This window comes from Ixodes scapularis, unplaced genomic scaffold, assembly GCF_016920785.2.
Source record: "Ixodes scapularis isolate PalLabHiFi unplaced genomic scaffold, ASM1692078v2 PGA_scaffold0__279_contigs__length_252992795, whole genome shotgun sequence".
NCBI classification, from domain to species: domain Eukaryota; kingdom Metazoa; phylum Arthropoda; class Arachnida; order Ixodida; family Ixodidae; genus Ixodes; species Ixodes scapularis.
The window spans coordinates 122,760,337-122,832,425 of record NW_024609835.1 but is presented as its reverse complement, the minus strand read 5'-3'; the positions used below and the strand labels follow the sequence as shown (position 1 = coordinate 122,832,425).

The 72,089-nt window shown below is 44.5% G+C and overlaps 1 non-coding gene and 1 pseudogene across 1 annotated transcript; one reads left to right on the top strand and one right to left on the bottom strand.

Moving 5' to 3' along the window:
- The first annotated feature begins 350 nt into the window (after nt 1–350).
- Trnak-cuu lies at nt 351–423 on the top strand. The gene has a single exon. It is a non-coding gene; the product is annotated as a tRNA-Lys (tRNA).
- A 27,319-nt stretch (nt 424–27,742) lies between these two features.
- Nucleotides 27,743–52,695, bottom strand: LOC115309917 (annotated as a pseudogene).
- Between the last annotated feature and the right edge of the window lie 19,394 nt (nt 52,696–72,089).

The following is a 72,089-nucleotide window of genomic DNA, read 5'->3' as shown; positions in this document are numbered from 1 at the left end:
GATACATGTTGAATTTCTGCAGGGCGAATATGATGGCTAGGCACTCAAGCTCGCAAACGTTGTAATTCCGCTGAGCTGCTGTCAACGTATGGCTAGCAAACGCTACGGGTCGTAAGACACCATCAAAGTCTTGAAGCAGCACAGCACCTAAACCGTAGCCGCTCGCATCGGTTTGCAGCACAAACGGACGGTTGAGGTCTGGGAGCTTCAAAGATGCTGTCTCAGCAATAGCTCTGGACAGTTGAAGGAAAGCATTTTGCTGTGCCTCCGTCCAACGCCATTTGACGCCTTTGCGCAGCAGAACGATGGACTTTGATGGACATCATCGGGCAAAAGAACCTGTGCTCCGCGCCCGGCTAGCTCAGTCGGTAGAGCATGAGACTCTTAATCTCAGGGTCGTGGGTTCGTGCCCCACGTTGGGCGCCAAATAATGTAGGGTTCGGTGCTACTGCTCACCCGCAAGAAGGACCAACGAGGCAGGTCTCATAGAACACACCTTTACTGTCTGGCGGCAGCCAACCGACTGCCGAGCCCCGAGACTCGACCGTGGCTCGCGCGCACGTTGCTGGCCGGGCGCGGAGCACAGGTTCTTTTGCCCGATGATGGGCCGCAAATCCCACAATATATATATATATATATATATATATATTCTTTTTTTTTAAGTCACAGTTCTTAGGCTTGTTTCAGGGTTGAGCGTCATCGCCGTCGGCGTCGGCATAACCACGCTCGTTGGGTTATGGTTCACGCCGCAGTTTCCCCGCTAAATTGAGCGGGGAAACTGAATTGGTGCTGAGGTCACGTGATGTCAATTTCCCCGCTAAATGTAGCAAGGAAACTTAGCCTACTAAACTTAGCGGAGAAATTTTCGCTAAATTTACTCTTAAATTTAGCGGGAAAGTTTTGCTAAGATCCCCGCTAAAATTGCCGGAAAATTTTTCGCTGAATTTAGCGGGAAATTTAGCGGAAATTTCCTGCTAAATGAGAGGAAAAAAGAAGAGGGGCAGGAGGGGAATACCCTCCCTTCCGTACCCTCCCCTCGTCCTCTTCAAGAGCTGCACTCTAATTTCGCATCACAAAAAATTGTGAACGCCTTTCTTTTTTTTTATTAGTTGCACAGCTTCTTGGAAGCATAAAGAATAAACGACGGTTTTCACAACAGTTAAATCGTGCTTTATGAAATTAATGTAAAACACTACAGTTTTACGCATGTTTAAAACTATTATTAAGCGTAGACCGCATGGCGCGTTTTTGCTCGCGATTCAGGCGCGTCGGCGTCAAACTGACGTCATTTCCTGCGCGCGGGCGCGCGTTTTCGCGGGAGCGTTGGTTTCTAGCCGACACAGAACAAGACGCGCGCGCCGAGGCGTCAAAGTGGCCCTCGCCCAATGAGGGTCGGTCGAACTATCACGTGATCCTGCACAGTACGCTGTTTCGTATTCAGCACGTTTCAAAGTGTTCAGAAGCATTTTTATTTTCCATATAAAAATTGAAACGGTGTTTCTTTTGACAGACAAAGCCGTTTTATTTACTTATTTGTTCATTTAATTCTCAATTTGTAGTATTTGGGTCAACATTTACATCGCGTGTTGAGAATTCTGTTATCTGGCAACGCTTATAACGCGCGGCCGCCGGTGCTTGGCTTTGTCTGCATGCGGGTGCCCCCGCGTCAGCTTCCGCGCGAGCGTTCCTAGCGCGTCGCGTTTTCGCTTGCAGAAAAACACGCCATGCGGTCTGCGCTTTACAGCGACTTTGCGGCATTCAAAAGTCGCGTCAAATGTGTTCAGAAACAAAAAAAAAAGAAAAAAAATTACCGTCACTATTTTTCAGAGAAAACGCGATAACTTTTGCGAGTTTCAAAGTTTTACCATAACGCACGTCAAATGTGCTATAAAACAAAATGTCAACAACAATCACCTCGTTATTCATAACCAAAACACGATCGCTTTTTTTTCAGATTTTTTATTTCTACTGTGACGTCAAATATGCTCGAAGGGGAAAAAACACACTTTATTATTCAGAAAAACGCCAAGAAAATATTTTGCAGGTTTTCAATGTCTACTATCACGTTAAATATGTTCGCAAAGAAATGTAAATAAACGTCGCTTCATTACTTAGAGGAAAGCCAAGAACCCTTTCCATGTTTCAAAAGTCTGCTGGGTAGATATTTAAATTGATCAAACTTGTCGGGGAGAGCAGTAATCTTAAAAACTCCGCGTTCTGTCGTCGAAATATTGAGGCACATATTTAGCTTCACTGCCTTGTCAGTGCCGATACGAGGCCCTACTAAATCTATACATTAAGACTTTTTAATTAAACATGTAGAATGTCTCGGCTTTTTCGGGACTTGCATGTGAGAACACTTGAGTATACCGCAACCAGCTGGAAGAATTGTACACCTCCCTCTATTTCGTATTGCTATAGCAGTAAAATATATTACCCGCCCATTACTCAGCTCTCAACAAAGCCCTACGCTAGACCTATTTCTCTGGCCATCATCATATTTATACGTCACATTTACTAGGTACGCATTTATGCTTTTACTGTTCAAGGTTTTTTTTAAATTTTGTTTTGGTTGTATTAAATTATTATAGTAATAACAACAACAGAAGTTCAAACCCAAAGTAGACCACGTCAAGGACTTCCATGTTCCGTGCCACTAATTATATTCAAATTAAGATAAACGCATACGTTTATCCTAATCCCCCCGCATAAAGTAGGGAAGCTGAACATATATGCAAATGGGTTTGAGCTGTGCCGGGTGTTTATATGTGAACTTTCTTGGAGTTTGGGAGTCAAGCCAAATCCTGTGAAATTTAGCGTACTCGAGTACTCCTATATTTGCGCGAAATGTTTACCCGCTAAAATTAGAGGGGAACTGGCTTCTCTCGTTGTGTCTTTTACTTTTGGTTATTTCATGTTTTGTTACACCCAGTCTCAGGTGTTTTAACAAAATGGTAAAATTTGCGCGTTTCAGTGTTGTGTTAAACCTTTTTTAAGACATTTCTGTTTTAAGAAACCCCAGCCGTAAACACAGTGTGTATAAAAAAAGAGAGAAAGATGACGTTCGATCACAGCTTGAATGAACAATGAAAGAAGAACAGATCGAAACCGCCAAGGGACAAAATCTGGACATAGCTTGTCTATGCTTGGTTTCACCATTAAATTCAGACGCAGCCAACGCTACGAGCTGATGGGACCAATCAGACAGCATCCAAACCGCTGAACGAATTATAAACGGAAAAACCTTAGTGGCTTGCGCTTTTGACGCCGCTTGAATACATCATAGCGTCAGCTGCGTCTGGACCACGCTGGAAGAAGGGAGAGGTGTCTAAACAAGGGGCCCTGGTCTGGACACTTGGCGAGAAAGTGGGCGAAAAATTTGGCGGCTATCGTTGGCCGGCGCCAAGGTCAAGTACGGCGTTGGCCAAGCACGCCCGCCAGATTTCTCGCTGTTTTTTTTTTCAGCCAAGTGTCCAGATATTTGGCCCTTTCATTCGACGCCCCCCCCCCCCCCCCCCCATTTCCAGTTACAACGCCTACAGACATACACAGTGTGCACATTAGGGCGCCAAGGTCAGCCTCGGTGGCGAGTTTTCACTGGGGGTTCCCAGATCTCACGGGAACCCCGAGGGGTGGCTTTTGAATCGAAGCGCGCTCTCGCTCGCTCGCCCCCTTTAGAAGCTAAGGCCCGTTCACCTCCTCTCTCTCCCACGGCGCTGACGTCACGTACCCGATCTAGCCTCGCCGCTAGGGAGCTGCTACGCCGTCCGCATCTCTTCCCGCGTGATCGTCCTTCGGTTTATCTGCACCTACGTCATCAACCAGTTCTACAAAAAGGACTATCGCACCATAGTTCACTGGGATTTGCGGCCTGGTAGGCTGAGCGGCTAAACCTTTCCTGTCTGACCTTGCAGTATTCTTCGAAGACCGAGCTAGCAGAGCGCGGCTGCCGGCGCGGTGTTGGTCACAACCCACAAGACTACTCGTTCGTCGTCGTTTCGAACGGCTTCGCAAGAAGAGAGAACGCCGGCACCGATCTGCTTCTGCTTCACTGCATCGTCCTTCGGTTTATCTGCACCTACGTCATCAACCAGTTCTACAAAAAGGACTATCGCACCATAGTTCACTGGGATTTGCGGCCTGGTAGGCTGAGCGGCTAAACCTTTCCTGTCTGACCTTGCAGGTGACAACTCTGTCCTACTATTCTAGTTAGTCTAACTGTAATGTAAGGCTGCAGATCCCCTGTGTTTCCTGTCTTCGCGGCATGGGTGTTGACCTGTCCGTTTATCGCGCTCGCATAGGATGTTTTTCCTACTCCCTCTCGCACGGCTCAAGTCGACGCTATCTCTTTGTTCCGCGGGCATTAGCGTTTGTCCCTAGAGCTCACGTATTGTTATTGGCTTTGTGTCTGTGCAATGTCTTGATCCTTGCCGGTGATGTGGAGTCGAACCCCGGCCCCGGGGACTTGGATAAACTTCAGAGCACGCTTGAAAAACTTGTTCACTCTACTGAGCAATACCAACGGGAAAACGCAACAAAACTCTCTAGCATTGCAGATGGGGTGAAAGATCTGAATGAAAGAGTGGCTCATTTAGAAAAAAGGCTAGAGGATTTGGTACGGGTTCAGAACGACGTTGTCGATGTCCAAGCAAAAATAGCTACTCTGCCAAATGAAGTAAAAGCGATATCCGCTACCTGTAACCACCTAAGTAGTATACCAACTAGTTTGGACGCGCTGGATAACCGACAACGCCGGAATAACCTGATATTTAAGGGTCTTCCAGAAGAAGACAAAGAATCGTGGAACAGGTCCGAGCAAATTGTGAAGAACTTTATTCAAACACACCTTGGAATTGAGGCAGCAGAAATTGAGCGCGCTCACCGTCTGGGAGGAAGGCGGGGGGACTACCCTCGTCCGATCATTGTTAACTTCCGTAGCTTTAAAAAGAAACAGGAAATCCTTGAAAATGCGTCAAAGCTGAAACAACTTGAAAACTTACGTGTTTGGATAGACGAAGACTTTTCACCTAACATTCGTCATGCTCGAAAAATGCTATGGGAATACGGTAGGCCCCTCCGTTCGTCCCAGACGCGTGTGCGCCTCGTTTTTGACAAGCTTTTCGTTGGCGACCGTATGTTCTTTTACAATGCCGAATCAGGTGATGTGATCGAACAAGAAAGAAGAAACTTTATGTCCACACCAACTGAATCATGACGTCGCGCAAAGAAGCGCCTTTCCGGAACTGTGTCTTTTCTTGTTGCTAATTTTAGGAGTCTTGTTTCGAAGCAAGATGACCTTTTGTGTTCGATCGACATCTGTAATCCGCATGTCATACTGGGAACGGAAACCTGGCTTTCCAGTGAAATTGATAACTGTGAACTTGTTATTGATAAAGATTATCTGGTTTATCGGAAAGACCGGTTGCACTCAAAGGGTGGAGGGGTGCTTATCGCTGTTAAAAAAATGTTTCCACTCTGTCCCTGTCGAATTAAAAACCGAACTCGAAATGCTCTTGGTTCGCGTTAAGTTTTCGTTTTTTTATGTCTTGGTTGGTGTATGCTACAAGCCGCCTCATGTTACCGCTGATTTTGTCCGGGATCTTTGTATTAGCCTCGATGACGTTATTTCTCGTTACCCCGGATGTCCCGTTTTTTTTGGAGGAGATTTTAATTACCCAGGAATTGACTGGATTTCTTGTGAACCAATACCTGACTGCAGACATGTTTCCGAGTGTTTAGAGTTTTTGAATGTTTTCAAATCACTTTTCCTCTCTCAAGTTGTTCTTGAACCTACCCGAGGTACCTCTATTCTAGATCTATTTTTCACGACTGCCCCTGACTTAATTAAGCGCGTAAATGTTCTTGAAGAAATTGGTGATCATAAAATGGTTTTAGTCGAAGTCGAAATGACAACTCAGCACCCCCGTAACCAGTTTAAAGAAATCCACGACTACTCAAAGGCAAAAACTGATGAAATAAGCACAACTATGAGGATCTTTTTTGATGACTTTGAGCGGTCGTTCCGCCTACGGTCTGTTGAAGAAAACTGGATCAGCATTTAAAAATCAGCTGAATTATATCCTCAGAAACTTCGTTCCAACAATCAAAATTCCGAACAACCCTTTACGTCCGTGGTTTTCTAAAAATCTTTAAGTCTCTTTAGAACAAAAAGAAACGCTTGTACAACAGGGCTGTGGAAAGGAACACGAATTTGTCTTGGGACTTGTATAATTCCCATTCATCTATATGTGCTTCCGAAATTAAAAAAGCGAAAACAACATTCTACAGAGATGACCTAAATGGCCTTCTGAAGTCAAATCCAAAAAAATTCTGGAGTTGCATAAATCCACCGAAAACAAGTTGTGATCTTAACTTTACGGATGCGGAGGGAAATAGATGCACTGACCTTGAAACTGCCAACAATTTTAATGAATGTTTTAGTGAAGTTTTTACCAACGAATCGTTTCCGTTACCTTCTTGTGAATTGACCTATGACCACGCTTTCTTGGAAAAGATCACTGTTTGTTCACGTGGTGTAAGTAAACTCATCGAAGACCTTCCTTATCGTTCCTCGCCAGGCATAGATGGCATTAACACTAAACTATTGAAACTTACGCAGCCGTTCTCTAGCGACATACTAGCTTTATTCTACCAGCAATCCCTCGAAGATGGGCATTTGCCGAGTGATTGGAAGCATGCAAAAATAATTCCGGTTCACAAGTCTGGTGACACGTCATGCTTAAATAACTACAGGCCTATATCGTTAACGAGCATCCCTTGTAAAATATTAGAGCATATCCTATATAGTCATATTATTAATTTTGCCATGGAGAACAACATTCTTTTTGAGGGACAACACGGCTTCAGAAAAGGCAAATCGTGTGAGACTCAACTTTTCGAGCTTGTAACCGATCTTTATGATAACGTTCATTCGCTCCAACAGACCGACTTGATATTTCTTGACTTTTCCCGGGCTTTTGATTGTGTACCGCATCAGCGGTTATTTCAAAAACTTGAAACGTTGAATATAGACCCCTCACTGATATTTTAGATTAGACAATTCCTTACGAACAGAACTCAATCCGTTGTAATTTCTGATCAGTTGTCATCGTCCACTGATGTTAAGTCTGGCGTGCCCCAGGGCTCTGTCCTGGGACCCCTTCTCTTCCTTATATATATAAACGATCTCCCTGTTAGCATTTCTTCATCGATTCGACTCTTCGCAGACGATTGTGTATTGTATAAAAAGATAGTACATATAGACGACACCTCGACACTTCAAACCGATCTGAGCTCTATTGCTTCGTGGTGCGACAAGTGGCAAATGCGAATTAACATAGATAAAACCAAATATATGACCGTGACAACAAGGAAAACATCAATTAACTTCAGCTACTCTATCAACGGTGTCCCTCTGGAAAAGGTAAATAAATATAAGTATCTGGGTGTTTTTATTTCCGATAGTCTTAATTGGCATGACCATATTAACTACTTAGTTGGGAAAGCAAATCGTTCTTTAGGATTCATCAGGCGGAAGTTGTATTTAGCTCCCCCTGAAACTCGTTTGCTAGCTTTTAAGTCCTTTGTCAGATCGCAGCTTGAATACGCCAGCATCATATGGTCTCCCCACCAGGACTACCTGATTGACCAAATTGAAAGAATTCAAAACAAAGCCGCGCGCTTCGTATTTAGTGACTATTCACCTTACACGAGCGTTTCGGCACTGAAACAAAGGGCTAATTTACCTTTATTAAAAGTCAGGCGCAAAGTCTCCCGTCTTACCTTCATTCACAATATTTATTACTATAATGTTAGCCTTAAGGAACTCTTATTACCTCCCCCTCATCGCATCTTTCCCAGACATGATCACCCTCACAAAATTCGTTTATCAAATTGTCGCACTAACCAGTTTCGCAACTCGCCATTACAGCTTGCCATTGCAGAATGGAACTCTTTGCCCCACCACGTTGTAGATATCATAGATAAAAATGAATTCAAATCATCATGTAAACGTTTGTTTCACTTTTCCATGGAATGAATCGCGGGATGGTGTCTTTCTTGTTTTTTATGTGCAAAGATGGTCTTTTCTCTCTCTTTTTGTAGCCTGGTTGGCACGTTGTTTCCTGTTTGTGTAAGAGTGTATTCCTTTCGAGTGGGTGTATTGCATTGTTTCTTGTTTATTAAGCAAATATGTACGATATGTATCGCTTCTATATTTTTGTCGAAAACCTTGTACTCCCCCCCTCATACAATGCCCGAAAGGGCGCTTTGAGGAAAATTAAATAAATAAAAATAAATAAACTCAGTTTGGCGTGCCGCGTTTCGTTTCCGTCTCGGAACCACGATGGGTTGCTGTTGTGTCCCAAATTGTCGAGGAAATTATAAGAACGGGCCCAAGGTTCGTACATTTTCCTTTCCAAAAGATCCAGCTCGGAGAGCCCAGTGGATGAGAGCCGCCCGTCGAGATGACGTAGATTTGGACACGCTACGGGATCCGCAAGTACGCGATTTCCTTATTCATTCGATACATCTATAATTAATTTTGAATCAGACACTGACGTAGGCTGCAAGGAAACAGCTTTGCTCAATTAGTGTTGCTGACTTAGGGTAGAAATACGTAAGGGAGTTCTCGAGCGCGGTCTGGTCGTAATTAAAATGAACCGTTTAAATCAACCAATAAAGTGACCGCAATGAAACTCTTCATATATCTATCATACTCAAATTTTGTGAGCGTCTGTTTCCAGAAACAAGACGAAAAGAAAAAACTTACATCTCGAAGAACTGTTCTGTCTGTCTTCGTCCCTACATGTTTTATTCTTTTGTGCTTCTCAAATCATCTCTATGCACGAGAAAAACAAACGATAACAAGGTTTGCTTAATGCTGCGACTCACAGATGGATCCACGAAATTTGAAAAGGTTATCCACTACCGTTTCAGATGTACCCCTGATCACACGACAACCCTAGTTCGATGCGTATAACCTCGTCAGGCGGCGTGGAGCCATTTGTGAATGGTAGTAGTAAGCGTTTTATTGGAAAGGAAAACCTGAACAGTTGGCCACTCCTACAAAGGGGGGCGAGTCAGTTCAGGGTTGAGGAATGGGTTAGAGGAGAGACAGATTAAAAGAAAAGAAAGAGAGAGAGAGATAAAAACAAAGGGAAGGGGTGGATGACTGTCACTTGTTGGCACTCTGCACTTAAGGTCGGGTACTTGTGGTTTATAGGCGATCGAATAATTCTGTGTCTTAGCATCAAGCAGACTGTTTGCTCACGTATGTTCTCCCCGTGCATATAGAGATTGCGTTTTTTCTTCCTTGTTTTCGTTGCTGCGAACCCACACTTACGAAATTTGAGTATGATAAATGCACCACTTAGAGACAGCTTTTTGAAAAGTTTCGTCGCGCTCACTTTATGGACTGATTCAACGGTTCACTTGACAACCGAACCGCGCTTGGGACCTGATTTGAAATTAGCAAAGGAGTGGAAAAGAGACAGCCTACTGTCATTCGGCCGTTTTTTTTTTTTTTATTTATGTTGTATTGCATGCTGAGTATAGAGCTACCTTAATGTTACTAGAAATAAGAAGATGGGAATTCCGCAGGCAAGCCAGCTGCACTTCAAAGCCGAGTACCTCCCGACAACGACAACATGTACTGACGCAAGTGGGAAGACCATTGAGTTTCCAATGGGCCTCACGAGGCTCACTTCAGAGGCAGTGCCGACGATCATGCCGAACTGCGCCACATACCTCTCCGTCGTAACAGAACTGCGAGAGAGCCCGGAAACGAAGCGAAGAAGGCAAGAAAGTGCTTCTGTAGAAGAAGCCATCAGGCGTTCTGTGGAGACCCATGCAGAAGAAGAAAGCGCCAACCAGGTGATTACGCTGCAGCAAATTGCAGTCCAACTGCATCGTATGAAGCTGGAGCCATTCTGGACGGTTGTGCGCACGGAAACCAGTCTCATGTGAATATACACATACAAGATTGCAAGGTTCCGCAAATTGAGCGCTCCGTTGTTATGTCCCAAGACCTCTCTTGATGTGCTTATACTGGAAAGGTTCACAGTTGCATCCTCAAGCCAACCTAGTCACAATTCCGGAAAGCATCGAAGACATGCGTACCATCCACACACTGATCAAGAGCACGAGATCTATCAAGACTACTCCACAGGATGAACAAGAGCACATAATTACGGCAACCATGACGCTGATGCTGTCTCTTCTAGAGGACCTTATCAGTGATGATCTACTCTCTGGGGAAAAACTTGAAGTGCTTAGGTTCATTAAAGAGCAACTTCAGCTACACATGCAAGAAACGAGGGCATTTCGGTATTCAGCAGAGCTTGTAGTTGTTGCAAGTCTTGAGTATACGATTTCCCAACAGGCATATGCGTTCATCAGGCTTTCTGAAAAAGCAATAGGCCATACGCAGAATTTAGAGCGCCATCTCGTAGCGCGCCGAGAACTACGTCCGCCATCTTGTTAGTGGCGAGAAAACGAAACCAGTGACCCGACCGGCAGAGACCCCATGTAAACAAGCGACCGCGCTTCGTGCGAGAGATGCGATGCCAACCCGTTTTTGCGTTCCGCGCTGTAGATCCAGCGCGCGATAAACCTTCGATTCGTGCGTGACGTGAACGCGAACGTAAACAGGGTTCACAGTTTTTCTTATTTTTATCTGTTACCCGAGACGCAGCTTTTGACAAAAACAATCGGTGACAACGCTAAGAAACATGCGGACGTTATCGCGCGGCGTGAAGCCATTTGCAACTATTGAACCGGGCCCTAATCTTTTCACGAAGTTGTACCAAATTTGTTTATGACCTTTTTTTTTGCGTTGTAGTGTTGGCCTGCTTTTTTCTTGATGCGCAAGCAGCTAAATGCATGCGGACGAGACCAAGGCTGTTACGCGAGGCAAAACGATGGCAGTGTTAATAATCTACGCCACCAACCATAATTGAAGATGCGTATGGTTAGGTTCATCGCAGTGGCGAAAACTTCGATGTCGGCGGCGGCAGAAATATTTACGTTGCGGACGTCGAATGAAGCAACACGGGCGGTGCAAACTTTATTTTACAACCTCCTTTTCTTTTTTTCTTTTTTTTTCTTTTTGTCGCAGCCAAGGTAGAAATTTTGTTTAGCGCAAAGAAGCTCGGGGATAGTTTTGAGAAAGTCACTGCAGTCATTCTGTTGGGGTTGAACAAATGTTCATTAATAGCGCAACATCTGTCAACTGTGCTTGAGGTCTATCCTATCTAAAACCAATTTTAGCCCTTTGCAACGCTTGAAAAATATTGCTCAGGGCACAGTTTCTTTTCGAAGAACCAAGAGTGTTCCACCAAAAAACCCTCCGTCAATAAAAAAAAAATAATTTTGAGTCATTATATTTGCGTGGAGCAGTATACAATTTCAAGCGTATTCGCACCGAAAAAAGAATTAAAAGTGTTCTCAAAGATGAAAGGCATAACGGCCTAGACCTTTCTGAGGCCTGTGCAGACGCTGGCGACAACAAGCTTCCACAGCGAAGGCGTAGGACTTGGTCCGCTGCTTCGACGAGGTTGTCGCCAGCGTGCACAGGCCTTCGAGGGTTTTGTCTGACAGTTGCGGTAGGTTGTTTAAACTGTTCGTCCACATAATATGGTCAGAAGGCGGCAAGCAGTTGTTGCTCCATCGCACATTGCCCGTACGGCTGTCTCCGATGCCTCCACCGTGCTTCGGTACCGACAACGCTTGCCACCATTAAAATGGCGACGCTTTCAGTGTTGTCAGACCACAAAGCGATTTCGCATAAGGTCTATTTGTCCGCATCCGTCCACGATAATGCGTGTGTGCCTTCGCTCGACGTCAGCCCAGCAATTGAACTAAACGAAGATGGATTTCTGAGCTACATAAAAAGACGGGTGGGGTTAATGAAACCGCATGAGCGTAGGGTGACCCTCATGATTGACGAAGTACACATCCAACCAACTTTTGAATACATAGGAGGGGACTTAACTGGCACCGCCTTAAATTCCACAAAAGCAGCAAAAACTGCCCATGTATTCATGACGCGGTCACTCCTGTCGCCTCACAAGGACGTCGCTCACATACTTCCAGTCGCAAGAATTGATGCTGAACAGCTCCACAACATTTTTAAAGAAGTCATCATGATGCTTGAGGCAGCTGCACTCACTGTTGTGGCAGTCATAAGTGACAGTAATGCTATTAACAGGAAAGTAATGAGTCTTTTTTCGTCAAAGGGAAAGCTTGACATCTGATAAGCATATCCAGTTGACTCCAGGCGACCCTTGCTTTTTTCTTTGTAGATCTGGTTCACTTGTTGAAGTGTGTGCGCAATAGCAGCGAAACCACGAGGAACTGTGTGCGCAACACAGTTCCTCGTGGTTTCGCTGCTGTAGTTCCTCGCGTGTCCCGCAAATCGGAGACGGCCGTCTTACCCAGTGCATATAGCGCTGCTGGCACTGCTCCAGAACTTCGCTGTTTCTAGCGGCTTCGTTAGCTCGTTTGATAAAATTAGTGGTAAAAACGTCAGTGCAACCGAATTGTTCTGCACGTTTAGACTAGAAGACGGAATTACAGGTGGCCTTCACTGCCACTGAAGCTCAATCAACTCAACATTAATTTATTAAACAACGTGCGCGATGTGCTCGAAAAACGAAACCGAAAGAAGATGAGTCGGGAGGGCGAAAGCTTTCTCCGGTCTGCCTGGAGGAGGAAAACGTCTCGGTGAATAAGGACTTTAATTTTCCTTTCATCGGTCTGGGTTTGTTTATGTGTGTTTTGATAAATAAAAAAAAAAAAAAAAACTTCACAAAAAAAAAAAAACACTCTTTTGGGGTTCGAACCTTTCACCACTTCGTCAGTAGCGCGGTGTTTTACCCCTGCGCCAAGTGAACAAGGAGCAACTCGACCTCTTCCTTTCATCTGAACTGCCGTTCCTCCCTTCTCTGGTCAACTTGTCCGCAACAAGGAGGAACGGTCGCTGTTGCTACCTTTCTCCTCCTTTTCTTCTTAGAGTGTATTCCCGGCCCTGCATTTCCGCAAAATGCCAACATCGCACTGTGGCACAGTTTTCCAAGGTCAGAAGTGATGTTGGCGACTACGATCACTGTGCTATTATGAAAAAGTATTGTGTGCTGCTGTTATATACCGAGCAAGACAAAGCATCATGACAGGCTTAGCGTGAAGCGCTACTAGCTTTACTAACCATATGACACAAGTATCGTCCTGCTCCAGGAGGCTTCAGCGTCTAAGTGATGAAGTCCTGGTGTTGCGGAGGGGCATTTGGAAATACCTTCACGCACTGCTTGCTTGTGCACCACTCTTCAGCACACTACAGCCGTAAGAAAGGTCTTGGCTGGGTTGAAAACTGGGTGGACATGCAGGGAAGCTTGCAGCTTGATAGGCAAGTTTTCGCTGAAGCTTCTTGACACCAACCCGGAGGAGTACCAGAACTTGCGGCTTGTCGGCTGGGCAAAGTTCTTGCAGCTTCTTTGACGAGTGGAAAATAAGAATGGTTCGACAAAATGAAACAGCGAATGGACAAAGTACAGTGCACTATCTTTGTTTGGCTCATTCGAAAACCAAAAATATTGCTCTGCTGTAGGTGCTCTACCGTAAACGCTTTGACTGTTAAGGCCCGTTCACACTCTTGCGACTGACTTCGACCGAGAGAGACCAGAACGGTTTTTAAGCCTTTCGCGACTTCTTAGGACCGGATGCGATGCAGCGGATTTGGACCTAAGAAGTCGCAAGAGGCTTAAAAACCGGTCTGGTCTCTCTCGGTCTAACTCGGTCGCAAGAGTGTGAACGGGCCTTTACTCACCCGCTAAAAATCTGGGCATGGAAGGGCACTTTGCCCTTAAGTTGGGCGTCTGCTGACGAGGTGCAAATCGGAGGAATAGCCGACATGATGGTAACGTGACAAACGGTCCACGGATGAAAATTGCGATTCAATCCATCGCGTGAATCTGCCATTATTTGACAATTGTCCTAATATGATTAATTGATCCCTATTAAAAAAAGAACAATTGTTCTCTGAAACAATGTAATGAAGCGAAGTTTTTATGAACAATGCCTGCTCCTTTGACAACGGAATAGTATGAGCCTTGGTATAACAGGAACTTTCCGTAGATCAGACATACATTTATTCCATGCTCAAAGTAAAGACATGAGTTTGTCTTGGCAATGCCAACCTCCTGTGTATGATCTGTAAAAAGTCCTTAATGACCGTGGTCAAAGGAGAGGATTTTCTGCTTTCAAGAACAGGATGGGGTGAAAGAAAAAGTGTCTCAATGAACAATGAACGCTCCAGCTTATCCACTCAGCCAAGTTTCTGCAACATGAACTAGGCTCTAAGAGAAAGACGTAGGATAAGCACTTCGAAATCTTTAGGATTTGCCAAGGGATGAAATTAATTAGATGCACAAAAAAGTAGACGGAGGAGGATGGCAAGAAAATTTTGGGGCTTGTGTTCTTAGACTTGAATTGTTTGTGCAGGAACCATTACTGAAGCAGCACCTCATTCCTGAGGCAATAATTTATTGCTAGTCAAAGCCTGTTTCCAGAAATGCCCATCAGGTGAGCGGCTTTTTTTTTTTCTCTTAAACATGAGGTGCTCTTTAACATTGCCCTCCAATCCCAAACCACGGCTAGGAGATTCTTTTCGGCTTCTCGTTGGCCAAGAGATCTTGTCAAGCCCTCTATTTGCGTCCCGGTGTTAGGCATCTGCATTGCCCTAACTTCGTTTGCGCTTTCTTCTCTGTTCTAAACTCCCAAACTTAATTCAAGCAACAAGCATCGATGGCGACAGTCCCTCGGTCATCGGGACACCATTGCTCGGTTTTAGGGTACACGAATAACGACAGAAAGCGTTGAATACAGTCTGAGGACCTATGTATCTTGCACGGAATCCGGCAAGGTGAGTGCGGCTGTTTCTACATGACCCCAATCTCCGGTGGCAGTGGTTTGCTTCTGTAAACTGAAAAGACTTTTCTCCAACGCTATCCTCTCGACCGTGCTCGTAACATTTTGTGAATAGAGCGCACACCGAACTTAACGCTGTACCGTCGATGAACATGGGGTACGCTCGCAAGGTGCGTGCAAGTTTTCTCGAGATAATTGCTGTTTCAGGTTGTAACAATTTCTAACTGAATTTATCTTAATATTGATATTTCAAAGTGTTGACAATGACTCAATTTTATCAACTACAACGCTGAGTTGAAGGCTCATTTCTGCCACCGGGTGTGGCTGAAAATTGTCGAAAAGCTTGTTCTATTGGTCTTCCTGAATCACGATCACCTGAGCAATACCAGAGAGCCATGAACCTATGTTGACCGTCACAATGCGACTAGATACTTATTTTAAAAATTAGTACATAATGTAGCCGGGAAGAAGCCTTCAATTTCTGTTGCTGAAAGTTGAAATATGCTCATGCATCAATTTCGAATCGTTGAATCATTGACCGACTCGCTCCGGCAAAAGGCCCATCTCGACTTTGCTGTTTTCAGTTCTCGACAAAAGACACACTCGTTGGCACGGGATCCTCAAATAAAACGTTTATAAACACCGATGCATGAGCATGTTTCTATGTTTATAAACAGTGATGCATGAGCATGTTTCAACTTTAAGCAACAGAAATTGAAGGTTTCTTTCCAGCTACATTATGTACTAATTTTGAAAATAAGAAAAATCTAGTCGCATTGTGACGGTCAGCATGGGCTCATGGCTCTCTGGTATTGCGCAGGAGATTGGGATTCAGGCAAAGCAATAGAACTAACTTTTTGACAATCGCCAGCCACACCTGGCGACGAAAATCAGCCTTCAACTAAGTGCTGTAGATAATAAAATTGAGTCAATGTCACCACTTCGAAATATCTATATTAAAATAAATTCAGTTCCAAAATGTTACAAGCTGAAAGCAAATATCAGGAGAAAACTTGCACACACCTTGCGAGCGCACCCCGTGTTCATCGACGGTACAGCGTTAAATGTCATGCCCACTCCATTCACAAAATGTTCCGAGCACAGTCGAGAGGATGGCGTTGGGGAAAAGTCTTTTCGATTTAGGGACGCAAGCCACTACTGCCGGAAATCGGGGTCATGTGGAAAGCGATGGAACTTAAAGACACTGCAGTCGCACTCGCCTTGCCGGATTTCGTGCAAGATACACAGGCTCTCGGACAGTATTCGACGCTTTCTGTCGTTATTCGTGCACCGTATAACTGAGCAATGGTGTCTTGATGACCGGGGGACTGTTGCCATCCAAGCCCGTGGCTCTAATTAAGTTTGGGAGTTTAAAACAGAGAACAAAACACGAACGAAGTTCGGGCAATGCTTACACCGAACACTGGCAAAGCCTCTCATCTGGGGCTTTCACTGTCTTTAACGCTCCAGCAAGGGGGAAAGCGCCGATAGCCCTTTCCCCTTTTATCTCTCGCACCCTTTTAGTAAAACAGTTTATACACGGTTCTGCTCTGCTTTAACCCCGTTAAACAAACTTCTTACCAAGCACCGGTGCACTGCGGAAAAGCAACACCAGCGGAAGCAAGCTCCACGGGTGTTGCTTCTCCGCAGTGCACCGGTGCGCCGAAAGAAGTGCGCTCAATGGTGCTGCGAGAACAAAAAGTATGAATTACATGAAAACATCGTTCGAGCTAAGCGGCCTATAAATACATTGAAAACGTAGCGGGTCGACCAAAGTTTTGAAATTTGTTTGACTTAACCAGAAGTATTAAATACCCGAGTTTGAATTATCGCGAGCCTACTGTATATACCAAGGGAGATCTGGCTCAATCCAATGTGCTTATATCGCGAGCCTACTGTATATACTAAGGGAGATCTGGCTCAATCCAATATGCTTAACATCACTGAATAGTTGTGCAATTTTAACTGGCTAGTTTTATTTCTCAAGCACTTGATATGTTCGGTATTCAAATCAATGCAAATTTTTACTTTGGTTCAATTTATGGGGGTTTATTTTATATGTCATGTTTAGTAGGAGCTAGGCTAGTTTGTAAGCACGTTGCTCACTTACTTTAACCATGCATGTCATATACAATTTGTTGCGATTGTGTTTGAATGCAAATCCTCTTCTGCTCTTTATTTCAAGCTGCCCTTACATGCACCATGAAGATACCGAGGAGGTCTTCAATTGAATGACAACTTCAAGCAAAAGCATGGAGGGGCATCTAAATGGCCAGCACAAGAACAACTATAATGTAATTTTTCTCCAAAGTTAAAGCCAGGTTTCTTCCAATAAAGGTATTGTGGTGAAACTTCTTAATTGGTTCGTTGGTTGAGCTGTCATCTATAGGAACAGCTGAGCTCACACAAACAAAATCCTGGCAGTGAGAAGTACTGGTTGTGTGCTCTTTCTCTTTTGCAAAACATGAACTTTTTGGCTGAGGATGAAAGATTATTCAAGTTCGTATCTACAATGACGGAGCTATGAACTCTCCATACCAATCTACCCCGAAAGCTTCATGTGACTTAGGCTTGCTTGAATATGGAAGCTTTTTGCACTAAATAATGAAACACTTGACATTTACGTCTTTTTGAACTGGACTCTCCGTAAAAACAAGGCATATAATTTCGTAGAATGACGGAACGTCTGTAGCCCACATTACGGACAGCTATCCGTAGGAAATGTGAAAGCTGTCCGCACTAAATACCGAAGGACTATACCTTTCCGAATTATATAAGGCAAAGCTACGAGTCATCCGCACCAGTCCTGCACCTCTGATAAGTCAGGTGACACTTTGGCAGATCTAGAGCTCTGCCAGGTGAGTCGCCTGATGTATCGGAGGTGCAGGTGGTACGGATGGCTCGAGGCTTTGGCCTTATATAATTCGGAAAGGTATAGTCCTTCGGTATTTAGTGCGGACAGCTTTCACATTTCCTACGGATAGCTGTCCGTAATGTGGGCTACAGACGTTCCGTCATTCTACGAAATTATATGCCTTGTTTTTACGGACGGTCCCGTTTCTAGATTACGGCAAACCATACCGGCAATATTGAACCGGCAACTTTTACCCATAAAATGGAAAACGGATAACTGTCTGTAAAGTGAACTACGGACGTTTCGTCATTTTACGGAATTATATGCCTTGGTTTTACAGACAGTCCCGTTTCTAGATTACGGCAAACCATACCGGCAATATTGAACCGGCAACTTTTGCCCGCAAAATGGGGTGAAAATTTTTTACAGTGTAGCTAGGGTTCAGAATAACGATACTTGGCCATATTGTGGCTTAAAATCATAGTTGCCAGTTACCTGAAGCTTTATCGAAAATCACAGGAAACGCTTTTCCGTCTCCCACAAATGTTTAAACAGCCCGCGACAGAGCATTGCAATATTGCATCAGCTTCCTAGCACCGCATCTAATGCTGAGGAAGTCGTACTTTTGGATCATGACGATCGGCAGTTGCGTTTGCTCTGAACAAGACCCAGAATGGCGGCGCCCAAAACGATTTTGGGGAACGGAGTGCCGATACTTTAAAGCTCATTTAGTGACTCTCGGCATGAAGTGAACTCGGGTGTATTATTTTCCTCTTCGTCTTTATTGTTTATTGAATGATTTCAATCATATCGAATAATTAACACATTATATCACGCTACGCGTGTGTAATTGTTTGTCTTAGATTTATTAACGTGACCCAGTACTTAAACCATTCATTTATCGATAGTAAATCTTCCAATATATTTTCTAAATGTGAAGGTAAAAAGACAGAGATTGATGATGATACAGACGCCAACGCCGCCCTCGGAAATTTTTTGAACATTAGAAATCAGCAGTTTGTCTGCCATCCGCCAGGTAGCGCAACAAAACACCCAAACAGTTTTTTATTGTTTTTAAAATTAGCTAAGCGCTACACCTATTAAGAAACCAAAGCAAGGTCATTGTGAAAATTTAATACATCGCAATGTATATCTATTCCGAACAATAAATGTTATTAGATGCCAATAAATCTGTTTGATGTCCAAAAAAGGTATGCGTCGAAAACAGGTAAGTTTGAAAGGCTCCTGGAGCGTTATGACTTTGAAAATGAAAAAAAGCCATCGTCCACCTCTTGGGCAACCATTGTAGCTCTAAATGTTACAAAAAGTTTTATTATAGTTTAATTATTTCCTCAGCGGCATTTGAAGTACCATGACTCGAAGCACCAAAAAGTGCTACGTTTGATATAAAATATCTAAACAAAAAAATTTTACACAACATTAAATTTTTTTTTGTATATTACCAATTATAAGCACTACATCTGTAGCTAATTTCATTGCCATAGCGCTTGTCATTAAAACATATTTGTGCTGAAAAATGTCAATTTTAGGGCAATATTTGGAGGGATGAAAAGAACAAAGTAGTGCAAATACCAAAAAAGTGTATCGTTACATTCTGCTCCGACATCATCTTAACAAAACTGCTATATTGGAACCGTGCTATCTTTAATGAATCGTTCATAAAACATGAACTTGCGGAGCAAGTGAGGGTCCGCGCCATCACATTCGCAACGCTACAAACGCGCATCACCAATAAAAACCAACACATACATAATATCAAATGAAAGAAGAATACATTGCCTTTCGAATGACATCAATCCCACAAAACAGTATTTAAAAGGAGATGAGTAATGACCTGCCGAAAAGTATCTAAACTGCCACATTCAGTGGGACCGTGGCCTTAACAGTCCGAAATATCTGAGGGAGGGGGGGGGGGGGGGGGGGCGGTGGAGAGACCATACACTGGAGCCCTCCTTGGACTTGAAAGAAATTCGAAACCTAAGTTTTTTTATTTTTTTTTTCGGATTTAGCCCTAAAAGAGAATCGAAACCTTCGAACTTTACGTAGAAAGAAATTCGAAATCTCCGAATTTATCAGACTTTATGTCTATAAAAATTCGAAGCGTTCGATTTTTCGAATTTCAGATCCAAAGAAAAATCGAAACATTCGAATCTCTCGAATTTCAAGTTAGGAAAGTTCGAAATCTTCGAATTTCTCGAACCTAAAGTAAAACAATATTCGAAATAATCGAAGCCGAACTTTTAGAAACCCTGAAAGCTTCGAACTTTTCGAATTCGAAACTCCACGATTTTTGAAAGTTGCGAATTTTTCGAATTCGAATCTCCGTACGGTCGAAAATATCGAAATTTTTCGAAATCCAACATCAGTTCGGTTCGAAAATGTCGAAACCTTTCCAAATCGAACCTCTGGTGGTTCGCGGCATCCCTAAGAGAAACTGCTGCAGCAGTACACTGTCAGTATCACCGTCAATGACATAACACTGAAGAAGCCTGAAATGCCAGCCATTGCCTACGTGGCTGGATTTTGTGCACATGCTGCTCTCAAAAAGCCAACTTGTGATGCATGTGCGGAAAACCTTCCCGTGCACACAAGAGAGATGCAAGCTGAGAGAGACATGGTGATCGAGAACCTCTCGAGAGGTAGTCTTAGGTTTCCTCGGCCATGCCTACTGACTGCAGTATTGCACACGGAGATTGTGCTGGAAAAGCAACTTGCAGCAGCATAAATAGGCGCAGATTTCTTGGAGCCGGAAACCAACGTGGGATCCTGTTGGGGCTAGTGAAGTGCCATTTGTCAAGTGCGGATGATGAAGACTTTGATATGTGCTGCAACGGGCATCACCCGGAGACAGTGCTGTCTTGTGTTCTCTGTGCCGCTGCCAACACTTTGCTAAAAAAAACATGTGCAGCAACAAAATGGCCACCTTCGTACAGAAAAGGGTAACGAGAAGGCACGAAAACTACAAACCTTAAAATGAAATGGACGTGGTTGCAGCAGTGTACAAAATCGGGTTCCTGAAACATTACTTACTATTATTCAGTTTGATATACACATGCAGCGATGTGTTAAAATGTTTATTGTTCACTGTTATGGCAAGTCGACAACCCAAGAATAAAGTATTGTTTAAAAGATCACAGCATACATTGCTCTGATTTATGGCAAAAACACATACAAATTGGTACAGTGCTAATCACACTTGTCTATAACGCGCGAGCGTGCGGCTTTCTCCGGGGAGCGCTAGACTGGTGGCATTCGCGGAAACTAAGCTAGTCACGTGGCGCAGCATGGAACGGCCAGCTCGAGGGGTGTCCTGCCCACTCTATCGGCATGATAAGCGATAAAAGTAAAGTGCTTTTTGATATATTTTTGTTTTTTGATGACGACATGGTTGATACGTCTTCATGCTTTAGTCTGTTTATTGTTCGAGCAATGATGTTTCTAAAAAGCGTGCGAGCAGCCTTCCGCGTTCGCCGCCAGCTGATAGAGTGGGCAGGACACCCCTCGAGCGGGCCGTTCCATGTTGCGCCACGTGACTAGCTTAGTTTCCACGAATGCCACCAGTCTAGCGCTCCCCGGAGAAAGCCGCACGCTCGCGCGTTATAGACAAGTGTGATTAGCACTGTACATGTGCTTTCTTTACTTATCAACTCTAAAAAATAAAAATAACACAGCCAATGGCTCCCTTGTATGATTTTATAACCTAATGAAAGAGAGCACAAGTACCAATTTTTTCAAAAATATTTTGAACAAATGGCAAAGCTGTGCAATTTGATTACATACGTATTGCCCCATACCAACCATATCCTTCACTTCTCTAGAGTTTTACCAATTCCTAGCTTCTCTTTAAAATGGAAAGTTTAGACTTAAGCGGCATCCGTATTAAAAGTTAATTTCCCAAAAATGCTTTCCAACACTCAATAGTCTCCCTCAATCGCTATGAGATTAATTAAATTCTGGTGTAAGATTAGCTGTTTGAAGTAGTATAATCTAAACCAGTTTCTTTTTTCTTTAAGATAAAATGCCTAAAGGCAATGCCACAACCGGTACACCACCGCAAAACATACAACTGGGTGCTCAGATAGGAATATATGAGTGGTAAAACCAACGAAGACACGTAAAGGACATTCCACAATTTAGTACATCAATGGAAGACATACAACAGAATATCCAGAATAGAAATATTTTACCGCTAAACAAAGAAAATAATGCATGTTACGCCGACCGCTTTGCGTCAGTGTGACTATTAAAACAAGATCGCATGAAGGATCAACGCGAACGCTTGCAGAACGTTTACCCATAATCGTTTCATGGACTCAAACCAACTTTCAATATTACAGCATAACCATAGAAATAAATCGAGCTTCAGCACTTTCGATAACAGAGCACAAACGGTACAGAAACTAGCAAGCCGTTTTTCGTGTTCCCCATATTTTCACACCAATGCTCGCCAAGTTTCCGAATTCTAAACTTGGCTGGACTAACATATCTCAAACGTGACAAAAAGAAAACTTCCCAAGGGATATAACGCCCCATCTTAGTAATGATATCCTTTTGGAGAAATTGCATCGAAACCTGAGCTCCAAAAAACTGCGTTGAACCTCGCTGCTCTCGCACAAGCAGATCCTAGTTTGCGAAGCACGTAGACGTTAACGAAAGCACATGCGCACACACGCGCACACACATACACCGGATATATTTCTTGCTTCTTCCTAGTTCACTTCTTTCGGGGAGAACGCTGTGGAACGCAAACGAAAAAACCAAACACCCTTCGGAGAGACGTAACGAGGCGCTTACGCTGCCTTTTTCGCCGATATTGCGCCGAGACTTGAGCTCTGAAGAACGATGTTCACGGACATATTCAAGAGAAAGTTCGAGCACCGTTGGATTTCTCGTAATGGACGAACTGATCACAGTGGCAGATAGCACGTCGAACCCAACAGCAGAACCAGGCATGAGTGATATGGCGACGGAACTGACGGTGGATCGGGGTGCGTGACGTCACGCGGGAAGTGAGATGGCCTTAGTTTCTATAGAAGGTGTTTCGCCCCCCGCCCTCACTCACGCGGCGTGTATAGGGCCTTGTAAATGTATGTGCGAATATGGACGGCACCGTTAAAATATCCCGAGTACTCTTCTGCACTGCGCCTATACTCTGTTTCCCCTTATGTTTTGCCGCAGCGAAGGCTAGAAGCGCGAGGTCATAGCGTTGGCATAAGGTAAAATAGAGTAGGGTACTTCAGTTTTAGGCACGTGCATTTCCAAGAACCTTGCAATACGCTGAATATTTTTTTCTTCTTTCTCTTAGAATAAATTGTTTGCAGAAACTGCAGAAAACACAGTTCACTTGTGCTCAACTCCCACAAATGGATGTGCAACGCCACCCTTGGTTAGTGTGATTCTGAATCAACAGATGGCGGTGGGATCGCCTTCCAGGCCTGTACATCAATGCGAGAAATCGTGTGTGGTGGCGATTCGATACAGTAGGGTAATTTTGTATATCGTGAATTTGACATCCCTGGTCGCTTCCTTGTTTTTCTCTGCACGAGCTTTCTTTGGAACGCGCTAGGCTGCGCCAGTTCTCGTGCAAGGGGGCCAGTTGCCTACGCTCCGAGCTCACGTCTCCAGCAAATGTGGGCGGAACAAACCGCGAAAATCGTCCTGAGCCAAACGGCGAAACACATGGACAACCAAACCACCGACGCGTTGAAAAATATAAAATTGCCTGTGCGCCGTTAGCGGGGATTTCAGAGTCCAATTATACATATCTCAATGTGATCAGATTTATAATGTGACGACTGAAGGTGACGAGAGGACGAACAGTGAACTGAAGAATAAAGGTTTAATGAGCGAACTTGTGCCAAACAAAATAACTAAAGAGAAAGAGCGTCGAGGCAGCAGAAAAGCTGGCGGCGATTCGGCAGCGAACAGAGAGCGAGAGCGAGACTGACTCGACAAGGTCGCCGGCAGCTGCTTATCTACAGTGCGTCACTATCTCGAAAGTTCGGCAAAGAAGGTTCGAGCGTCGCGCGCTCAGGGCGAGGAGGAACTGGCACTTTCGAGAACAAGAAAGCAGGGTAGAAGTTGCGTCTGGTGCAAGAATGACCGCGAATCTTCTAGAAGTCTGTGACCGAGCGTTGCTTTCTCGGCTCTGCGGGCAGCAATAGGACGGGCCAGCCCTTTTGTCGTGCATGTGTATGGCTCTTTGTGGATTTCCAGGAAAACGTCATAACGTGATAGACTTGGGTTTCCGAAATTCTAGCTTGAGGAATTAACTACCTAAAAAATCAAAACAAATGAACTATTTTTTGGGCGGTCAGGTGCCTCATTTAGTTAGATGGATGTTTATTTGGACCCAAACCACGAGACTGGAAAACACAAAAAATGACACTCAGATTTAGATGTTGAGTTTGGTAAACCCAAAGTAGGACTGGTGCGGGAGTCATGATAAAAACAAATATGCCAATGCGTAAAATTACCTCGCAGCAATAAATTATAAGAATTAATTTTAACACGAATCCAATGATAAATGCAGTGAATGACGAGGCAAAGATTCTTTGCCTGTGGATAGCTTTTGCACATAGTTTAAACAATGTACAGAGTGTCACAAAAAAATACATTTTTTTTATTGTAGGAATAAGCTAGGCATCGCCGAACGCTCATTCTCCGCCGGAAGGTAGCGCTAGAGGTCACAACCAGATGTCAGAGTTTCAGCCCGATCCGACACCTTATTCAAAATTTATAAGTGATTTTCTAAAAAGTTCAATGAGAAATTGGCGGCCGACGGAGTTTTCGAATACATGGGGCTCTGTGGGCACCATGAACATAACGCGGGCGAAAATGGGTTCCATTTTCCTATTGCAATTTTCAGAAAATCCCTTTTAACTTTTGAATAAGGTGTCCGTTCGGGATGAAACTGTGGCATCTGGTGTTTACCTAGCGCTTCCATTGGGCGGAGAATGAGCGTTAGGCGATGCGTAGTTTATTTTTGTGGTAAAAAAAAACAATGTAATTTTTTTTTTTTTTTTTGACATCCCGTGCCATGCAGTTCTAATCTGGTGATTGTGCTGGTTGTGACTTAGCGCTACCTTTGGGCGGAGAATGAGCTTTCGGCAATGCCTGGCTTATTTTTACAGTAAAAAAAAAACCTGTAATTGATTTTGTGACATTCTGTACCAGTCCTAATTTGGTGATTTATGCGCGCAAGTAGTGGCGTGCATAAATGAAAAAAGATGCAAACGGGTAGAGTCTGACGTTGTATAAAATATAGTATAATCACGCACATGGTACACCGACTAAGAATGAAACAGCCCTACATTTTACACTAGCGTTGAGCGTATCGAAAGTTAAGGGTGCATCAACAGCTAAAGCTTGTACACATATATACTGCTCAGGCCGTTATGTTTGAATGCTCATAGTACTTTATTACCCTCAGATTTGGTGTAAGTTGTCTCCTGATCGCTTACAACAGAAAGAAGGAAACATTCTAACTCTGGATTGATAGAAAAACTCCACCTGCTGACAGCTACCAATCATCTCGGCGCCGATTATGAGTATTCAGTGCGTGCCAACGGACGGATGCTTTGAACAAGTTTTTCCCACATGATTTCATACAATCGCAATTGTTCTTGACAAACAACAATGTTTACTCAGGCAATCGGTCACATGTGAAACTTGGAATATTTTGTATTGATTGTGGCACACGTGGCAAGTTGCATAGTTTTTTTTTACAATCCGCGAAGTAGAGTGCTCCCGGGTTACCTTGGTCTTTCATGCATGACACAAAAAAGCACAAAATGAATCACAGTGGGAAACGAAAACAATAATGATAAACAAGCGTGTAAACATGCGAAAACTGAGGGCATTGCACATACACAGAAGGTAAGCTTTGTTTCACTAAATACATTACCAGTAAAGTATTTGGTTTTATCGTGTGAGCGAAGCGGAACATACAAGTGCGAGCCACGGCCGGTCTGGAAGCGCGCGCCCTCTTTCTCTTCTTACGGCCTTTGCAATCGCCCGGGAGTCAATGGCATTTTTTCCCCGTATACAGTTCACTTGCTTGCCGCCAGGGGCGCAAACACCTCACCCCACTTCACCCCGCTTGGAGAGTCCCTTCGAGCTGCTTTGCGCTGGTGTTCGAGCTTCGTAGGTTGTTGTTTTGACAAACGTTCCTCAGAATACTTCTGACTAACCATGCAAAGACGGTCACGGACAGAAACGAAAAATCAGCTGGATATGTACACAAGCCCTCGAGGAAGCACTTTAGGCTGTAATATGCACTGTGAGAAAATTGTGCAGACTACTACACCCTCGTCTAGAGCAGCTGACCGACTTCATGTGCGGCCTATGTAATGATGATGAAGACCACTGCGATATATAGATTGGGCCTGCTTACATTTCACGAGAGCGTAAGAATTATTTATCATTTAAAGTTCGTACGTAGAAGGGGTCTGTCTCCTCTTGTTCTTGAGTTGCGACAGAAGTCGTGGAGGTAAAGACGAGTACAGTTTTTCCTCAATTTCATTCGCTGTCTCGACTTACTACTTTTTACCCCCGAATATCTCGGAAATGTTCGTGAAATATTCACCGTATTAGGATCATCAGAAGCGCATTAGATAGTGGCTGAGGGTCTAAACGTAAGGATCAGGTATCAAAGGCTATAAAAATCTCGGCCGGAAGTTGCGACAGCGTTGAGATACACTGTCAGACGCGCTTTGTGCAAACGGCAAAGGGTAGCCCAAGGGTGAGGTGACAGCGCCCCCTTGAATTGCGGCGGGAGGTGGTGATTGCCCCAATTGCAAAGGCCTTAAGAAGAGAAAGGGAGCGCGCGCTTCCAGTCCAACCGTGTGCGAGCGTACTGCTCTGAACTACACTTCCAGCAAACAAGCGCACCATCCAAAGCATCGAGTTCGCTTTTATAGCTTTTGGTGCGCTCAAACGTTTGAAAACACAATTATATTCAATTCTATTCTTTCAATTATTTTTATTAAGTCCGCTTTTTTTTGCGTTCACGTGCCATTTTCTTGGTGATATATTTTTTTTCAGAATTCCGACATCTATAGTCTCATCACAAGTAAGAGCCGCATAATCAAAGATGTAGCCAAAAAAAAGAACGCGAACACACGAACACACATTAAAAATGCAATGTAACCCTTACAAATAATTGTTACGCTTTTCTGCTGAAAAGCTGTTGAAAAAAGTCAGTAGAGGATATAGAACGTCAACAGCTTTTCTCTTTACTTTCTTTTGAATATTGGCCCACTTTTCTAATGAAAGTCAACAAACTTCCCGTGATGCTTTTCTGTTGAAAAGCTGTTGAAAAAAGTCAGCAGAGGCTATTAAATGTCAACAGCTTTTCAAAAGAAAAGCTTCAGAAAAAGTCTGTTGACATCCTATTGAAAATTGGCTCACTTTCCTATTGAAAGTCAACAGACTTTTTGTGATGCATTTCTGTTGAAAAGCTGTTGAAAAGTCGACATTGAATATGAAATGTCAACAGCTTTTCAAAACAAATGCATAAAAAAGTCTGTTGACTTTCTATTGAGTATTGGCCCACTTTTCAATTGAAGGTCAGCAAACATTCTGTGAAGCTTTTTTGTTGAAATGCTGTTGACATTCAATATTCCCTGTTGACTTTTTTCTACAGCGTTTCAACAGAAAAGCATCATGGGAGGTCCGTTGACTCAATCGAAAAGTGACACAAAAGGTATTAAATGTCAAGCGTTTTTCATTCGCTTTTCAGTTTCCTTTAGTGAATACTGTCTCACATTTCTTGGTTACTTAAGCTATTCGTATTGCAGATTTGCCTTTGACATAATGCCAATCATTAACCCTTTTCTGCTGCCTTTCCAGTGCATTTGTAGTCCCTACAAAAAACTGACTACTAAACACTTTTGATCACATTGCATAATCTGAAAAAATGTGAGATGGTTGTGATACGTCATTAGTGTACTTAACTATTGCTGATAATTGAAATTGTGCCATTGAATTCGCTCTTAATTTTTATTAGTTCCAGTATGTCTATTCCTTCGATTCATTTGACAGCATGTTGCTGATGCTGTTCTTCACCTTGGTGTCGTCCACCTTGCATTGGCTGCAGACGTAGGCTGGGGAAGAAAAATGTTTTGGTACAATCAGCCAGAATCAATATTTTTTTCTAAGTGTAACATGACACCTATATATTGCATTTATTAAAGCAGCAGCTACGTAACTAGAAATATATTTATACAGCAAAGCTGGTAATACTAATAAATGATTGATTACATTATAAAAAAAATATATGTATATAATTTAAGAACTATGAAAAGAGCAAAAAAATAGCTGTTTTTAGAATTAAATGACATATTTTAGACCATTTAGGGCACAAAAAATAATAGTATTTATTTATTTATCTTGAGTGGCCAACAAAGAGTGGGTCACTCAAAGTGTAAGTATAAGGGCTCTAAGAATAAGGAAATTATAAGAACGAAACAAAATAAACCACACAAGTTTCTGGACTTACTGATGATGGCATCCATTTTTTTCCTATCAATGCACTCCTTGGCGGGGATGTCCTTCCGCGCATTGCAGGCTTTTCCATCCAGAGACGGGCAAGCTTGTTTGGCTGCGATGCCAAATTTTTGTTTATGGTAGCCAGGAGTGTTAAGGAACCAGCACTACATTCCCGATGTGCTCCTGCAAGTTTGAGAACAGAACAAAACAAAAGAGCAAAATAAGAACTAGAAAAATAATCATCTGTAACACACATGCACTTTTTTGTCTCAATTATTCAGTTTCAGCTATTTCAGTATGCAGAAGTGGAAGGAGAGTTCAGCCTTTTGTAGCTGGTCCAGTGAAAGCAGAAAAATTTCCGCTTTTTCTGCTTCTGGCTGAAGCCTTTCGATGAGGACATGTAGAAGCAGCATAGGAAAATCCTTCTGCTTTTGGACAATTGTTAGGCGCACAAGGTGTCTTGCCCACTGAAGGAAGTCCGCCTAATGTTTCTGCCACCCAACACAACGTCAGTTCTCCAGCTCTTGGATATGGGCATCATCCGTTCTTTGAAGTGCTCTTATCAGAAGCGTTTGGTGACGCAACTTGTGTGCGACATCGACCAGCGGCAAACCACAGCCATCAACATGAAGACAACGTTTTCAATGCTGTATGGATCTTGGAACGACGTAAAGCAGTAAACAATAAGGAACTGTTTCGTAAATGCTGGCTTCGTTCTGCCCTCCGGCGAAGTACACCCTGAAGACCCAGTGGCACAACTTGACGAGACGCCGTGGGATTGGTTGACGTTGCCGAATATCACATTCGAAGACCTCGTCTCCGACGACGACAACTTGGCCGTTGCCGCCGAGCTAACAGACCAAGAAATAGTGGATAGTGTTGTGGTGCCCAGGGATAATAGCGGCACTGACAGCAAAGGTGACAGCAAAGACTATGTTGAAGAACCTTCGACAAGTTGTGCGAATGCCGCGGACATGACGAGAAAGCTGCGAAGCTACTTAGGAAAGCTCCCCATAACAAAAACCACCGAAGTGGAGGAGGCTGTCTCTTGCATGGACACCGTCAGAAATTTCATTCTCCTCAATGCTGTAAAAACCCACCAGTTGAAGATAACCTCTTGCTTCAAATAAATTGAGTTGTGGATTCTAGCAATATGGTTCCTCGGTTGTAAATTCACTTAATAATGTGCCGGTTCAATTTTTTAAATGCAACCCGAGGTTACAGGTAAGGATTTGCACGTTCATTATGGGGCACAAATTCCGCAACATCGCGTTTTTATATCTTGGCGTCAGGCACGTTCGCCGCGCTTTTTGCATAGGCCCGATTGCCAGAGTGTTTGTGCAAATTTGTGTGTGTACTTTTATAACTAATAGTAGATATAACGAACAAATTTGAGCGCACTGTGCTACTTTGTTATAACAAGGTTCGACATGGCAACCGTAAGGATACTAGGCAAAGCCACTTCACTGGTGCACGGGTACAGTATTGGATGAGAAAGCAAGAGGTCTGTGCGTTCAACCTCCAACAAGGGCAAAGAATTTTTTTGTAAAGACACAATGCTGTGTTGTCTTTTCATAACATTTTACGATGCTCCAGACTTTCACCCTAGATAGTAAAACAAAGAGAGAGCCCAACATGAAGGCGAGGTTCGTCCGTTTTCATTGAAGTGGACCTTGTGCACCAGGAACAAAACTCTGCCTTAGCTGCCTCTCTACACAACTCCTTTTAACAGCTAAGATAGTGAAAAAGTAGAAGCTTTCATCTCTGAAGGAATTGATCGTGCAGCAAGTAAGCAACTGCAAGGTATCCAAGATACAATGTATTTACTTGATGTTTGATTACTATCACTTCCTCTGAAAAGTGATCTGCAGTATACACAGCCTCTGTGTGCTTTAAAATGTACTCAAAACTCAATGCATACAATACAGAAAGAAGCTCACCATCTTCGTTTGCAGCAGGGCTCGATCTCCGCCGTCAGCAGCTGTAGCAGCAGCAGCTGCCTATCTGCGCTCCATTTTCTTCACTGAGCCCTTCATATCTTTTACAAGGTCACCAGCAACTGCACAGAAACAATTAACGAGAACTTTTATTTACTCTAAAGCATGGCTTCTGTAAGAACAACTGGAAAAAAGGTTAACTGGAGATTTACAAAGTGTAGAAGTAGAGCAGAAAACAGTGCTTTACATAGAATAGAGTGATCGATGTCTCCAAAATCAAATGTTATTGGTAAAAAAATGATGCACTGTGTTTTTGAGAGCCATCGCTTGGCCGCTCCACCACTGGGACCCAGGGTCCTGAATTTATGAGTAGTCACTACTTGCCAGGCGTCAGTAAATATGACCAAGGATGTATTTGGGCTGCATAAACCTTTTACCCCTCTTTTTCTGCTTCTGGAGTCACCCTGGCAGCATATACTCCAACCATTCTGGGCGTCGACAAGCTGATATCTTTACGCTGGCCCATATTAAAGGGCAACTCCAGTCAATATGTCGAAATTTGCCATCATAACCTTTTTTTAGCTCAGTCATTTCCCTGAATTACATGGTGTTTCTTTTCTTTCTCCATATTGTGTGTAGCTTTGTAAATACCGTGTCTCAACGTTTGGTTTCGGGCATCTCTGGCAAAACCTAAACTGTCTGCCAAAAAGAAATGGCAACACTGATGATCAACTGTACTGCGACGACAAAGTCACGTTGGTGCTGTGGTATGCAGTGGACGCTCTTGCATGTCATATGGCGTGGAGTGTTCATTCTCTGCTACGAGACCCTACTTTCTGGGGTCATAGCTAGCATTTGGCACATTCATTCATTCAAGCGAACAACTTGATTGTATAGTCTACGCACCATACCCACTCGGAGGCCATGCGAGGACCCCAAATGCATTCTGCATAAGAGATCTAATGCAATCATATAAGAGTTTTTTTATTTGTTTTTGTTTGTTTGGATTTTTATGAACGCTCTCAAGGACCTCTGGGGGTCCACGAACCAGTTTGAGAACCAAGTTACTGGAGGCTCACGGAAACCGCTCATTGCCCAGTGTTGCATGACTCACCAGCTAATGCACTGGCCACCTGCTAAAGAGCAGTTGATTGCATCTTTAATATCAGTTTGAGGGGAGGATGCAGCTTCACCTTGATATTATTTTAGTTATGATCATATTTGATTCTACTAAAGTGACACCAGTCAATGGGTAATATGCTAAATAGCAGCACTACTAGCGCTTCGGGTGCACACTGGGAGCAGGAGATTGTCAATGGGTGGTTTCGGCTTCGCCGAGCTTTGCATCTGTCTTCTACTATCCTCTCCGCACCCCCATTTCTCACGTCGTCGTGGATTGCTCTACACTTGCACACAATGCCGCGAGTATCTTTTTCTTCTTATTGCTATATATCATGCACAGCGAATAACGCAGCCATTACGATTTTGCTGCCACAGGAAGCGAGCGAGAACACCGCAATACGGAAGTCAAGTGAACGCAGATCGACGCACGCCGAACGCTGTGCCAGCTCACTGCGTGCATTTGTTTACAACCTCGAGAGCAGCCACTGAGACTAGAATGCCAGTTGCAGAACACCCTTGTTCCTGTCGCCAATTTTCTGACAGTGACGAAGCAAGAGGTGCATGTTTGCACTTCAATGCACTGTCGTACAGTAAGGTTTGTCATGTACCATATTAGCCTGACTGAAAATAGCAATTAGCAAAGCAAGCGTGTTATAAAACTGGAGTATGAGTCTCAACGGCTGTTCTCGAGGTTTCAAACAAATGCACGCGGTAAGCTGGCATGGCGTTCGGCGAACATTGATCTGCATTCACTTGACTTCCGTCACTGCGGCGTTTTCGGTCGCTCCCTGTGCTAGCAAAATTGTAACTGTTTTGTCATTCATTGTGTCTGATACTGTAGCGACGAGAAGAAAAGAGCACTTACTGCATCGCGCGTAAGTGTGGAGCGATCCTCGATGACGTGAGCAATGTGGTGTGGAGGCAATAGCAGACGATAGATGCACAACCCAGAGAAACCGAAACTGCTTGTTGACAGTCTCCTGCACACAGAGTGCACCTGAACCGCTAAGGGCGCTGCTATTTTGCATATTGCCCATTAATTTGGTTCAATTTTTGACGGGAATTATCCAGTTAGGTCCAAATAACGACCCTAATGTATAAAAATTGTATAGCAGCCTATGTTCTTCCGTGTTCCCAACTACCCTGCCTAGCGCAGTCGATAAAGACACAAAATGACTCGAGCGAGCTGTAAGGCACTGACTTCGTGCATAGGAAGATTTAGGGCAAAGGTTAATCAAGATGGTCTCCGGCAAAAGCTTGAGCCGGAAGCACGTAGCTAGCTAGGGGGGAGGGGGGGGGGGCATGGGGCACGGGCCCCCCCTGAAATCTTCCATTTTGCTGGGGCCTCCTCTCCCCCCTCCCCCTCACAAAGCATTTTGTCATGAGCAAAGGGCGAAAACTAGGAAAGCTTAAGTAAAGGGGAGCCACCTCCTTTCCACAATGGCTTTTATCGTGCGCGTCCTTTTCCCCTCGCACTGTTTTTCTTATGTTGTATCTGACTATTGTGCGTTGAGCTTGAACCCCAGAGTATGTGCGAAATGCTTCTTTCTGCAATTTGAATCTAGTGCATGTGCTGTTCTCGCCGTTCAGTATGGTGCCTCCATGTTTCTGTGTTGGTGTGCACGACATCTGTGCGCTCGTTTGGGCGAGCCTGTACGTGGACGGCTCTACGCGCTACCTTGAGAAGCTTCGTAGGCCTAACAAGACGGACGCACTTTCACGGGGTGTCAGCCAAAGCTTGAAGCTCGATGACGAACCAAAGGCAGAGTTTATTAGAATTCAGGACGACCTCGTCTATGACCTATGCACGACCACGTGCTAGTCGCATCTCGCTGGCAGCCGTTCCCGCTCGAAACAACAAATCTATATCTGCCAAGTTCGGAGAAACCAAATCCGGAAGACTTTCTAAGACGGGGGTTAAAAGAAATATTAGCAATAAATTTACACGAAGATAACATCATCACATTTGTATTGCATTGCTCATACTTAGCAAGATACAGCTGGGCCTCGCTATCATTGTTGCCGTCTGTTGCTACGGCAAAAACTCGTTGTTTAAGTGCGGGAAAGGAGGGGGGGGGGGGGGGGGAGGGGAAGGGGCATTTTGCATTTTCCGGAAGATTCTTCTGTAAATCGTACAACCGTATGAAATGGTTGAAATTCAGGAGTCTCCCATGTGATACGGGAGACTTGGCAGGTGTGCAAATGACAAACGTAGAAGCGGTGTGCAATAAAAACAAACTTGAAGTCCAAAATGGTTATTCAAAGCGTGCTACAATTCCAAACGCGTAAATGGCAAAATTTTGGGTATCATGCGCTCCCCTCAATGTTATACGTTATCACCGTAGAAGGCTGCTGCAAAACGCAAGTGCATCAAATCCACCGAAGCTGGCCGGCGAATGCTATGATAAAGACAATATTGTGATTATCTTTTGCTTTTTTTCACTGACTTTTGTGTGACACTTTGTAGAAAATAAATGCTTATTTTCACTGGTTATCTCCAGCATTCGTTTCTATTTTTTGTTTGCTTTTTCGAACTGATTCTGCAGCAACTTTTCGCCTCAAATCGCTGTATTGATTCCACTGAGCTGGATGCTACACTGTTAGCAAAAATAACACGCCCAGACGTGTAAACCGTTGTCCCATAGCGGACACGTCGAAACATGTTCGTTTTACACGAGGCCATCTGTGTTTTTCGTCTACACATGAGGTACTGTGTAAACTTAACACGCTACACCGTGTCTGCCTTCCGCAAAACCGTTTTGAGCGTGTTCCTTATGAAACATGGCGGCCAGCGGCCGAGAACAGGTGAGAGACGAGCCCAGCGAACCGCGCGCCTTTCAGCCGAATTGAAAGCACACAGGGCGCGTTAGTTCTCGTTCGATGTCTTTTATACACAGTAAAGTCTCCAAGCGGCGGACGTAGCTACTTGCAAAGGTACGTACGTGCGTTGTCGGCGGTCGGCGGCGTCAGTAGCTTCAACAAACCGCTAGACAAAAAAAAAAAAAACGAATGCCGAACTTACATGGATAAATAACTTGAGCAAACTATTTAGAATCGGGCGGTAACTTGCGCCACCTATCGAGATTTCTAGCAGCCTGTTTTTAAAAAAAAAGACAAGTCTGTTAACACTGCGAACGACCACGACTACACAGCAACCCTACATACAACGCAGGCAACACAGCACACAGCTACACAGCACCGACATGTACACAAACACGACAACCAACACTACGCCCGACACTTCCTACTCGATATCCATTTTACCCCGCGCCGCATATAAGCTTGACATGTGCGGGTGAGCTCTTTGGTCGCTGACCATTACAGATTTATAGAAGAATACACAAAACACGGCGCAATGGACAGCCGTGTGTTAGAACTGTTTGCATTTAAAAGTATGGAGGCAAAATCTATAATGTTAGTCCGTTGCAATAAATAACGATATGTTAACAATAAATCTTAAACCGGTCATGAAAAAGTCCAAATTTTTGTTATTTTCTTGCTTGACCAGTGTTATGAGTAGTCCGACTAGCTTGAATCAGATAGGAAAACAAATTATTGGGATTTTGTCATTACGTATACAATCATAAATGAAAATGATCCTTGCGCAAAGCATTTTTTATATATTTTTGTGAAGGACATCCGGACATCCGCCCAACACTTCACTTCTGCTAGTTGCAGCAGTTGCAGTACGGGAGCAGACGCCTTCACTTTAGGGGCGTTTTGATGCAGTTTGTTGTCGTATGTCGTGTCGGTGTCGAGAAGAGCGGTGGGGCTTGGGAGTTTGTGACCGGTGTTATTCGTGAACACTGGTGTGGGCCGCTGATGCGTCTTTTTTTTATACTGCCACCACCCCGAACTTTGAAGATACACGGGCCCGTAGCAGTACATTATGCTGAATCGCGAGCTCCTTTTCTGTTGACTTCGCTTTCCTGGTACCACTCGTGGATACTGCAAGCGTTTAAACAGTGTGCACCGTCTCACCTACATCCCCGGTGACGTACTCGACCTGTTGAAACTTATTGCTTCCGTCATTTTAGAGTACGCAAGGCAGTTATCTCGTTGGTCTGGTTTCGGTTATAAAAGTTTCGGTTATAAATCTTGGCTTGTGATTGCGCCTTTGTAGTAGATCATCTTATTCGTTTTGCTGGAAAGACGCAAACGACGGGCATAACAAAATCGCTTGCATATTCCGCATATCTCACAAAAGCATTTACCCTGTCACCTTGCGAAAAGCGCGAAACACGGAGTCCGCACCGTCCTAAGCTTCCCGTTTTTTACCTGCTTTAGAGCAGTTTGTACCTGCTAGTAGATATGCCTACTGAAACTGAAACAGGGCAGTGCCAGAGAGAAAGAGACAAAGTTGAGAAAGCTTGCTCGCTCTCCTATTTCTCAACTCTCAAGTGATTGTACCATAATAAATGCACCAACGCGTCTTCCAAAATAAAGAAAGAGCACTACGTTCACAACATAAAAAATGGTCTCAGTACATGGATCTGTGGGCAGGTAGGAAACCTTGCCCTAATTTATTCACGCCGCATGATTGGCGCAACAATCTCGTTGCAGGACCGAATCATCTACTCAAGCGGTGTGCGTCGCTATGCAAACGCAGTCCAACACGAAGCATAAAAAACGGCAGATTTAAGACAACAATCCGGAGTCCATTATTCAATTAAAGCAACGTAATTTTGTTGAAAACGCCCGCTGCTTCTTACTCACGGTATGTGTCGAGATACTTCCACAGTTTGAAACGGAACGAAGGAAGATTTACTTTTAAAAACGCTCGCTGCATCCTCCCGGACCAGCTGGACCGGATCAGCTGATGACGACGGGACTGTACCCGTTGAACCTCCACCACGCAACAAACAATTTGCGCTCCGTGTTAAAAGCGTGGTTCAAACAGACCCGGAATACAAAGCACCGCACCACACACGACGAATGTCTCAGCTTTTTTTCCCATCGCCGGGTTGCACCAAACAGAACGAGATCGCCGAAGTCAACGCCGCGCTGTCGTGAACCTTGGCTTGTGGTTGCGAACTCGTGGACCCTGTGACTCCCTTCGCTTTCAAAGCACACACGACGATTACGAATGCTACTTTCCGTCTTCCAGGAACATCACAGGGGCACTTCTCCGGTCACGTCTTCACTATGTGCTCGCAAACTCCAAAGCTCTATGCGAAGCTTCTCGCGTCCCGTCAAACCAAAACAGTAGCGGCGCCATGCGTACTTGCCAGATTTTCTCCGGTCAGACAAAAACAACGAATGATGAAAGCCAACCCAGCCAACCGGCGCTTGCTTCCAGCGTACATCGGCGTTGCGCTTGCGCCGTGGTAAGATCGCTTGCAGTTGAAGGTTGAAGCAAAAACGAAACCAACTGCAATGTCACGTGTTCACATCGAGGACACGCTCTTTATATCCATTTTAACTGTTTGGAACGAATAATTAGACCCATAACTTTATTTGTGGTGTCTAAGAAACTGTTATCAGGACCCCTAAACTAAATACAAACATGGGCGACATGAGGGAAGCCGCATTGCCATCGACCAGAAGATGGCGGCGAGCACGGTAAGCGCGGGTTTCGCCAACGTCCTGCCACATGGCGCAATTGCTTTTGGTGCATATCTGTCTCCGAGACATGTTTCTTTCCGCGGCATTTGTCTCGACGGTCCTTTCTAAGTGTGTCCCCAAGCATTCCGGTGCTTCGATAGCCGGCAATGCCGCGGTCGTCGCCGGGGGCGATGCGTGTTATCGAGGTCGGCTACACGGTTATGCGTGTATGACCGAACCAAAACACGTTTTTTACAACCTCGCATGATTTCTGAACGAATTATCCGTTACTCATCGTGTAAATTTATGGTAATTTGTGTAAATAGCGTGTTTTTCACCCCAAATATTCGCCAAATACACGGGACTTGCTAACAGTGTATGACGGGGCGCGGCAGAGTGAACGGCAACCACAATTCTACGCCGGCGCGCGTTGTGTCCGCCGATGCAAGTTTATCAGCAGCCGAGGTCCATTGGTAGTGCTCATCGTGTTTGGAGCCTGAACTCACGACGATGCAAGGGGCTTAGAGGAGCAGTGCAACGATTTTACCGTTGAAAGAATTGGCATCTTCTACTTTTGCCATAGTTCAGCTTGTCGCAAAGAACAGAAAACACACCTCCTTCCTTCGAAATGTTGCGATTCCGCCGCGTAATCGCGAGGAAAAAATTAGAATATTCCCCGGCCTGCAGCCGCGAGCGGCGGCCATGAGAACCATGCTGCGCGACTTCAATGGGGGTCTTGTAGGAAGATAGAAAGTTGTGCGAATACCCTGCTCGGTAAAAGGTAACTTATCTATAAATCTTGTCGCTCCAACATAAATATACATGCATGAAAAACCTAGTATCATAGGTAAAACTTTTATTGTACGGAGTTTTAGAGACGCAATCTATCATAGGTCCATAAAACCGTCAGCTCTACCTGCTACCGCGAACAGCCGCCAGAAGCCGGAGGGGGAGGGGGACAGAGGTGGACAGGTATGGCCGGACCCGGATGAGACTTTCCTCTTTCACCATATTGTTGGCGTTGCGCCCGCCAGCACGTGGTCACGCGCGAATGAGTTCTCCCTGCTCACTGATGGCTCCCGAGAGAGAGAGCTTCAACGGAACCCCGCACAAACCCCATTGACGTCATAGCGTACGTGACTCGGAAGATGGTGAAGAAGTTGAGAGGTGCCGGAAACCTCAACCTTTTTTCTATTTTAAAAATAAAAACTAGGACATGCAGGCAAAACCGTTTTTTTTTTGTGCTTTACTTCAGAAAGGTCGAGACACCAACTCCCAAATTATTTAAGCAAAGCACTGAAACTGTTGCACAGCTTTCTTAAGCGACGAGGTTGCGGTGCGTGCACGTCCTCGGCGCAGCAGCCACGAGCTTAACCCATAGCTAGTTGGCCAGCCACTTTGCTCAAACCCTCCAATCATTTAATTTTTTCCGACTGTCACACAGCAAAAATGTTGTACTTCTTTTGTAATTTTAATTCGCTTAAAAATCCCGAAATGATACGAATTTGTAAAAAAAAAATACATTTTTGTCCATGTTCCTACATTTAATGAGGTCCATTTCAGCTCAAATATCACACCAGTTCTAAAATCCTTAAAGGGCCCCTTAAATGCAACACATGGCAAAGAATATGAGACAATGACAAGCACGCAACTTGAGAAAGGAAAACTAACTTAGGTACTGTTCCGTTTTCTACAGTTTCAGCTCCAGCTCTGCAACCTTCTTTTGTTAAGGAATTCACTTCAGCTTAATGGTTGCAGCACACCTTTGAAAAATTAAACATTGAATCATATTACAAGGTGTGATCAAAAAGTTCCGGGACTAATCTTGTATTGTAAAAAGGAAGCACATCACAGTGATGCTCGTACAGCAATGGAAGAAAAGGACCTTCGTGTCGCATTATACTAAAGATTATCACTTTGTGAACATTTGGAGCTGCACTACACAAACTTTTGTGACCACTTGTACGAACAGAATGGCGACTTCATCATAGACTGCAAACCAGAGCAAGAGGGACCGTGTATTCTGCGTCAGACTCGGCAAGTACCAAACAGATACCTTCGAAATTATTCAGCAGGCTTGTGCCAAAAAGCTGTGAATTTTGTGAATTGTTATAAGCAAGTACTCACACTTTAAGAACAACTGAACATCGCATGAAGGCGAAGAGCCATAGGGCAACCTTATTCAACCTTTTCTTGATTTCTGTGACGTTCTGTCATTCTGGACACGAGAGTGCCACTCAAAACACATCACACACCTCACTGCTCCTTGACATAAGCCTTCTAAATCATTTAAGAGGTCTCCGTTTTACATTTGCCGAGTTTAATGTAAAATTCATGTTCGCTCTCGCTTTGGTTTGCAGTCTACGGAGAGGTCGCCATTATGCTTGTGCATGTGGTCAAACAAACTTGTGTAGTGCAGCTCCAAACGTTCAGAGCGATGCCCTTTGGTATGACGAGACACTAAGGTCCTTTCCTTCGACTGCTGCGCGTGCATCACTGTGCTGCCCTCTCTTTTTACGCTACAAAATCAGTCCTGCAACGGCAAAGAATGGAAAGGAACGGCAAGGTGCCGCCTTGCCTTCCTTGATGTGCTGGTGAATCGACGAGAGCAAGATCTGAAGTTTACGGTGTACAGAAAACCTACATACACCGGACGGTACCTCGATTTTGACTCCAACCATCCAATGAGCCGTAAAACCTCAATGGTTTTGACACTCCTGCGTAAAGCAACTACTATCTGCTCGTCGGAAACCGATAAAAAGAAGGAGAAAACCCTAATTGAAATCTAAAGAAAAATGGCTACTCCAGTAGCTTCATTGAGCGCACCGCCCGACGCCAAGGTCTCGCCAGACAAAACCAGATGCCAGTAGAAGAAAGACAGCTCCATCAAGTCGCGCGCATCAGCGTTTTCTACGCAAAGAGAACCAGCGAAGCGCTTGCACGAGTACTGGGAAGGGAAGGTATTCTGGCGGCCCACAAGCCCACGTCCACACTAGGAAGGTTCATGCCAAAAGCAAAAGATTGTCTACCAAAAAAAAACAGCACAAGGCGTGGTTTACACTATTCCATGCGCACAGTGCCCTGCAACCTACATCGGCGATACTAAGAACTTTCCCGAGCAAATCCGCCCACACAAGAACGACATGCGAAAGTTCGACAGTGAGCGCAGCGCCATCGCCGAACGTTGTGATACCCTAGACCATCGCATTGACTCCGCGAATGCGCACGTGGTGGACGCAGAGCTTAATTTTCGAAGAAGACTTTTCTTGGAATCGTGGCAAATCCAGCATACGCCAGGAAATGTAAACACGTCCCTGGGCGCATTGCCCTCTGCGTTCGCAGATGAACTCCGTGACATGACGAGAAAGCTGAAGAGATCACTGTCTCTATACCTAAAAAGTCTATTTTACAATTTTTTTTAATTTCCAACTTTCTCCTTTTTTTTTCTTTCTTGGAAGACAAAGAAGTTAGAGCTGCTGCTGTTCCGCGTGCTTTCAGTCATCTTTGAAGAAGAAACCGAGTTGGTTTTGAAACGTCGGGTTTCCTTTAAAGTTTTGTTTGGAGCTACATTTTCAGATTTTAATTCTGCCTCCATATTCTAATGACTGAACGCTTCATGGCCAGTTTATGTAATCAGTTGCTCATGTGATGGCATGTGCAAGTAATATGAGATTTTTTTAATTATGTCTCAGGGTTTAATAAAAGTAGTAATATCGTTCATAGTTGGTGACAGCTTAAAGGTCCAGAGGCAAAAAAAGTCCCCCAAAAAATCACACCTCTCCACCAGCCAATCGTTTCCATCATTTCCTCGACACGAATGACATCGAGGTTTAACAAACAATCTTTTTTTCAATATGGCAGCAGGCAGTGATGGCAAGGCACCAAAATCGGGCCGCTATCAAGAGCATGTAGGAGTATGTGACTTTCTCTGGTGATTGCTATGCAAGTGGCATTTGTGGCAACTAATCTTATCAAATGGGGCAACACAGAATGATCTGCTTGAGGGGCATCCTGCTTGCTCTGTAGGCCGCCGCTTAACACAAGAGGATGCTCGTATTCTTTTTTAAAACGACAAAAAACCATAGCAGTAAAACAAAAGTAAAGCACGAGGGCTTATTAGCAATGTCATTATTATGAAAAAATAGGATTGTAACGCATTTAATTAAAAATGAATATATTTTCACACCCTTTTTCACGTCTTTTTCAGGACGGAGCACCGTCCTGAAAAAGACACACGCGAGGGTGTCTAGCAAACTATTATTGTGAAATTCCCCGACTTTTCCAGGTTTTCCCTGATAATTTCACGTTAAATTTCCTGACCACTGTAGAGGTGAATAAATGTATATAACACCATGACTACACAAGGCATTGAGCATTGAGTACTGTGAGGATCATTTTACACGGGCTTAATCCAACTTGCATATTCCGAAATATTCGAGGTTCATCCAGACCGGAATAAACGAGCGCATTTTTGCCGCCAACATTGTCAGTGAAGACGCCACTTCTGAAAGCCTGATGAAAACACGACGCTCAACATCACACTTCAATAACTGAATGGCAGCATGGCCGCCAGATGCACACTTTCAAATACTTTCGACTTAAGGCTTGGATTAGATTGGGGTCTGTAACCTTTTCATTTGGTACCACACCTAATAGCTTTAATTGGATCTAGCCTAGTGTTGCACCCTCAATTCAATCCAATCCAATGTTTGGACTGGAATTGTCGGCTGTTACCTTTGCATCGGGTAGCACACTTTACATCGGGTGAGCAGGGCCCGTGCTCCTGTTTAAGCTGAATATATTGCCCATTCTTCTGCCCCTCAGTTTTGGAGTCTTTGCTCAGGGCGCTCAATGGTGTTTCCGGCTGATTTTCCCTGACTGGGCTCACTTTTTGAAAATATCCCTGACAATTCCCTGATTTTTCCCAGTAATTAAAATTTCCCTGACAATCCCCGGTTTTCCCGGGTGCTAGACACCCTGACACGAAGTCCGTGCCACCTACTGCATGGCACACACAGTTGTCTTTATGGTATACATAAATGTCCAAGGCTCTAACATCTTTGAATCCTTTAACATATGTGTCTCTTACCAAGCTAGTGTACGGTTTGAAACATTCCACTTAAAAATATATTAATTGGCGCAGTTATTCGTGCCCCACGCTGTCTGTGGGGAATCACCCCGGCAGACTGTTTTATGTTGACCAATGTAACTATATTCCGTACAACCAAAAGCTGACTGTGTGGTGGTAACTATTCACTTACCGGATCGATCAACCACCTTCCTTTTCATCCAATGACCTCACTCTGTTCATGGGGTATGAGGGGAACATGACCATGTGGCAAAAGATCGATTTATGCGTGGCTCAATGAGCATGTTACTACCACCATAGTGTCAGTTTAAGAGTGTCAGTTTAAGGCTATAAACTAGTTACAATGAATGGTACACAGGCCAAAATTTTGTATTTTACTTTTAGAGCCAACACCCTTTGAGTCGCTACAGCAATGATTAGTCATAAGAATAGAGGGGCCCATAATGAGTATACACCTTTTCTATGTGGGCACCACCATCTACAATTCTGGAATTTTCGGTATGCGTGAAAACATCGCTTTCCTCTTGCCTCGGCAGTAGAACATGCAAACATTTGAATTGCAACCGTCAATCCTTCTTGTTATGTTCTTTCTTTATATATATATATGTTTTTTTTACTTTTTCCGTGTTGTAATCTCTTGCTTTTTTTGCGGGGCACGCATACCGGATATGGGGACAATGTAGCTGGGTGCGAGGCTAAGGGTAAAAGTGTATATCACCTATTTGACAGCCTTTTTTTTTTCTTTTTTTTTGGGGGGGGGGTATTATTATGTGAAGTGAAATTTGAAACCTACCTGCTGCTGGGATGCTCCACTGCCATTCTCTGCATTAGAAGATGCAATCTTTGCCCTTCCCTTGTCCATGGCTTCCCGGGATCCTTAGAATATTTAAAAAAAAATGTTATATCGTAAAGCAATAATCACAAGATCAGGAGAGTAATATTTCACAATTCTATTTTCACAGTACTGGAATCCATAATTAGCACACAGAGGAGCTAAACAACTTTCAATCACCAGAGAGGCAGTGCTCTACTCCGCTCACCCATAAGCTGAGACTGTGGTGGGAGCTACGCTCACCAGACCAATCAATGCCTCCCTTCTGTCTGACCCAGCTCTCCATACAAGAATGTGGGCAAGAGCGTGATTTTATGGCAAAGGAGTGAAGTATGTCTAGTCCCGACTCGTTCGTAGCTTTCACGGCAGTCTGAGCTTAGGGGTGATCAGAGTATATTAAGATTATGAGCCATACCAAATTTATAGTTGACAACAAAATGACAGCGGTCTATCTTAGCAGTCATGTGATGGTAAGTGAGCACTGCTTATTTTTTTTTCCAGGTGAGGGGGGGGATGCCCTGCTTGGTTTTTTCTAATATTTCTCTGCAGTTTAGATTCCATGGAAAAGGAAACTGATGAGTGTGTTGCAGGTTATAGACGTCAAGGATTAATTATATGCGCTATTTGGTGAAAGTACAAAAAATATTGCCCCTCTAAGAGCCCATTCACACCTTTGCAAAAGCTGCATTCAAAACAACCAAAACGACTTAGATGAGCAGAATACTAGAACAACTGTCACTCAAGATTGCTTCGAAAAGCTACCTCTCGTTTCACTTGCCACGTTGCCTATGGCGAACACTCGTTCCGCTGACTTTCTTGTTGGTGTTATTTCGGTTGCTGTGAACGCAAGATCTTCATATACCGTCCTGATCTTTGAAGAAAACGTCTATGATCTTGTACCACCACAGGACATGTTCATGGCATGGTAGAGGGTATTGCATTGGAAGTTTGATTGCCACCTTTGTTTTCATGAAAGCAGACAGCCATGGTGACATGGGCCTTACTATAGATCCAATATTTCACTGGTTCAGGTGACATCAAACTTCGCTGCACAAGTATTGCGCTGTGTGTATTAATCAACACAAAGCCTCAGTCAGAGAGATTGCGGCGTCGCTCATTATGAACGCCAAAGAAGGATTCAGGCAGCGCATGAACATAAGCCCTATTGTTCTTACTCTGTCAGCAAGAACGGCAAAGCTTATTACAGTATGCTCAATTTGTTCATGCACTACCCTATTCCTTCTTTGGCGTTCATAATGAGTGACACCGCAATCTCATTGCGGAGGGATGATGGGAAGCGTTGGACAAAACAGTGGCACCAGGGTGTCGAACCGGAACCGAACCGAACCGAAAACCGGAACAGAACCGTTATTTTTAGCCGAACCGGAACTGAACCGAACCGAAATCTTCGCCGCCATCTTGGAACTGAACCGGAACCGAATCGAAAAGAAATATAACGGTAACCGGTTCAAAACGGTTCAAGGTAATGTTTCTTTTTTGTTAGTATCACAAAATGAACATATGGGAATAAAAAATTGGCGGCTGTATTTGTATCTATTGATCAAATCGTCATATAGAGAATCGCAATCTATGATAAATTGTGGATTTACGTGGCACCTTTGTATTGGCACTAGGTGTAACCATATGTAAAGTTGTCACGTGACGTTATGGTGTCAATACATGTTGTCAAGTAGTGTCACGTGGCCTCGTGACGTCACGTGACTCACTGCGTCAACTCGATTTAATTTGAGGAAGTCATTAGATGTATTAACCTTGTTCACAGCATGACGCAACATGACATTACGATTTCGCTCCGAGAGTCACGTGACGCCGTGACGTAAGCGATTTTTATAACCCCTAGTTGAGTGCTCGGGTTCATGAGAATCAGCATGGCCAAATATTTGGGTAATGGCTAATGTCAATTAAATATGGTAATTAATAGCCCAACTCTAACAATATCTGAAGCTCAGCCCCAGCTTTTGTTTTCCAAACCCTAGCCGCCTAGGGCATGAGTGTGATGAACACTGGCATTATATAATTAGCGTCAGATCACGTGGGCGCTTGTTCAAATTGCGAGTTGAGGAGATATCGGCAGCTGTCTCTGCCCTTTATTTTTTCTGCATCTGTTATTAAGGGAAACTAATGGATGTTTCCGCAAGCTATCAACGTCATGGGTTATTTTTTAACACTATTTATTAAAATACAAAAAAAAACTGTTGTAAGACCAATTTTACATTATTGAGGCACCGAAACATTTTTTTCGTTGTTGCTGAACTGCATCCAAAGATGTCCCTGAGAATAAAAGTTCTGAAATGACTAAATGCGACTTATTAATGTGACGCTACATGGAACTACACGTGTGTACGGAAGGAATACCTAAAAAAAAAAGAAGATATTTGAGTGACCTCAGAGGAACAGCCGAACGTTGGCAGTCGCTGCGAGTCTCACACGAGCGTCGTTCTCAAGTTATTGCCCAAGTTTCGACCCCCTCTGTATTGCTTAAATGAGCTATAAAAATATGGCTATACATTAATAAATACTGCTCAGGGTCACTTCCAAACGTTAATAAATGATTGAACTTGGCTTTGCTCTTTTTTCTAGGCAATGGCAGTTGCCCAAATATTCAAGAAATACGAGCATCCTTCGTCCCCCCAACTCGGAGCCAGAAGCGGCCACGTGGCCTGGTGCCTGTCTTATGCCGCCAACGTTAATCATACCCCCGCGCTGGGGTTTTAAAGGAGGAAAACGCGTGCTCAGCCCCCGGCATTGTTAGAGTTTGGCTATTCTCATCACCGCAGTGGTTGGACACGAGTTACGAGCCGATGTACGGTGCTCACGCAGTTCTCCTGTCCGATCCATGAGCCGCGCTTGACTGTCGACAGGCGGGTGGTTGTGATCCCACAATTACGACATCATCTTTGGGAAGGCAAGACCAAAAGAAATAGTCTCGCTTAATCCTCGCTATTTTACCGCGACAAAGAAGCTTCTGAATCAGTGGTGGCCTGTGCGAGTACACTTGGGCCAGAGGACCAGTACGCCTCGGAAAAGTCATGAACATTCCAACCCCATATCGTATTATAACCCCTTTAAAATTCACAGGGTGCAAAATAAAAGCAATGAAGAGTTGCGGTTAACAAGTGTCAAATAAAATTGTCGAATTAACAGACACAAACGGAGGAGGCAATTCCTCAGGAATACTTTCAGCCTTTCCACTCTGGTGAAGAAGGAAGACCAGAAAAGCTGTGCTATGGTGGGAATGAAGTAATAATGGCCGTCCGCAAGTGGGCAAGCCAGAGTGGAAAGGCTGGAGGGGTTGCCGCCATCTATGCGCAACGGCGGCATCGAGACAACCGGCAAGCCGGTTGTCTGGTTGCCGTCGTCATTTATAGATGGCGGTACCTCTCCACAGTTTAGTGTCATCATTTGTTTGCTGACGGACACGACACTGGGGAAACTAGCCCTTAACAGCACCGCTGTATAAAGAAGTGCGTCTGTGTGTTTGGGGGGGGGGGGGAGGAGTTTTAAAAACATACTGTATTCTAAAGGTTCCTCTTCCCTGCATCTTTGGCGCAGACCAAAAAGCGTGACCCCGGAAACTACTTTGTTTGCAAAAACGCTCTTGCCAAAAAGCACGTTTTTGTCGTTCCAGACGCTCGCGCCGTTCCTCACAACGATGAACTAAGAATAATAATACGTGCCTTTCAAATACTTCGCTTTCACTGAGCTTGAGCCTCCTGCAGCGTGCTTTTTGCACCATCGAATTCGATTTTCTCAGCAAGAAGAACTCAGAATGACCGCCAGCCTACAGTGTGATGACATCACGTGCATACCATGCTAAATAGTTCAGCTTTCTGGTGAAATGTGATATTCGCAACGCTATCAATAGGTGTCCTAATTGTAAAGTTGTGCAGTATTTATAGCAGTCTCGCGATGAGATAAGGCAGTCTAGAGAAATGTTAGAGCGCATGACTATTCTAGCATAGTGTTGTAAAGTGAGGGCCCAAAACAAGTGCAGGTAAAACTGAATATAACATTAGCCTCCCGAGGCAGCAAGTCGCGAAGTTTCGAGCTCATGAAAGCTGATTAAATGCAATTTATACTACGATTGTAAGAATCTTTGTCTGTCCTTCGCGCTATTGATGTAAAATCATGAATTCCATTGCGTGCATCTTTACGTATCTCTTTTTGCAGGGATTGGAAAAATAACACTAATTGTTTCTCTCTCTTTGAACATTTTGTGTATTTGACTTCCAATTCATCATGTGAGCACACAGTCATTTTTGGCGTGCCCTGAAACCCGATGTTTCACACTGCCGATCAGAAAACAGAAAAACACCTTTACGCATACTCCACAGCTCGCGTAGTTTCGAGTGTCGTCCTTCTGCGTCGGTCTCAAGCGGTGATGTGAACTTTATCAAGTAAAATTTATTGATCAATATAAATATATATTTAATTAATAACTGAATATTTGACAACATAGAGAGCCGACCACCCTAGAGCTATGCCCCCAAATTGTTTGAAAGGTGTTCTGCCAATATTTTCCGGCGTTTTTATCCTCGACAGGCACGTTGTAAGTTATATGGGGCGGCCTTACATACATTTCTGATTTTGAAGCGAATTTAAATAACTATGTGTTTTGTGTTTCTCACACATATAGCTTCTCAAAGATATAGAAGTTTTTTATTGCCTCTTTTATGTAATGAACATTATTTTTATGTGTCTGTGGGCTGGACAAAACAAAGTAAACAGGGTCGCACGGCGGAACTATGACGATTACGTACGCAAACCGCCAGAAAGTGTTTAATTAAGTAGCTGCCATGTCGAGTAGAACGTGAAATAGTACTTCGTTTTACTTAACAAAAAAAAATCTCGAAGGACGCTTAAGCTTCGCCTTTAAAAGTGGAACGGGATAGCGACAGCGGGCCTCGTTTGCATTGCATTCTCATTTGCCGCGCAAGCGTGCCTCTCCTGGCCTAGTGAAAAGCCTCTGACTCGCAACTAAAGGGTCGTGGGTTCGAATCCCGTCTAAAATTCTTAGTTTTTTTTTTTTACTTTAAGGCAAAGGATTTACTTTCAAAAGTGAAATCATTTGAGACATATGGCAAGCTTTAACTCGCATTACATGTCATGTTTTAATCACTCATTCCATGCGAGATGTCACGTTTCACGTAAGCATTTTGGGTTGTTTGAAATTCTTGCGCGAGGGTATGTAGCTTTGACGTCATGAACCTATCGACCAAACAGGATTTTCCAGGCACGCCACCAAAATCGGCTTTTCTGCTACATGAGCTCCTTAACGCTATCGTGTTAAAATCATCAATTAGCGCGGGTGATCCTCATTTGCAAATTAAATTGTCCGGCGTCTTGTCCAGAACAAACCTCAACAGCCGGGCTATGCCGGCTTATTCTGTATAAGAAAATGTTCACCTGGGCAAGCGCTATTTTGGGCCAGATTCGATCAGAGTGCGAAGTAAACAATTGCGATTACTTCTTGCTCCATGATTAGTTGCATGCGTGCGGTGCTGAGTGTAAACAATGTTTGGTTAGAACAACAGGCATTTGGATTGCCGCTCGGTGTTTCTATGAAAATAGACTGGAAGGAATTATCCTAAAACTTTTTTTACATTTTGAAAATTTCATTGCTTTTAGCTCAGTTGGGTCGTGATCATATGCATATATATTTTGAAGTGTATTACGTGAACCTTATTTGATGATGTATATGGCCAGGAGGAGCTCATTTCATAATTTTATGTGATGTAATTAATTCCTTAGTTCAAGAACACGATTTTACTTTTAATACTTCGATACAAAGTTGTACCAATCACGGGTATTTTACACGACCTACCACACTTCGCGACATTTTATATAGTGTAAATAGATCAGCTTGAACTGAAGGAAGGTCAAGAAAAAAGTTGAAGGAAGTTCAAACTTGAAGGAAGGACAAGAAAATACAGTATAGTTCTAAATTTGAAGCTGATCTAGTTACAGGTATGTACCAATAAGCTCAACTCTTTACTCTTGTACTTAAACATTTTGATTCAGGTAAAATATATGCTACTGGTAAACAAAGGGATGCTGAGTTGTATGAACACGACGTTAAGTACGTTAATGTAGATTTTCTTCAACTTTTGCGTCGAAATTAAATACCCTAACTGAATTTTATATTTTTGGTACATAAAAACAAAAGTAAATTGCGCGGACGATAGAAGGAACTGTATAGTTAATCGTTTCACGGCGTAAATAGTGTATACTGCCAGAACGACGCGGAAAATATATTCTCAATTTAGCGGTTCAAACCGGTTCGAACCGGTTCGAACCAGTTTGAACCGTTATTTTTTGCTCCCCGGAACTGAACCGGAACCGAACCGAAAGCCGTGAACCCGAACCGGAACCGAACCGATAAAAATTTCGGTTCGACACCCCGAGTGGCACTGCGGTGCAGCTCCCAGCAGAGTCAATTGGCGTGCTGCATGCTCCCTATACATGCCTTGCACGTGACATCACATGGCACCGTACCAGCCACCATTTCTCTATACCATACTCCTGTGCCCATATCATCTGCAGCATATATTTCGCACTATCGAATTTGTCCTTCTTGGCAAGCCATGCTGAGAACAAATTCAATGGTACGAAAAACTAAGGCTATACGCACAAAGTTGTGCACCTTGACCGGAAGGGGCTATACGCACGACGCGGAGAGCTCATGCCGGACAGGGCGTGTATCACTGGGAGCTCGTTAACCCCCCTCAGCCTGCGTTCACGCCGCTTCACGGCTACAGTATGCGGTTGCTAATTACAAAACTATTAAAGGAATGGTGAACCGAAATTTAGATTTCAAGAAAACAATGCAGGACATGTAGGCCGGACGCTACAATCCCTACAACACTAAGCATAAGGCAATATCTGGAATGGACGGCCGTATTTTTTGGAAAAAGAGGTCGAGATTGAACCAGGCCGACGAGGCGCATGACATGAGATATCTTGTTTCCTCCTCTCTTTGCTTCGCCCCCTCAAGGCGGCGAAGCGGAGAAGACGCGAAGCATTTCCCTCTCCTTCTCGGAAAAACAAGACGTAAACATATCAGTCAAATGCACCTCCTTTTTTTTAAAAAATGCGGTGATTCGTTCGAGATATCGCTGCATAAGTGATGTTTTGGTGTTTGTAGCATCCCATTGCACGCTTTTGCCGAGTGTTTTGTGGAATCCAGATTTCGATTTGGTATCCCTTTAACCCACCCAGCAACCCAAGCCCCGCTGACCCCCATGCACTTCCGGAACGGTAGCCTCATACCATTTAGTTGAGCGGCGGCGGGCTAGCAAGCGTACACGCCTAAGGGTACTGATCTTTTTTTCTAGCCTGGCACGCCATTGAGTGGGCAAAACTTTCTCCTGCAAATAAAGATTACTCTTAGTAGTATTATTAAGGTTCGTTAAAAACATTTTTTTTTCTCTCAAATTGGAGAAAAGAAATGTAAATATCGCCGGTTGCCTCGATACAACAAAATGTTAGAGAAAAAACAAATTAAGAAGTGAGCCCACACAGGGGGCCGAACCCGGGTCCGCTGTGTATGAGGCAGACGGGTTACCACTAGAGATGCCACAAACTTTTTTCAAACCTAACTTTCGAAGGTCGAACCAGGGGGTTCGAAATATTTGAGAAGTTTCGCTTTGGTGAACTTTTTGCGTTTATAAATTGTATTATTTCAAACTTTCGAACTTCTTATACTTGAAAATTCGATTATTTCGAACTTAATGTATTAAGAAATTCGCAAATAACAATCTTTCGAGCTTACAAAATAAGAAATACGACAATTTTCGAACTTGCTTCTTCAAAAGTTAAAAAAGTATCATACTTCCGAACCTGCCATCTTGAAAAGTTCGACAAACTGCGAATCTCATTAGGATTCAAAATATTGCGCCGAAGCTTTTATTCATCGTTCCTAGGCGGAGCCACCACGGGACTCCTTGCCTATTTCGCCCGTTGTTGGCGAGCCCCGACTGGCGTCGACTGTTCCGGCCCTGACTTCCGTTGTTTGCAGTGTCGAAAAGAGAGCAAAGCGCGCGATGCATTCGCCGAAAGAAGCTCCGCCTTCAGCGCTGCCTTCCGCGGTGCTTTGGTTGCGCATGCGTGCATGCTTGGGCAGCCGTGAATGAGGTATGTCTGGGACGGCCTTGACCCGAATGAACGACGTGCGAGCTAAGAGTGAAGAAGAAGTTTTTGACTCTCAAGCCTAGTTCGCTGTCCATCGCCGCTCCTTCAGACGAAAATGCGCAGACAGCAGTACAGACCGCTCGAGTCAACGTTTTTAGATGAGGAATGTTTAGAATGTAAAAACGTTGGCTCGAGTTTAGAATGAAATTTCGTAACCAGTGTTTTTTTATGAGCATTAGGTTGATTGTACGCCATCCAGTGTATGTACAAAGCCCTGTTTATGTTTGAAGCAGTAGCTTAAAGACAAACAAGGTCTGGATGCTTCCGGGGAGACTGTTCAACCGCATTTTGGGGGGCTTCGAGTTTAGTCGCTGAGTGCTGCTTGCACTCTCGCTGTATCGGGTTCTGTGTTGATTATATTCCGACCTGTGGCCCATTTTCTCCGTCCCGCAATTCATGGTCCTCAAGAGAAATAGCTTGCCTTAAAATGAGCGTTGCCTTTCCCACCAGCTAGAAGTTGTGACCAGTATCGAGTAGTACCGAAGTAGCAAACACTAAATGGACTTCACGGCACGTGTAAGATTCGTAGTAAAATTTCCTGTGCACAGCTCGCAATATTTACGGGAACTCCGGTCTTCGTGACGTCCGCAGACTTAGAACTTCATCCAGCTTAGGCTCCGAAAAAATCAATTGTTTCGAAGTTTCGAACCTGAAGCTCCAATAAATTCGAAACTATCGAATCTTGCGAACCTGAATCATTCAGGAATTGAAACCGTTGAATTTTGCAAACCTCAATCTTAAAAAAAGTCGAAATCGTCGATTTCGAATTTTTAAAAAACCTCGATGACTTCGAACTTTACGAAATCGATGCCGGCAGTTTCGAACGTTCGAACTTTCCGAAATCGACCCCCTGGGATATTCCGAAAGGTCGAAAATCGTCGATTTTGAACTACGGGCGGTTCGCGACATCCCTAATTACCAGTATGCTACGCTACAGCTTCGAAAATCTCGTTTTGACAGTTGGTTTTACACGAGAACCAAAAAGTTTCGCGTGGTGCGTATAGCCCTTTCTGGTCTAGATGCACGACGTCGTGCGTTGCGTATAGCCTAAGCCGCGGCGAAATGTATGCTGCAGCGGGTTTTCGCACCGACTACGGTTACAAGAGCACTGTACGGCTGATGTGACGTCAATGCGAGATGTGGATACGACAGCAAGATGAAGACTACTAAAAACATAAAAAAAAAGCAAGCCCACACTTGGAAATTTAGTGACAGCTAATTCTAGAAATTACACTGTTTCCCCTTACTCTGCTCCGCAACAATCGCTATTGACCATTACTGTAAATCTAGCGCTGTGAAAGTATCTTGTGATTGTATATGCGCCTCGTTGTCCCCCTACCGAAACCCGCAGAACACCCTCATGCTGCCACCGTCCACGCCGCCTCATTGACTTGCTTACCCTAAATTAATTACTGGGCCACAAAAAGCATTTACAGAGCACATAGCACACCGAGGGAACAAGGTATGAACAGACAGACTTACCGATTGCAGTCGCAAAAGCGTAGGCTGGCTCATTTGTAGGGTTCCATTTAATGAGGAGTTTTTTTCCCAGCGAGGCTACCCAGTCCGGATCATTCGCCAACTTCGCAGCGATGTCAGCTGGCTCTAGTGTCCTAACTGGATAAACGTCCCAGGTGGGTTCGTCACACAACTTCACTAGAATATGCATCATAATCGCCTCGCGCGGTTCTTTAGCGACTAAGATAGAGACTGGAACACTGCAACACGTGGAATGCAAGATGCAAGACGCCCAAAAACCACGAGGAAATGCGCATGGATTAGACCGGATTGGATCTGAATTAAATCTATATTAAATCTGGATTGTATCTGGATTGGATCTGGATTGGATCTGGATTGGATCAGCTAGTTGCACGATGGATCATAATTTCATAAATAAATAGCATTTCGTAATTTATGCCATGCAAACTTCTGCGAAACAAAACCATACGGGAGGTGTTTTTTGTATCTAAATATACTTGGCGTCATGCGTATCTTAAAACGACTTCTGTTACTAAAATGGTGGCGTGGGAAAAAAAAAAGAAATTTTCGCCGCTCGACGAGGGGAAAACTGAAGTGGCAGTGCGGCAACACTGACTGCACTCACTGCTCCATTCTTCATTTGATCTAGTACCGGTGGCTCCGTCAGCTCCATGTCAAACTCAAACTCAAACTCAAACTCTTTATTTCTCTCCGTTCGGAGAGGGGAGACAGAGAAAAAAGCAACTCAGTTGTTGCTTGACGAGCCTCTGCCTCCCCAAATTAACGCCATCACATGTGATGGCGTTGATTTATGAAAGTGATGATCCAGCTTCCTTCTATACCAACTTAAATCAGCTGTCTAAAACGTATTATATGTAGGATAGTCATTCTCTGCACAGACTATTCACCCTGTAAGTCCCCGGCCGCATATAAAGACTGCGAGATGCCTAAGAGGTAGTACCAGCAGTACCTGTGGGATTCTACACGTGCAGTGCCAACACGCAGAAAATTCAGACAGAAGCAGTTAATTTTGCAGCAGGAGCGGCAGGAGAAGGACGGTTCATACAACGAGGAGGTCGGTGTACAGCAGGAAGACAAGAAGTGTGATGAAGATGGAACTTCTGACATCGCGGATACTGACTCCGAGAGAGACGTGTTCATCCGTAGCAATGACTCGGGCGATGAGGCGTTCAGTACGTCGTCGGATGACAGTGAAGATGACGGCGAGTGGGATATTACATCCACGCAGCAAACCGAACTGGTAATTATTTTATTTTCATATTGTAGCATGAACGAATAGCGCAGGTGGCGTAGCCAGGGTACAGCCCCCCCCCCCCCCCCAAACACACACACACACAATTTCCAACCCGAAATAAATCCAAAATTCCTGGCTACGCCATTGCCTCGCGACCCCTTCAATTTGTAGCATGACAATGTTTTATGCGTGTGCTCACTCAAGTTATTAGAGAGGTGTTAATTAAAACGCTAAAATCGAAATTAAATAAACTCTGTGGCGTCATAAAAGGGGAGGGGGTGGTCTCGGCAGGCTACCGCCCCGGGTGCCACTGACTCTGGTCACGCCACTGAATCAACTATCCGCAGAGCACAGAAGCTTACATGTTTTCTGCTCCACTACTCTCGGTAGGGCTTAAAGCAGATCTCATATCGTAAGTATAAAAAGCCTGCATGGATGGGTCTTGTATGCATGGACGGCTTGCACTGACATCACATCCACCGCCTTTGCTCCGTACCATGCTCCTGTGGCTATACCTTCTACAATATACATTTGGTACGATCCAATCTCTTATTCTCGGCAAGGCTTGTCGATAAAAACAAATTCGATGGTGCCATATACGTGTGCTGTAGAAGTTTCAGGCACTGGGGCGTGGTACAGAGCAATGGCGGCCGGTACACTGCCATATTACGTCACGCGCAATGCTAGTATGCAGGGTGTCCCCGAAAAGAATTTACAGGCTTTTTTTTTTCGCCGCAAAAGTAAACTACGCAGTGCCGAACTGTCATTCTCCGCACTAAGGTAGCGCTAGAGGTCCGAACCAGACGCCAAAGTTTCAGTGCATACTCATATTTTATTCAAAAGTTAACAAATTTTATTTGAAAATGTCAACGGGAAAATGGTGGCCAACGGAGCTCTTGAACACATGGTACTCTGTTGCACCAGAAACCGAAATTGAGTCCAATTTTCCAATCGAAATTTTGAGAAAATCACTTATAACTTTTAAATAGAATATCGGTTTGTGCTGAAACTTTGTCATCTGGTTCAGGCCTCTAGCGCAACCTTTCGCAAGAAAATGAGCGTTCGGCCATGCATAGTTTATTTTTGCGGTGAAATAAACCTTGTAAATTTTGTTTTGGAACACCCTGTGTATAAGCATACTCCAAAAGATGTCTGCCCTCTTGGAATGTGTGTATAGGAAGTAATCTCCTGCGGGTTATGTGCCGGTTGCGTGTGGTGCATTCTGGGTAAATGCCAGCCTTGGGCCCTAGACAGCCGTGCCCGCACCAGGACCTGCTGCATTACGCCACGAATCTTTCTCTGGTTTTGGTGACACCAGAGTTTGCAGTTCCAATATGGTGTGGTACCAAGTCGCAGTCGAGGAAGAAAAAAGGCGGAGCAAGCTTGCGGACTCCCGTTTCTTCGAGAATCCGAGACTGGGAACGCAAGAGTGCGAGAAAGCATGGTCATTTTTTGTGAGACGGCAACGTGAATGGCTTGCTCGCATCAACCAGACAAACCTCGTTGAGGACGACGACAAGTACAGGGTGTGTTCAAGACACTTCGTCTCGGGATAGTGTCGGCACCATTTGCTTTCGTTGGACATAAGCAACGAGAGTTCCACAAAACTTAACCCTTTGCCCGTCGCTGCTGCTCATCGTGATGTGCGACGCTTGCATGTGATTTCGACAGACCAAGCGACAGTGGGTCCTGTTGCGTCGCTTGGAATCAATAAAAAAAAGCTGTAGGGAAGTGCAATGAGAATGTGCTTCTTTTTGCACGAGTAGTGGTAAATACAGGGCAACAGAAACGAACTCATGAGTGGATATTTCTTTCCATGCCGGTTTCCCTCCGCGGCTGCGATAAGCTCACATTCAAGTTTCTTGAGCATGTTTCTTCGTCACGAACTCTCACCGCAACGCCTAAAGTATGAACCACATATGGGCTATTATTCCAGACGAAGGGACACGACAGGACCTGCTCTCGAATTGGTCCGTCGAATCCAACTGCAATCGATGCACGTCGTGATGAGCAGCAGCGCCGGGCGATGTTTTTGTGGAAATCTCGCTGCTGATGTCTGATGAAAACAAACAGTGCCGACACTTACCGAAGACGAAGTGGCTTGAACAAACTTGGTACTTCTCGACGTCTTTTCGGTTAGTGCCCGCAAGCCATTCGTATTGTCTTCTCACAGAGAGCAACCGTGCTTTCTTGCACTGTGTGTTCGAGCTCTCAGAATGTTGAAGAAACTAGTCTGCAAGCTTGCTCTCCTTTTTTTTTATTTTTCGACTGCGACTTGGTGCGGCAGCTGACCATCGTGCACGACACCATACTAGTGCTGCAAATTCCGGTGTCACCAAAGCCAGAGAAAGATTATGGCATAGTGCGGCTGGACCTGGTGCGGCTGCGCGGCTGTCTGCTGTCGAGGACCCAAAGATGCCAATGCGCCCTGAGTGCACCGTGTGCAACCCTCAGATAAGCCGCTGGCGAATACTCCCTGTAGTAATTTTTAAGACTGATTCAAACATGAATCGAATAATAATACACCCAATCGAATGTGAAAAAAAAATGTTCTGAATAGTTTCTGAATTGTGGGTTGCCCGTTTCCAAAGAATAAATTGTTCGTACGGTTTCAGTGGCATCACTACTCGACGACAACTTTTCTTGAAAACGCAGTGAAAGGTACAGGCACGCATTCCCTCTCCCATTTCGAGCGTGAATAAAGCTGCGCGCGAGCTCTCCTTCCCTCCACTGCATTGCCAAGAAAATTTGTCACCCAGTGTAGGGTCAGCAGCACCCGGGGCGGTAGCCCTATTTGCTATTTGATGTTTGATTTAACATTCAACTATTTGGCACTATTCTATTCAAATTTCACTTCAGCTGAAATTTCCCTATTCGCACACCCCTAATGGTAATAGACGGATCTCACTAAGCGTTCCACGCATGCATGGTTCAGCTTATTTTTTTGCTTCGGTGACCTGAGATGTAAACTCGGATAGGGGTTGAAAATTAATTTTAAGAAATGTAAAAAACATGCTTTGATCTCAGACAGCAAAAGGTAGAGGTGTGTGAACAGTGAAATTTCAACTTAAATGTAATTTGAATTTAATAGTGTCGGATAGTGGCCAAAAAGTTGAAAGTCAAATTGAATATGTGTACCACAAATTTATTTTCAACTTTGACAAGGCTAAAAAAACTGCATAGATTTGAAAAGAGCCCTGCAGGTGACGCAAAATGAAGTGGGGTTAGTAATAATAATAATAATAATAATAATAATAATCTTCATTGGCTTGGGAGAGCTGCGGCACCGCAGAAAGGCAACAGCCCGTACCATTGAGTCCCGAGGTGCCACGTCTAAAGATTGTGATTATGTGCTGATATTATATACAAGGTGAAAGTGATGGTAATTAAAATGATATGCTCATGAGGAGGACGACGCGGTCTTCTCAACATCGCAATCACCATTGCTCGAAGGTTCGGGAAAGGTTCAAGCGAGTTGGCTAGCGAGCTGAGGTGATCTCGAGCAGGCTGTTCAAAGAATGTCTGAGATGGAAAAGCCCTGGCGATTTGGCAATGTCGTCGCTCACTTCAGTGAAAGCAGTGGACGCAAGAAACTGGCCCAGTGTTGGTAGGCGACTGCCACCACAAGGCATGCGTGTCCAGGGCTTTAAATAGCACCGCATTCACCCGGTGTAGCATATTGTTGACGTCGCCGTCCCCTTTACTGGCCAGATGAAGCTTGCAGTAAAATCCAGCAATGATTTTCCCAGTCAAAGGGAATGTTCACCGTAGAGAGGCTAGCATGAATAACCCATCTGTGTGTAGATGCGCAGCATGCTAGATGAATGAGAAGTGGCGGGTTAACCGTTTGAATTGGGTGACATCTTGCTCCACCTATAATCTTGGCATCTCACTCAACACTTTGGGGAGCGACGGGTGAGAGTTATCGGAAGAGGCCTAGTAGATAATCAGGTTGTTTTGTTTCCGGACCTCGATGGAGTACCTTGAACTACCGTCACGAACTGGGAGTTGAGATCGTGGAAGATGTTGTCCGGATGCTGGTTGTAGTTTAAGAAGACTTCTTGCTTCTTCTTGTTGTGGCCGACGTTGGAGAGTCAATAGGCTTGGAGGCAAAGTTGTAATTAACACAACTGATCAAATAAACTTTCCTTGAATAAAAAAAATGTTTCACAAAAGGAAATGTCGCTGGAGCTAACTGCCGCTCACGACTTATGCAGTTAGACAGTTAGAAAGGCAGATGCCTCGGCGTGAAGTGTCCTCCCACGCACGGTGAGTTTGTGGCTAAGCTGCAGAGCTGGGCTGTCGCCAGGCGCGTATTCGGGGGGGGGGGGGGGGGGGGGCAGGCACCCCCCTGAAATATTTGCTCGGGCATCCTCTCCCCATTCCCCATTTCTACAGAATTTTGTCATGGGTGCCCCCCCCCCCCCCCCCCCCCCCCATATCAAAATCCTGACTACGTACCTGGCTGTGGCGCACAACATTGAACTCCATAGCGTTGAGCATGTGGATCATCTGGCTTGATTAACTTTGCAATTTTACAGAAAGACCTGTGTCGTGTGTCTGCACTTTACACATGTGTGTCTTTTTATAGTCTACCAGTTTTGTATTTTGTGCACTTCGATTTTACAAATATTATTCTTTTCAGGACAAGGAACCGGATAACCCAAGAAGAGAGCCTGCTCCTTATAATGGGCCATAGCCTCCGGTATCATTCCAGCAAGAACGGTACAGAGTCTCTTGTCATTGAGATTGAGTCACACTTACCCGAGGATGTGACTTTTCCTTTGACGAAGTATCTTTTTTATAAACATTTTTCGGCAAGTAGTACGCTTACAAGGCAGCATTACTACTGCCCAGAATGCATTCATTACATTGGTGAAATCTCAGAATCTGAGAGTTCGGTGACATGTTTTAAATGCGGGATTGTTCTTGAGGTGACCAAACTTACAGAAATTGGTTCCTATTTCATCATGCTTGACTTTGAGTCTCAACTCAAAGATATTCTAAAGATTCCCAGCCTGGCCAACCGGTTGTCTGCACCCCAGCCTTCTTTAGATGTGACAGACATCACAAAAAGCAAAGCTTATAATAAGCTGCTATTGTCGAAGGGCGATATATCTGTGACGTGGAGCACAGATGGTGTTCCCCTTTACGAGTCTTCTGCTTTTGCCATATGGCCACTGCAGCTCGCAGTGAATGAATTGCCCCAAATCGAGAGAACAAAAAACCTTCTTCTGGCTGGTCTTTGGTTCGGAACCAAAAAACCAAATATGAACTGTTACCTGGAACCATTCGTTCACGAAATGAACCGCCTCTCAAGCCAAGGTTTGTCCTGGGAAGATGACCTTGGAGTGTCGCATGTCACACGCGTCTTCCCAGGACCATGCTGTGTGGATACCGTTGCGAGGGGAATGGTAATGAACATGAATCAGTTCAATGGAAAAAATGGCTGTGCTTGGGGCACACACGAAGGTAAAGTTGTCTGAAAAGGCAACGGGCATGCCCGTGTCTATTCAACAACAGGATCTAAGCACGCTCTTAGGACGCACGATTCATTCTTGAAGGATGCTGAGACAGCGGAACAAGCAGCGCAAGCTGCTTGTGGTGTTAAAGGGCCAAGCATCCTTTTTATGCTCAGTTTTTTTGCATTTCCCTGCGGATTTGTGGTGGACTACATGCATGCCGTCTGCTCTGGTTTTGTCAGGCATACGGCATTCATGTGGCTCAGCCACAAGTCCGCATTTCCTTACAGTTTTGGTGGGAAAATAGATGAGATCAACAGTAGGTTGCAGCTTTTGCAGCCCTTGTGGGAGATGTCGAGACTGCTACGGTCTCTACAACTCCGCAAGTTCTGAAAGTCGTCCGAGTGGCGAAATTGTCTTTTTTTTATTCTCCTTTCGTCCTTCATGACCTTCTACCAGCCGAATTTCTCCGAAACTGGTTAAGTTTGTTCATTTAATGCATTTTCTTGCGGCGGGCTCCATTCCCATGGACCAACTGAGTTTGGTCAAGAAACAAATGTTGTCTCTTTTTAGGGAGTATGAGGCATTGTATGGAATATAGAATATCAGATACAATGCTCACATACTCCTTCACCTTGTAGAGTGTGTAAGGAACTGGGGTCCCTCTCGGAACTACTCTTGTTATCTATTCGAACACATGAATGGTCAACTTGTTAAGCTTGTGAACGGGACGAGGTATGCGCAGTTACGAATTGTGGAAAAGTACCGCATTTTGTCATCATTGCCACGATTGAGCGATTTGCATGTGTCGAACTCGGGTGCCTTGGCATTGTTGAAAAGCTTCACCAAAGGCTACAATTTGAAGCAACACATGGCAAAAGTTGCAGGAGTATTCCTGCATGGAAAGGGAAAGCGTCACAACGACGGTGTTTGTTTTAAGAAAGCAAGTCTTGGTGTTTTCAGGTTTTGCATATCTAGGTGCGACAATTAAAGGCGTGTAAATTTCTATGTGAAAGTTGATGACATCTTTGGTAGAATCGTGGAAATTGTCTTGTTGTGTAGATCCAGCCATAACCATGCTGCCTGCCACTGTGATAAAGAGGTTTTCTTTTTTGTCAACAACTTAAAGGTGAGGGCTTGTTCAAACTCGGAAGTTGACGAACTGAACATCCACGCATTTTTCGAAGTTTTGTCCGATGAAGAAATAATTAAGGCTCCAGTGTGTGTTGTTGACAGTTGGTCAGAAAAGGATCCTTTGTAAGGTTGACCAGGCCTTTGTTGTAGAGGCGAGTCGAAGTGTGTTTTCACTGACAGTTTCTCGCTTGTGCAAGTAAGCAGCTCAATTTAAAACTCGAGAATCCATTAAAGTTAATTTTTTCATACTGTTTTGTTAGCAATGCCAGTGATTTCAATCTTCTGCACTGTGACTCCTGTGTGCCTGGTTTGCAACATGCTTTTTTCGTAAGAGGCAAATGTGTAAATAAAATACCTGGTTTGCATGAAGTGCATCCCATAGTATTTGTAATTGTTACATCGTTTGTCCATTTTATTTTCTACACAAATACATGAATTCTATTTCGCCCTGACAGCTGGAAATCACCTGGCTATGTCAAATTCAAAGAAAAATGAACAGCTGCTGGCTGACTAGTAGAATTCACTTGAAAATGTTAAACACAACATTTTGCTGACTTTTATTGCTTTTACAGAAATACTCATTAAAAAAGTAAGCATAAGTAAACTAAGTAAACCGGTGAATTAAGGAACATAGTAACACTAAAAAACTTTGACAACAAAATGAAAAAATGTATGCTGGCTTTCACCTAATTTTAGCTGGAAGAAGTCAACTAAAATTTTAACTATTGCGTCAAGACAGTTGTAGACTCAACTGACCTATTATGACATCAGCAAAAATATTTTCAACATGGAACGTACAGGAAATCTGAGTTCCTTTTGACTCCAGCTACAGAAAACAATTTTAACACGGAGTCGCCAGACAATTTCCAGACTGTTGACGCTGCTTAGAGGAGGTAAGCACAAATTTAAATACGGAGTCAATTCGGAAGTATGGGTTGACACTGACTGAAAGTCGGGAGAATATAAAACTTCAACTCATTGTCGACAAATTTTGTGGACTCTACCCGACTTCAAGAACTAAAAAATTTTCAGTGCAGGGGCTCGACTGTAAGCATGAGGCAAAGAAAACAAAATCGTCACAAAGGTGTTAGAAATTATGCTGACTTTCTGTTACAAGATGTCAAGATAAAACATTCAAGAAAGAAATGCTGTTAGCTTTCTACTACAGAAAGTCAAAAGAAAAAATCACAGAATTGACAGAAAAGTTGATTTAATACTACAGGAAGTTAAAAAAAACAGTTGATAGAAAGTCTGTTGACATTATGTTTACCTTAGTCAAGAGAAAAAAATCAACATGGAGATAACAGAAAGTTTGTTGAGTTTTTGCTACAGGAAGTCAAGATAAAACATTCTACACAAAGTATACAGAAAGTCTGTTGACATTATGTTTACCTTAGTCAAACGAAAAAAATTCAACATGGAATTGACAGAAAGTCTGTTGACTTTTTGGTATAGGAGGTCAAGAGAAAAAAATCAACAGAAAGTTGACAGAAAGTCCGTTGACTTCCTATTTACACTGTTATCAGAGAGTCAAAGTTACAAAAAGGTCCTCAGAGTCAACAAGAAGTCAAGACATTTTCAACAGAAAGTCAAAATTCATTTTTATAGGAGAACGGCGCATGCTAAATTAGTCGTTGGTTTTTTAAAAAAACAGCAGTTTCGTAGGGCGAAATTCTTACCCGTTGAAGATTATAAAAAGTGCAGTACAACTGTTAGCTCGGGACCTTTAACGTGCATTACGCAGTATATGTGGTACACGATCGCACGACGGTAGGATGCAGATGGGCGACTGAACCCAGGGTCCCTGCTAAATAAAGGCGTTTCTTACAAGTACCGCCAACCATTGTTGTGGAAACGCGCAAGGCACGTGCCACGAGCGGGTGCTCCGCCGCCATTCGCTTTCAAGGGTCAGTCATTTTAGTGCTAGGCCGCCATTTGCCTCCAAGGGCCGCTTGAAAAAGGGGCCTCGTGCACTGGCACCCATTTGAGGTTACTTGAAAAATTAACGCAACCACATCGATGGAATTTAGTCCCTACAGGTTCTGCAGCTTGAGCTCCGTGCTTTGAACGGAGCTCGCGCTCCAGTCTTTCACCACGTGCTCTGATCTGCGGTGCCACAACACACTCGGCCAACGTAGGGTTCCTCAATGACCTTCTGTTTAGAGTGATGCCACCCTTTGTAGTACCCGATGCCGACAGCACGCGCTCACGGGGAAAATAGAAAGAAAACGACGAAAACAAAATGTCGCCATAGCACAGTCAGCGCCACAGACGCGTGCAGGAACACGCTCTTTCACGCGCTTCTGAACAAAAAATAAATGTAAAAGTGGGAACAAAATGGCCAGATGTCTCCACCCTAAGCAAAGAGCACATGAAGGCACCCTACGCCAACGATCCCCCATAACACTCGGTTTACACTTTATTCCACCTTATGATGTACCGCAGGAAAGGCTACAAGCGCGAGCCCCTTGCTCTGGGGCACATCTCGGCGCCACAAGCGCTCGCGCATTAAGGGCAGCTGCCAACGCTGTGAGCTCGCGCTTCTAGCCTTCGCTGCGGTACAACATAAGGGGAAACGGAGTATAGCCTGTGAGCTAAATTATCTACGCTTAGAATGTCGGCACGTTTCCTTCGATATTGTTGTGGGCGCCGCCAGCTTGGTGGTTAGTAACAAATCAAATGTAACTGCCGATCGTCATGATTCAAAAGTGCGGTGTCAGGAAGCTCACGTAATATTGCTTTGCTTTGTCGCGAACTGTTTAAACATTTGTGGAGGACGGAAAAGCATTTCCTGTGATTTCAAATAAAGCTTCGGACAACTGACAACCATCATTTTAAACACCAAGATGTGTATGAAGCGTAGCTTATTTAGTACCTCTAATTTAGCCCGACCGTATAGCCACAGAAAGAAAACGAACAGCTTAACCTAGGGGCTCTTGGCGCTGCTTCAGAGGCTTCATCGGCCCGTAGCATTGGCTGCGCTCCCAATTAAGGTAAAGCAAAGCAAATATTTAGATCTTAGGGTTACACAAGTCAAGCCAACAAAAATCATTTAACACGCCCCAATAAAAAAAAAAAAAATTACACGACCTTCCTGAGGGGAACCATGGGGTGATGCGGAGCATCGCGGATCGTTATTAACGGTGTTATTAACGGTGTTAGTAACGTTGTTAGTAACGTTGTTAACTTGCGTGTTATTAAGTTGTTAACTTGCGTTGGTTACCACACATTGCGTGAACATTGTTGGAAACTCCGCGATGCTCCGCATCACCCCATGGTTCCCCTCGGAAAGATGGTGTAATTTTTTTTAATTGCGTAGACCAAGGTGAAACGGTTAACGAAGGTCTTTATTGAGCAGCGTCTAGTACTTGAGGTGTGCACATTGTTTTGATGAGGATGGCTTTGTGGTCGCTGAAGTGAACCGCGAGGGGATCTTGGTGCAGTGGGTGGATCTTGAAATTGGTGAAGACGTGATCGATGCATGTGCTATGAATGGTAGTTGGCTGTTGTTTGCGGTCGTCGTATGATACGTGTTGCAGCGAGTGGTGGGCTGACATGTACTCAACTATCCAATGGCTCTTCATGACGTTGACATTAAAGTCGCCAATGTGCATGAAAGAATGTGTGTCTGCGTATTGCTTTGGTCTGCCGCTCGCTTCAAGCGTTTGCGCTCAGCGTCGCGTGCCCTTCGCTGCGCAGCTTTGTCTTCAGTGGACGTAGCGTTGCTGTAAGTTTGTGAGGTGGTGCTGACGCTTGCTTGCGCCAACCCACTAACTGACGGGACTGTTGCTTCCATCATACTTCATCGGAAGAACGGAGTGAAGTGGAGTCAACAGCGGTGAACTGAACGCGCGCAGCGCGCTACCGCTGCTTATATTCACACTTGAAGGAGAGGAGAATAGAGGGGGAGAGTTGCGCATGCGCGCGCGGTGTGAGTAGAAGCGAACGCATGCGAAGTGCACGCAGCTGGTAGAGAGAGAGCGGAGAGAGTAACGCGGAGCTGTTGAAGAGAGGGAAGGAGGAGAGTTGCGAATGCGTAGTGTGAGTGCGGACTACGACGCCGCGGGACGTAGACCCGAGCAAGAGATGCTCCGCATCTAAAATAATTGCGGGTTTCTTTTGACTAGCTGCCATTTGACGTGCAACCGAAATCTCAGATTGGCCTCCGTCGGAATGCGGGCGCCTCGGCAGGTATTTAACCCCGACAAATATCGACTCATGGGCCAGCGCGTTGGCTCAGAGACACTGAGACAATTGAATGCTTTGTGTTTTGTTTTAACATCATTGCCACTCAAGAGCCACCGAGATAGTTTGTATAACAAAATATAGTCAAACAATTCTGTCAAGCATAGGTTGATTGCGAAAAGAATTTTTGCAATTGATAAAAACATTAAAATGTTTTCCCATACATGGCGGAATCTGAAATGGCAAAATACGTTTCATGCCGCCCATTTCATTTGGATCGCGTCGGGCATGTGTACTGACGCACAGTAGAGCGCGCGCAAAAGTAGCAGTGCTGAACCCGCAGCCTCGCGCTTGTGGTTCTCACATCTCCGGCTCGCTCACGGCGGGCATCCAGGCATCTGACACCCTGACATCTGGCGCTTTTTCTGTCTTTCACGTGGCGTTCCAAGCGGCACACGACGGAAAATGCACCTCAAGCTGTTCTTGAACACGTGTCGCCATCTGCATTTTATATTAGGAAACTACAATTTGCCGTAACTGAATGGGAAAAGTTTGAGGTCTTATAAGATTCTTAACGTCTATTATATCATATGGAGGTTCTCGAAAATGTAATATTGAAGATTGCTTCATAATTTAATGCCTCGTTATTTTGATTAGTTGACGTGATTCCGTTTTTATAGCGCCATAAAATAATACCATTTTAAGCTTTATTTTTTAATTTTAAAATATACATTATCTGTACAGTTCGTTGTTTACTTTTTTAATTTATTACATCCAACCGAACGCTCACGTAAAATATCGTGGGCGATGGGGCGTTATAACTCGAGAAATCATTTTGTCAATATTAGAGACTGTGGAATATTAAGAGCTGAATAATTAACTAACAACTAAACATAATCGTAACAACGAGACATTAAAGTATTGTTAAAAACATCTCTTTATTTTGACATTTACTTTATAATTGTAAGATACATAGAAAGAAAGTTATAAGCCGTCAAAAAAGCCCCAAAACGTCATGCACGGTGTGGTCGCACCTTAAGTCAGGCTAGTCCGATACCACTTTTCACAACATTTTCCTAATAGATTGCTCGCTGTATATTAGAATTTGACATTGTTTTTGGTGTAAACGTCGAATATACCCGTTCTAGCCAGCAGCTGCTCAAATCAATTGTTCGACAAGCCTCGGTTGTGTTTCCCAAACTATCTGTTGCCATCCCGCCAGAGGTAGCCGGGGGTCGCGAAGCTTCTCCTGATCTTGAAGAAATCCGAACTTCTCTTCGGTGGCGCCGATGAGATAAAAGAACAGGTCCCAGCTCAACATCGAGCCGTAACTGAGTGATGAGGTGTTTAAACTCCGCCCTTCTTTTGAGAAACCGTGCTCTGACAAACAGTGCTCACTTTATCCATTAGGGACGATCATTGCTACTTGCACACGTGTTTTATTTTTGCAATGGTTTCTAGCCTAGCTGATTCGAAAGGTCTGTATTCACTAGCAAATAAATTTCCAGCGTCAGTTTTCTGTATCACTGTTCCAATGAAATCCAAAATTGTGTGTCATTGCTAAAAGCCAGTCATTGCTAAAAGTCATTGCTAAATAGCTACCGCCATTCTACGAACATCTTAACAACATTCTATCGCCCCAATCGCCATTCTGACGCCCTCGTTTGTATTTATGCAATCTTTACCGCCACCTTATTGAAATTCGGCACTGACACAATAGACGTTCAGATGGCGATCGAACGGTGAAATAACTCTTTAGCCTCTTTTTATTGATAAGTCTCCTTCCAAAACTCGCCGAGCAGCACAGATTTAGCCAATCATTGGCTAATGGCTGGTTGGTCAGTAGCCAGACAGTGGCCAGCCATTGGCCAATGACTGGCCTTTCTCTGGCCATTGGCCCCTGGCCATCAGTTATCGGCCAAAAATTGGACGATGTATGGCCACTCTTTGGCCATCGGCCAAAAGAACATCGCCAGCCATTGGCCAATGCACGGCCAAAATCCGTGTTGCTTGAGCGGGTATCGTGTTTTAGAGCGCAGCTCTTAGGAGCCCGTTTCCGGCTTAAAGGGGCCCTGCAATCATATTTAAGCGTCTACCTTTTATGCGGTTTCCACGTCTCTTGGGGTTCGGGCAAGCCAGCGGGCACGGAAAGAGTAGCTAAATATCAGTGCGCCATATTTTAACCGGACGACACGGAAACCTCCTCCACCGACGAGGGCGAACCGCGGTACCGAAAGCGCGCAAAATGTGACGTCTTTGGTCCTGGGCTTACTACTGGTCAGAGCCACTAAAAACTTCTTTTTGGTCGAAATACAAAATATAAGTGGCGCGAACCGTTTCAATTATTTATAAAAGTAGTTTTTGTTCACTATTATAAATGAAAAAAAAGAAAGAAATGCAGTTTATAAATTACGGAAACAAGAAATGACCCGTCAACATACCCGCCGCCAAGCGGTGGAAAAGGCGGCGCATACTAGAAAGGAGTAGTGGGATAAGGTGCCGACACGGGAAAATCCCGGATGTACGCGGTGGCGCTGTAGTCGTATGGACAGGAGGATCCAACCGGCTCCGAGCGTTCCGAAGGCCCTCGGAGAGAGGCTTTGTCTTGCGGTTTGGCCGTTTCGCGGTATGGCAGCGCGAAGTGGCACCCATTCTGAACTGATCTTTACCCCGTGTTTGCTGTCGTTTGTGGCCAATGAAGTGTCATGCCAAATTAGTGTTTAATCGCGCAGCAAACGCAACGAAAGCCGCTTTGGCTGCCCGCTGCATGCAGCCTATCCAGAACATGCTTTAGTGGCGCCCTCTGGCGCCGTCGACACGGAGTGCGGCGGCCGTGAGCGCTCGATGAGCCCACTATTCCTCCTCTAGTTAACGGCCACTCAAGCCAGGACCTACGACGTCATGAAGGAGGTTATTTTTTGCTCGTTTTTGTAACTCTAAATTGCCTATAACTTTTCAAATAAAGCGAATTTCGCGAAAAGAAAAGTTTCACTATGTTACTACGTTCAGTGCGCTCAGGTTCGGTGCAAATTAAAAAACAGTAAAAAGTCCTTGCAGGGCCCCTTTAAGCGGCGTCGGCGTCGCCGTAACCGCGCGGTGCATTATAAGAAATGTCCCATAATGCACCGCGCGGGACCCTCGTGACGTCACTCGAGATGTCACGTGTGATGTCACGAGGGTCCCGCACGGTGCATTATGGGACATTTCCCGTGATGCAATGCGCGGGCAGGAGGAGGAGGGAAGGGGGAGCAGGAGGAGGAGAGAAGGAGGAGGGGAAGGGGAGGAGGAAGCAGGGGGAGGAGGAGGGATAAGGAGGAGGAGAGGAGGGAGGGGGATGTGAGGAGGGGAGCTTCAAGGATTAGGGGAGGAAGAGCTGAAGGAGGAGGAGGAAGAGGAGGGGTATACCCTCCCCTCAGTACCCTTCCCTCCTCCTCCTTCTCAACAGCTGCGCTCTAATTCGGCGTTACAGAGTGTTGTAAACCTCTTTCATTTTTTATAGTCATCCTCTTTTCAATCTAGCGCCTGAGTTTTGTTGTTTTTTTTGTTACCTTCCGGAAGGTAGTGATATACAGACCAAATCCCGCGTTAAAGTAAAGCAAACTTCAAGCACTGCAAACCTTGCAAACAGTGCCAAAGAGAAGTTTTGTATCGGAAATAAAACTTTTATTCTTAATAAACTCGTTTTGGTTTTTTTTAAGTCCGTTAAAAATTTTTTTTATAATGTTGTTTTGCCGCTGTTTTGCTAATAATGTTATGTAACCATTTATTTCCGCATTTAAAAATGCATTTTTGAAAAGACTATAAAAGCTTATTAAATTCACTTTGAACGTGCGGACAGATGTGGTCATAAATGTTGCGTTTCTGTGGGTCTTTTTACGTAGAACTCATATTGATCCAATACACCGTGTCCGAGAGTGGATGTAGCAACTTAAGTGGCGAGGTACCACGCGAGCAGGACTGAACAGCTCTGGAGGTTGTGGGCACCGCACAATAGACCTTATGCGAAATTGCTTTGTGGTCTGACAACACTGAGAACGTCGCCATTTTAATGTTGGCAAGCGTCGTCGGTACCGAAGCACGGTGCAGGCATCAAAGACAGCCGTACGGGCAATGTGCGATGGCGCAGGAACTGTTTTCCGCCTTCTGACCATATTATGTGGACGAACAGTTTAAACAACCTACCGCAACTGTCTGATAAAACTCTCGGAGGCCTGCGCACGCTGGGGACAACCTCGTCAAAGCAGCAGACGAAGTCCTACGCCTTCGCTGTGAAAGCTTGTTGTCGCCAGCGTGTGCACAGGCCTCCGAAAGTACTAGGCCGTCATGTCTTTCATCTTTGAGAACACTTTTAATTATTTTTTCGACGCGAATACGCTTGAGGCAGTACTGTTTAGCGGTATACTGTCCGCAACATAAGTTTTTGCCGCCGTCGACATCGACGTTTTAGCCACTGCGATGAACCTGACCATACCACTGTTAACCAAACGCATCTTCATTTATGATTGGTGGCGTAGATTATTAAAACTGCCATCTTTTTGCCTCGCTTAACAGCCTTGGTCTCGTCTGCATGCATTGAGCTGCGAGCGCATCAAGAGCAAAGCAGGCCGACACTACAACGCACATAGAAGAAAAAAAGGTGATAAACAATTTCGGTAGAACTTCGTGAAATATTAAGGCCCAGTTCAGTAGTTGTAAATGGCTTCACGCCGCGCGATAACGTCCGCATGTTTCTTCACGTTGTCACCGATTGTTTTTGTCAAAAGCTGCCTCTCAAGTAACCAACAAAAACAAGGAAAAATGGTGAACCCTGTTCACATTTGCGTTCACGTCACGCACGAATCAAAGGTTTATCGCTGTATCCGCAGCGGAACGCAGCAACGCGTTGGCATTGCATCTCTCGCACGAAGCGCGGTCGCTTGTTTACATGGGGTCTTTGCCGGTCGGGTCTCTGGTTTCGTTTTCTCGCCACTAACACGATGGCGGACGTAGTTCTCGGCGCGCTACTAGATGGCGCTCTAAATTTCGCATATCGCCTATTGGCTCCGCGTGACTATAATGATCCCTGACGGTATATAATTATCGACATATATAGTGGCTTGCTCGTTCTGATTGCGAGTTCAGAAGGAGAAAGCTGTATTTTTTTTCCTTTTTTTGCTTCTGCCATTGCGTTATTTTAGCCGGTTCCGTTAAAAATTATGTTTCGGTTCCGGCTCAACGCTGGTTAGGGCAACACAAACAAATCTGCGTGTAGAACTGAAGGTAGTTTTTAATGGAGCGAACTTTAGCCTATAATTTAAATAAATAAAGTACCAGCAATATCAGGATATAGACCGTTTTACTGGAAGAGGGTGAAAGAGAGAGAAGGGGAAAGAACCACCGGCGCTTTCCCCCTCGCTGGGTCGTTACAAAGAGTGAAAGTCCCGGATGAGAGGCTTCCCCGGTTTTGGGTGTCTGTATTGACCGAACTTCGTTCGCTCTTTGTTCTCTGTTTTAAACTCACAAACTTAATTAGAGCCACGGGCTTCGATGGCGACAGTCCCCCGGTCATCGGGACACCATTACTCGGTCATACCTAACCTCTCTTATTGTAAAAAATTATCTCGCTTATGTCTTTTTCGCCAGAATTAACGTCATCAATCACCGGCTAAAGGTAGGCATCCCCCATTCTAACACCGCCTCATTAAATGCCTCTTTTCGTCCCCAAACCTCAAAGGATTAGAGTCGCCTACCCGCACCCACAGTCTCAATAACTGATGCTGCTGATTTTAAAATTGCGATTACTAATTCACTTCTTGCTCCGTAGCCATTGTTCCTATTTTTGCCTCGTTCGTTGATGTACCCTTATGTCAGGGAAAAATGAAATACGAACAGAGGAGCGCGCAGCTCTCGATATAGGCTGAACCGCCTGGACGTGAGCCTAGGGGCGAGGTTGTGTGACCTACTACAATCTGTATACGTCCCTCGCTCGGCGCTTCCCAAGCTTCGACATTGCGCCTCATAAGGGACACATGCAAAGGAAAAAAACTTTTTTTAAACGGGCTAGATGGAAAAAGAATATTATAAATCGAATTTACAACGAAAAAAAAAAAGTAAGAGCTATATTTACGGCGCAAAACGAATTTGTAGTTGGCGCCCGCGGGAGCCGCCGCTTGTCACGTGATAGGCCCGCGCGCCGCCGCGCTGCGTCGCCGCCGCCGCAAAGTCACGTCGTCGCCGCACGCTGATCGTTGCGCGACGCCGCTTCAACGTGTTTCTCCACGCCGCCGTCACCGCCGTCGCACAAGTTCATCTGCTTCGGGCGCCGCCGCCGTCATCTGACCAGCGCACAGGTCTATCACGTCTGCCTGCGCTTTTTCGGGCGTTTCTTTTTGGCTCTAAAAGTTACTTATTAATCTTCGTTTTTTGTTTTACTTCAAACAAAGATAAATAAGTAACTTTTAGAGGCATTAGGAAGCTTCCGAAAGAGCGCAAGCACCACGTGATAAGTAAGGGCCACTTTTCCGCGGCGACCACGGGCGCCAACTACAAATTCGCATAGCGCCATAAATATAGCTTTAAAATTTTTCTTCTCGATTGTAATATCGTTTTATGACATCCTTTTTCTATGTACGCTGTTTAAAAAAAATGTTTTTAAAGCTGACCTTGCGCTAAGCGCGTGCTGATGGGGGCCATCTCCAGCTTTGTATTGCACCGTCAAAACTGTTGCTCACGGCAAACGATAAGTAGCTGACGACACGTGAGCAGCGCTGCATCAGCGCTTCGCGGCATGTGAGAACCGGCCTTCAGTGCGCTGAAAGCGGTCACTTCTGTCATGGCTCGCTCGAGGCGTGCGGCGCGAGGAAGCTCGCTACTGGTAGCAGCTTGCGCGCGCGCTTGCTGAGCCCCATTTTAATATAGACGATTGCAAGCAAAGCCACTGACCGCCGCCATGTCTCTGCTCGTGTGGACAAGCCCGTGCAATGTTAAGCTTGCCAAAGCTATGTTCACGCGCAAGCTGCACGTGCTTGCACTCATAGGGCACCAGTCAAGGCGCCATGCTTGCAATTGTCTATACACGTTTGCAAGAAAGGCTCCTGTGCGCAGCCATTTTGAGCGATGCTGGCGCCCCGTACCGTTTCCGCACATGCTGGGGTGCGCCAGGGGCACGTCACTGGGGTGCGCGATGACAAGATGGTGCCATTTGCTGCATCGCCGATGGCTTACGTTAGCCAACGTTAGCGGCACACTTACTGTCTCGGAACGCAGGAGGAGGTATCCACACAGAATCGTAGCGTCACATATTGTAGGACGGGGCATCTTTCAGGGTTGGAGCTGACTTTATAACGATCGCAGCCTCTGTTCCTGCATGTTGTGGAAGCCAGAGCTGCCGCGAGCGCAGCCATCGTTGATGCAAAGGCCATGCGACTTTTGGCGCATTCTGAAGAGAGCGCCTTGAGACTTTCGATCTTTTTGAAAATTTTCCATTTGTTACCGCTTTAGGCATTTTATTTAATTGTCCTTGCCATTTCGCTGTCGAAGACGACACGTGTACGTTTTATAATTATTTTTTTT